This window comes from Pelobates fuscus, chromosome 1, assembly GCF_036172605.1.
Source record: "Pelobates fuscus isolate aPelFus1 chromosome 1, aPelFus1.pri, whole genome shotgun sequence".
Lineage (NCBI taxonomy): Eukaryota > Metazoa > Chordata > Amphibia > Anura > Pelobatidae > Pelobates > Pelobates fuscus.
This window is the reverse complement of record NC_086317.1, coordinates 8,452,051-8,524,139: the sequence shown is the minus strand read 5'-3', so window position 1 is coordinate 8,524,139 and position 72,089 is coordinate 8,452,051. Positions and strand designations below refer to the sequence as shown.

The following is a 72,089-nucleotide window of genomic DNA, read 5'->3' as shown; positions in this document are numbered from 1 at the left end:
GCTTGAACCAGAACGCCATTGCAGCCATGTTCCGGTCAATCACCGCCGGGGAGGCGCCCCCCGCCAGTAATTGAAAGGTAAACCACAAGAAGGCATCCAGAGGCGGCTCCCCTCGTACCCCTCGGCCCAGCCCGCCCCAGGAACGTTCCCATGAACTCCAGACCTTACTGTATGCGGCCCATGTGGCCGGTGCCAGCGAAGCCTTCACGAGTCCGCCAAGCAGGACGCTCCTAGCTGCCACATCTCGATCGGGCACGGCTGACCCCTGTCCTGGGCCTCCGGGGCCATCGTTCGAAACCGGGACCACTGAAAACGAGACAGAGCGTCAGCCACTTCGTTCAAGTACCCGGGCACATGGCGCGCGCGAAAAACCACATTCAGGGACATGCACAACAAAACAAAGCGCCGCAGCAGAGTTACCACCGGCCTCGATGCTGCAGACTGATTATTAACCGCGTGCACCACGGACATGTTGTCCGAGAAGAAAACCACTTTCCTGTCCCTCAACCGGTCCCCCCACAGCGCCAGCGCCACCACCAGTGGGAACAGCTCCAGAAACGCCAGGTTACGCATGAGGGGGCTCTGCCCCCATGCCTCCGGCCATTTTTCAGCACACCAGCTCCCACCGAAGTAGGCCCCAAAACCCACGCTACCCGACGCGTCGGTGTACAGCTCTAGCTCAGCTGTCGACACGCCCCCTTGCCGAAAGAACACCGTCCCGTTAAAGTCCCTGAGGAAGGTATCCCACACCCCCAAGTCCGCCCGCATGGATGAAGATACCCGGATGAAATGGTGAGGGGACCTAATCCCCGCGGTAGCCGCCGATAAGCTGCGGCTAAACACCCTACCCATGGGTATCACCCTACAGGCGAAATTGAGCATTCCAACCAATGACTGCAGTCGGCGCAGGGTCACTTTTCGTGCCCGACGCACCTCTGCCACCACGCCGCGCAAACCTTCCAGCTTTGCCAGCGGCAGCCGACATTCCCCCCGCACTGAATCTATCTCCAGACCCAGGAAACTAAGGCACTCAGTCGGGCCCTCAGTTTTATCTGCCGCCAGCGGCACCCCAAAGCAGCCCGCCACCCATTGGATGGTACCTAACAAGTGCTGGCACGCGGGAGATCCGGCCGGCCCCACACACAGGAAATCATCCAGATAGTGCACCACCGCTTTATCTCCCGCTTCCGTCCGCACCACCCACTCGAGAAATGAACTAAACTTCTCAAAGTAAGAGCACGAAATGGAGCACCCCATGGGAAGGCACAAATCCACAAAGTAGCCCCCTTCAAAGAAGCACCCTAACAGGTGATGACACGCCGGGTGCACCGGAAGCAACCTAAAAGCAGCCTCGATGTCCACCTTGGCCATCAACGCACCACGCCCAGCTCTCTTCACCAGCTCGACCGCCTGGTCAAATGATGCGTAAGAGACCGAGCATAGGTCCCTGTCAATGTCGTCGTTCACCGACTCCCCTTTAGGATAGGAAAGATGGTGAATGAGCCGAAACTTCCCTGTTTCTTTCTTGGGGACCACCCCGAGGGGAGAGACCCGAAGGCCCGCCAGTGGCGGGGCCACAAAAGGCCCCGCCATCCTACCCAACCGCACTTCCTTGTCCAACTTCTCCCGAACCACCTCTGGGAACTCCACCACGGACTTGAGATTATGAGGGCAAGCAGTGCCACCCCTCTCCCGAAACGGAATGACAAACCCTTGCCCAAACCCCGCTCTAAGCAGCTCCGCGTCTGCCCTGTTACCGTAGCGGTTTAGCCAGGGCTCCATCGCGTCTAATTTCACTGGGGTTAGCCCCCGAGGTAGTGGGAGACCCTCCGCCGCCAACCGCGGCAGAGGCTCCTGTCCCCCCGGACTTCCCTTTCTTGAAACAACGTTGGAGCCCATGAGCCCCACCGCAACCCGAGCACTCGTGCTTGAAGCGGCAGGCTGCGCCCCACTTGCACTGGCCCTCATTAAAGAGCCAGCAGAAGCCCTTCTGCGAGGCGGCCGACGAGGAGGACTGACCCTTAGCGCCAGCCGCGTGCTGAAAGGGCTGTGCCTTCTGTGCCATCATGAGCTTCATCCAGAGAGGCAGGTCCATCTGGTCCCACCGCATGCCCGGATTCGCCGCCAGCCGCTGCCGGAACTGCTCATCATACCGCCACCATGCCAATCCGCCATAGGTGCGGTATGCCTCCCATATGCCGTCCAGGTAGCAAAACAGGGACGAGCAGGAGCCCGGAGATTTTTCCCCGATCACGCTGGCTAGGATACAGAATGCCCTTAGCCAGTTACCAAAAGACTTCGGTATCTTGCGATACCTCCGCCGTTTCTCCTCCTCCTCTTTCTTTTCGTCCTTTTTGTCCTCCTCCTTGAGGTCAAGAAAGTCCTCCAAGGGAAGAAGCGAGAAAATCTCGCAAAATTCCCCCTTCCAGATTTTATCTTTCACCTCCTGCTTGAGGTGCACCCCCAGCGGGCCCGCGAAGGACACATACGCATGTTGCCTCGCTGCTTCCGTCACCCCCCCCGTCAACTCCGCCCGTTCGCTTCCCGCCTCACCCACGCTGGAAGCCGACACAGCTTCCCCGCCCGCAACTACCGCCGGGGTCCCTGGACCGGGCCCCACCTCCCCTCCCCCTTGCGTCCACACCTGCCCTACGCTACCTTGTGTGCCACCCCCCGCCCCCAGTGAGTGGAGTAGTGACTGCAGTGTTTGTACTAGTGCACTGGACTGTAGCGATTCAATAGACTCACCGGCCAAGCCCCTGGGGCCGAGGACACCCGGGGCTGCGCAGTCCGTCACTGCACGTCCAGGATGAACGCCATCCGCCGATGTCCCGCCAACCAGGGATCCCACCCGGTGCCTGGAAAATTCAGATGAGGAGCGACTCCGGGACCTGGAAAGAGGAGAAGAAGTCCTGGGCAAGGCGTACTGTTCCCCCACCACCTTCCCGTCCCGAACCGGGGAGCGCCTGCTAACCGCCAAAGCCTCCCGCCGGGTATCCTCCCGCCGTCGCGCCCCAAAGGCCCTGAGAGCCCTGCCACGTGGACTACGACTCCTACCATCGCCTTTGGATGCCAACCCCCGTTGAGACAACCTGGGGGACCCGGACCCTGCCGAACTCCCTGACATTGCGCGCCTGCGCCGGGGCCTCCGTCTGCGTGTCCTGGGGGCCCTCACCGGCGAGGGGCTAGCACTACCCGACTCCGAACTAGGCCCACCCTCCCCGCTTCCCGCCCCGCGCCCCAACCCCGCCGCAGCCCGACCTACCACTACACCTACGGAACCCAGACCAGGGGCACCTCCCCCGGGGCCCTCAACGGACGCGGATGGTGACACCCCGCTCCCCGAGACAGTTATCCCCGACCGACCGGACCTCGGGGCCTTACCTTTCCCCTTACCCTCTACCACCCTCCTAACATCCATCGAACCCGTAGGCAATACCTTCCGCCCCGCAAGAGAACTACCGAGGGACCCCCCATCCCCTCCCACGGAAGCCCGCCCAGTCTGCACTCCGCGGGACCCCTTCGCAGTATCCCGCACCCCCCCCAGGGGCCTTCCGCCCGACCCTTGCTCCCCTTGGGCCGCTCGCCTACCCGCCTCCCCGTCCGCCCGCTCCCTGGAATCGGGCCTCACTCCCCGCCTGCCCACCACGCCAAGGGGACCCCCGGAAGGAGCCCCTGCACTCGCCTGCTGTACGTTGGGCCCGTCGTGGACCGTCCCAGTCCGCGTGCTGCAGTCCACCGCCAAGACCGATGGGGGTGCCCTCCTGGGCCGAGACCCCGCCCCGCCAGGCCCCGCACTAGGCCGTCCGGCCGCCATCTTGGATCCTGCTCCGCGCACGGCCCCCTCCGTGTTAGGGGTTGGTGCATCGATGTCCAGGGCAGCCGCCCGTCTCGACTCACCACGCCGAAGCCCCGGCCGCACACTGGGAGGCAGAGCCTCAACCAGGCAGCTCCTGGGCCTGCTACGACTTCCACTGGCTGTCTCCTGCACTCCCGTGCCACCGACCTCCGGTTCTCCTCCCGGGCTCAAACGCCTCGGGGGCCTCCTGGCCCTCGCCGGGCGTGAGTCTCCGGCCTCCTGTCCTGCTGCCGCAGCAAGGACCGGGCCCAGCTGGGCCTGCACCCAATCCGCTCCTTGTTGCCGCGCCGCTGTCCTGATTCCCTCCAAAAGCTTCTCCACGATATCCATGGCCCTGCAGAGGAGACAAAAGAGAAACCCTACCCAGAAAGTCTAGAGAGCACCGGGATGCACACAAACTGAACCGGGTAGGAAATTAGAAGTGAACCTTACAAAATGGCTCCTCCCTTAAATAGCCAATCCCACATATCCCATAACCCACCTGTCCTGTCTGTTCCTCCTGGGCCCGCCTCCTAACCCCTGTCAAGGCCCTGTTCCGCTTAAGCTGCGCTTTGGCTACATGGGGCTACATTACAAAGATCATCTGATGTGCCTTTAAAGTAGAGAGCCGACTGATATGGCTCTCTAAAGTGTGAGTGCTTCTATCTATTTGCTCTAAGAATATTGGGATTTGATATACTGCCCTATGAAAGTTGTTTATTTTACAGAGTACATCAAATATCCAAAGTGTGCGCAGAACCTCCTTTTCTTTTGTCTAAAAATGTGTGGTAGTGTGTTGGTGGGGTCTGTGAGCGTGAATAGGACATCGTCCGCACATGCGGATACCTTCACTTCTCCTCCATGATGGCGATAGCCCTGTATTTCAGTGTGGGTCCTGATTGCAGTCAGGAAAGGCTCCATGGCCAAGACAAACAAAAGGGATCAAAGGGGGCAGCCTTGGCGGGTGCCATTGCTTATTGGGAATGGTGCGGATAATTAGCCATTTATTCTGACATTGGCCGAGGGTCCCCTATAGAGGGTTTGAATCCAATTCCTTAGTCTAGGGCCCATCCCCAATACCTCTAGGACCATGAATAAATAAGACCAGTCCACCCTGTAAAAGGCCTTTTCAGCGTCAATAGCCATCAGTAGAGTTGGTGTTTTAGTCACCTGTGCTCCATGAACGATATTTAGGATTTTCGTGGTATTATCTCCAGCCTCACGTCCAGGCACAAAGCCCGTCTGATCAGGGTGGACTAGGTTTGGTAAAAGAGGTTTAAGCCTATTGGCAATTGTAACGGACCGTTTCAGCATAAAAGGGAATAAAATCCGTTTAGGCGATAATCCCCTTTTTGAGAGACAGGCACAGCTACTGCAGAACACCAAACTCCCGAACTGGATACAAGATAACACTCCGAACTGGCACAGCTGAACAAGAAAAGCATACAATCCGCTTACACTCCTGGCAGTCAGCTTACAATCCAATTCCCCCCAAGAACGAGACGACACTTCATTTTGAGGGTTAAACAGGAACTCTGGACTGGCTCATCCAGCCCGGCTTTTATTCACAAACAGGTACATACAGGACACTTCCAGGGGGAGGATGAAATTGACCAATCACATGGATGTACCTCCCACACCTTTCCTCCCCTTAGATTAACACTTAATCCAATTATACAGTACACACTTTTCCCCAATTCCTGGATGTACCCCAAATACATATGATACACCCCTAAAACAGGTATCCCCTGATAGCCCTGATCTGGGTGAGCAACATACTCAAAAATCACCCAGATCGGACCAGGGGTTCGGGAGTTATGAGCAGGCAAAGTTTTGACCGACCGCATGGGTAAAGTATCCGAAAACAGTTCCATGCATTTTGGCCCTGCGGTCGGTCACAAACAAGGGAATGAAAACAGGCGAATTGCCTGTGTTATAGAGCCTGGAGAGGGTTTGAATGAATTCCCTTGTTTGAGGGGTTCTTTCTACCGAACGGCGGGCCATTCGGTAGTTTCTATACGAAATCCTGGAAGTCTGGAGGTCTCAGCGGTGTTTGCCTAGTCGAGTGTCCGATTTTAGTTCCAGACGCTCGACGGCAAAACACCGCTGTTCGGCAGTTTAAGATGGCCGCCGCCACGTGGTTGTTTCCCGAATGGCGGCCACCCAGAGGACACATAATACATTACATGGATTGCCAATTACCTGTTTGCAACATTGTTGCAAACGGTAATTGGAGGCACACTTAGTCCTGGGTGGTCTGGTTGTTCGGTAGTTTCCTCCATACAATGAATGGAGTGATTCTACCGAACAATCAGATGAATGCTGTACACATATATAACCCAGGTTAACTGCATACAAAAATACATACATGACATGAAAGTATTAAAGGCAGGATTACTGTACTACGCTCCACAGTCTTAAAGGTACAGTAGTCCCAAAAGTTCCAATATGTCCATCGCTGCTGTTAAAGGGCCAGCAGCAGCAATACAAATTAGTACATGCCCAAACATAGTCTTTAAAGCGCAATATGTCCAGGGGCCATAGTCAGCGGGCAGGAGGCTAGCAGCCAGGCTTCTCCAGCCCACAGTGGCGAAGTTGGTTTCGCCACAGCAATCATTTTCGCCATTAGTTTTAGGTCCAGATTTATTAGTGATATGGGTTTATAGCTACCACATTTTGTGGGGTCTTTGCCTGGCTTAGGGATGATAGTGATGGATGCCCGTAGCATTGGAGGTGGTAGGGGAGTGTCATGGGTAAGGCTATTTAATGTTTGCAAAAAGTGAGGGGCCAGTTCTTGCTTGAGTGTTCGTTAGTATCTAGCGGTCAGTCTATCTGGGCCGGGGGTTTTACCCTTCGGCAGTGCTTTAATTGTGGAAAGCAGTTCCGCGTGTGTGAATGGTTCGTCTAGTGCTTGTGCTTGGTCGTCTGGGATCTTGCATGGTAGGTTTGTAGAAATATAGTCCCTCAGGTTGTGGGTTTGTCCATTCGGGGGGGTTAAGTTATATAGGTTTGCGTAGAAAGCGTTGAACGCCTTGGCTATATCCTCTGTGGTGTTATGTTGTCTACCTGTGTCATCTGTTATTTTATCTATAAATGCTCTCTGCTGTCTGGCTTTCAAGGCTCTGGCCAATAGTTTTCCACTTTTGTTGCCTTGGGCATAGAAAGTGCCTCTTGTCAGTTGAAGTGATCTATTTGCCCTTGCGGTAAGTAGTGATCTTAATTCTAGTCGCAGGGCTGTTAATTTCTGGAAATTATCATCTGTGGAATCTTGTTTGTGTGTGGCCTCGGCTGTGTGGATGTCTGCTGTGAGCGACACTATTTTGTGCGTCCTTTCTTTTTTAATTCTAGAGCCCCATTTAATAAGGGTACCTCTGATAACTCCTTTGTGGGCTTCCCAAACCCAAGGGTCTGAAACCTCGGTGTTACCATTTTCTATAAAATAGGTGTCTACAGTCTGTCGCAAGTCATCTAGCACTCTGGGGTCATCCAGAAGGGTTTCGTTTAGATGCCAGTGTGTAGTGGGTTTGGCCTCGTTCTGGAGAATGACTGTTAAGGATATTGGGGCGTGGTCCGACCACGTGATGTTACCTATGGATGCTCCATGTAATATGGGGAGATGTCTATGGCTAATTAGGAACATATCGATTCTGGAGTAGCTTTTGGCTGTTTGAGAATAATTCGAGTAGTCCCTGTCTTGGGGATGCATTATACGCCAGCAGTCCGCTAGCTGGTGGGTATGTAATGCGTTGGAGAACATCGTCCTTTGGTGTCGTCTAGAGTCAACGGTTTTAGAGGAACTGTCAATTGAATAGTCAAGGACCATATTCCAATCTCCGGCCAATAACACAACACCCTCGGCAAATGTGTCTAATTTGTTCAAACATGTCCGTATGTAAGAGGCTTGGTCTGCATTAGGAACATATATGCTTGCTAATGTTATGAGTACCATTATACACCCCTTTCACAAAGACCCCTAGGGTCAGTTTTAACCCCCTTTTCCGTGAAGGCGGCATTGGAGGCTAAAAGTATCGCAACACCTCTGGATATCTTTTGCGTGTTGTTACTATAGTATGCTATATTGCTTCGTAGTGATGTACCGAACTGTCCGCCGGCGAACAGTTCCCGGCGAACTTAGCGTGTTCGCGTTCGCCGCGGCAGGCGGACACATGCGCAGTTCGATCCGCCCCCTATTCGTCATCATTGGGCAAACTTTGACCCTGTGCCTCTCGGTCAGCAGACACATTCCAGCCAATCAGCAGCACTCCCTCCCTTCCACACCCTCCAACCTCCCTCCCAGCATCCATTTTCGATTCATTCGGAAGATGCATGCTTAGTGAGAGGAGGGAAAGTTTAGCTGCTGCTGATTAGATAGGGAAATTGATAGCTAGGCTAGGGTATTCAGTGTCCACTACAATCCTGAAGGACTCATCTGATCTCTGCTGTAAGGACAGCACCCCAAAAAGCCCTTTTTAGGGCTATAACATCAGGCTGCTTTTTTTTTTTTCCTGTGTAATGTAATTGCAGGTGCCTGCCTGCCAGCTTCTGTGTGAGGTTCACATTGGATACTGTGCCTATTTGCCCAGTGCCACCACTCATATCTGTTATAACAATTGGTTAAGCTTTACATTTAAAATAAATATTTTTTTTTCACTGTAATAGAAGAGCAGTTGCCTGCCTGCCAGCTTCTGTGTGAGGTTGGATGCCTTGCCCATTTGCACAGTCAGTGCCACCACTCATATCTGTTTTAACAATTGGTTAAGCTTTAGATTTAAAATAAATAAAAAATTTTCACTGTAATAGAAGAGCAGTTGCCTGCCTGCCAGCCTCTTGTGTCAGGTTGGATGCCTTGCCCATTTGCACAGTCAGTGCCACCACTCATATCTGTTTTAACAATTGGTTAAGCTTTAGATTTTAAATAAATCATTTTTTTCACTGTAATAGAAGAGCAGTTGCCTGCCTGCCAGCTTCTGTGTGAGGTTCACATTGGATACTGTGCCCACTAGCCCAGTGCCACCACTCATATCTGTTTTAACAATTGGTTAAGCTTTAGATTTAAAATAAATAATTTTTTTTCACTGTAATAGAAGAGCAGTTGCCTGCCTGCCAGCTTCTGTGTCAGGTTGGATGCCTTGCCCATTTGCACAGTCAGTGCCACCACTCATATCTGTTTTAACAATAGCTTAAGCTTTAGATTTTAAAGAAATCATTTTTTTTCACTGTAATAGATCAGTTAGTTGTCTGCAAGCGTCTGTGTTTCAGGCCTACTTCAGCGTGTGCTCTGCAGACCTGTGCCAGCGTGCTTTGACAGTTGCCAATCATATCTGGTGTCTCTTTAGCGTGCTTTTACAAAGAAAAAAGGTTTCCAGTGTAAGCTAATAGCAGACAGTCAGTGTCCTTCAAGCGGCTCTGTCAGGCCTTCCTTCAGCGTGTGCCCTGCACAACCCTGCCAGCGTGCTTTGACAGTTGCCACTCATATCTTGTGTCTCTATAGCGTGCTTTTACAACCAAAATTTTGTTTCCACTGTAATAGAAGAGCAGTTGCCTGCCTGCCAGCTTCTGTGTGAGGTTCACATTGGATACTGTGCCCACTAGCCCAGTGCCACCACTCATATCTGTTTTAACAATTGGTTAAGCTTTAGATTTAAAATAAATATTTTTTTTTCACTGTAATAGAAGAGCAGTTAGTTGTCTGCAAGCGTCTGTGTTTCAGGCCTACTTCAGCGTGTGCTCTGCAGACCTGTGCCAGCGTGCTTTGACAGTTGCCACTCATATCTTGTGTCTCTATAGCGTGCTTTTACAACCAATATTTTGTTTCCACTGTAATAGAAGAGCAGTTGCCTGCCTGCCAGCTTCTGTGTGAGGTTCACATTGGATACTGTGCCCACTAGCCCAGTGCCACCACTCATATCTCTTTTAACAATTGGTTAAGCTTTAGATTTAAAATAAATATTTTTTTTTCACTGTAATAGAAGAGCAGTTAGTTGTCTGCAAGCGTCTGTGTTTCAGGCCTACTTCAGCGTGTGCTCTGCAGACCTGTGCCAGCGTGCTTTGACAGTTGCCACTCATATCTTGTGTCTCTATAGCGTGCTTTTACAACCAAAATTTTGTTTCCACTGTAATAGAAGAGCAGTTGCCTGCCTGCCAGCTTCTGTGTGAGGTTCACATTGGATACTGTGCCCACTAGCCCAGTGCCACCACTCATATCTGTTTTAACAATTGGTTAAGCTTTAGATTTAAAATAAATATTTTTTTTTCACTGTAATAGAAGAGCAGTTAGTTGTCTGCAAGCGTCTGTGTTTCAGGCCTACTTCAGCGTGTGCTCTGCAGACCTGTGCCAGCGTGCTTTGACAGTTGCCACTCATATCTTGTGTCTCTATAGCGTGCTTTTACAACCAAATTTTTGTTTCCACTGTAATAGAAGAGCAGTTGCCTGCCTGCCAGCTTCTGTGTGAGGTTCACATTGGATACTGTGCCCACTAGCCCAGTGCCACCACTCATATCTGTTTTAACAATTGGTTAAGCTTTAGATTTAAAATAAATATTTTTTTTTCACTGTAATAGAAGAGCAGTTAGTTGTCTGCAAGCGTCTGTGTTTCAGGCCTACTTCAGCGTGTGCTCTGCAGACCTGTGCCAGCGTGCTTTGACAGTTGCCACTCATATCTTGTGTCTCTATAGCGTGCTTTTACAACCAATATTTTGTTTCCACTGTAATAGAAGAGCAGTTGCCTGCCTGCCAGCTTCTGTGTGAGGTTCACATTGGATACTGTGCCCACTAGCCCAGTGCCACCACTCATATCTCTTTTAACAATTGGTTAAGCTTTAGATTTAAAATAAATATTTTTTTTTCACTGTAATAGAAGAGCAGTTAGTTGTCTGCAAGCGTCTGTGTTTCAGGCCTACTTCAGCGTGTGCTCTGCAGACCTGTGCCAGCGTGCTTTGACAGTTGCCACTCATATCTTGTGTCTCTATAGCGTGCTTTTACAACCAAAATTTTGTTTCCACTGTAATAGAAGAGCAGTTGCCTGCCTGCCAGCTTCTGTGTGAGGTTCACATTGGATACTGTGCCCACTAGCCCAGTGCCACCACTCATATCTGTTTTAACAATTGGTTAAGCTTTAGATTTAAATTAAATATTTTTTTTTCACTGTAATAGAAGAGCAGTTAGTTGTCTGCAAGCGTCTGTGTTTCAGGCCTACTTCAGCGTGTGCTCTGCAGACCTGTGCCAGCGTGCTTTGACAGTTGCCACTCATATCTTGTGTCTCTATAGCGTGCTTTTACAACCAAAATTTTGTTTCCACTGTAATAGAAGAGCAGTTGCCTGCCTGCCTACTTCAGCGTGTGCTCTGCAGACCTGTGCCAGCGTGCTTTGACAGTTGCCACTCATATCTTGTGTCTCTATAGCGTGCTTTTACAACCAAAATTTTGTTTCCACTGTAATAGAAGAGCAGTTGCCTGCCTGCCAGCTTCTGTGTCAGGTTCACATTGGATACTGTGCCCACTAGCCCAGTGCCACCACTCATATCTCTTTTAACAATTGGTTAAGCTTTAGATTTAAAATAAATATTTTTTTTTCACTGTAATAGAAGAGCAGTTAGTTGTCTGCAAGCGTCTGTGTTTCAGGCCTACTTCAGCGTGTGCTCTGCAGACCTGTGCCAGCGTACTTTGACAGTTGCCACTCATATCTGGTGTCTCTTTAGCGTGCTTTTACAAAGAAAAAAGGTTTCCAGTGTAAGCTAATAGCAGACAGTCAGTGTCCTTCAAGCGGCTCTGTCAGGCCTTCCTTCAGCGTGTGCCCTGCACAACCCTGCCAGCGTGCTTTGACAGTTGCCACTCATATCTTGTGTCTCTATAGCGTGCTTTTACAACCAAAATTTTGTTTCCACTGTAATAGAAGAGCAGTTGCCTGCCTGCCAGCTTCTGTGTGAGGTTCACATTGGATACTGTGCCCACTAGCCCAGTGCCACCACTCTTATCTGTTTTAACAATTGGTTAAGCTTTAGATTTAAAATAAATATTTTTTTTTCACTGTAATAGAAGAGCAGTTAGTTGTCTGCAAGCGTCTGTGTTTCAGGCCTACTTCAGCGTGTGCTCTGCAGACCTGTGCCAGCGTGCTTTGACAGTTGCCACTCATATCTTGTGTCTCTATAGCGTGCTTTTACAACCAAAATTTTGTTTCCACTGTAATAGAAGAGCAGTTGCCTGCCTGCCAGCTTCTGTGTGAGGTTCACATTGGATACTGTGCCCACTAGCCCAGTGCCACCACTCATATCTGTTTTAACAATTGGTTAAGCTTTAGATTTAAAATAAATATATTTTTTTCACTGTAATAGAAGAGCAGTTAGTTGTCTGCAAGCGTCTGTGTTTCAGGCCTACTTCAGCGTGTGCTCTGCAGACCTGTGCCAGCGTGCTTTGACAGTTGCCACTCATATCTTGTGTCTCTATAGCGTGCTTTTACAACCAAAATTTTGTTTCCACTGTAATAGAAGAGCAGTTGCCTGCCTGCCAGCTTCTGTGTGAGGTTCACATTGGATACTGTGCCCACTAGCCCAGTGCCACCACTCATATCTGTTTTAACAATTGGTTAAGCTTTAGATTTAAAATAAATATTTTTTTTTCACTGTAATAGAAGAGCAGTTAGTTGTCTGCAAGCGTCTGTGTTTCAGGCCTACTTCAGCGTGTGCTCTGCAGACCTGTGCCAGCGTGCTTTGACAGTTGCCACTCATATCTTGTGTCTCTATAGCGTGCTTTTACAACCAAAATTTTGTTTCCACTGTAATAGAAGAGCAGTTGCCTGCCTGCCAGTTTCTGTGTGAGGTTCACATTGGATACTGTGCCCACTAGCCCAGTGCCACCACTCATATCTGTTTTAACAATTGGTTAAGCTTTAGATTTAAAATAAATATTTTTTTTTCACTGTAATAGAAGAGCAGTTAGTTGTCTGCAAGCGTCTGTGTTTCAGGCCTACTTCAGCGTGTGCTCTGCAGACCTGTGCCAGCGTGCTTTGACAGTTGCCACTCATATCTGGTGTCTCTTTAGCGTGCTTTTACAAAGAAAAAAGGTTTCCAGTGTAAGCTAATAGCAGACAGTCAGTGTCCTTCAAGCGGCTCTGTCAGGCCTTCCTTCAGCGTGTGCCCTGCACAACCCTGCCAGCGTGCTTTGACAGTTGCCACTCATATCTTGTGTCTCTATAGCGTGCTTTTACAACCAAAATTTTGTTTCCACTGTAATAGAAGAGCAGTTGCCTGCCTGCCAGCTTCTGTGTGAGGTTCACATTGGATACTGTGCCCACTAGCCCAGTGCCACCACTCATATCTGTTTTAACAATTGGTTAAGCTTTAGATTTAAAATAAATATTTTTTTTTCACTGTAATAGAAGAGCAGTTAGTTGTCTGCAAGCGTCTGTGTTTCAGGCCTACTTCAGCGTGTGCTCTGCAGACCTGTGCCAACGTGCTTTGACAGTTGCCACTCATATCTGGTGTCTCTTTAGCGTGCTTTTACAAAGAAAAAAGGTTTCCAGTGTAAGCTAATAGCAGACAGTCAGTGTCCTTCAAGCGGCTCTGTCAGGCCTTCCTTAAGCGTGTGCCCTGCACAACCCTGCCAGCGTGCTTTGACAGTTGCCACTCATATCTTGTGTCTCTATAGCGTGCTTTTACAACCAAAATTTTGTTTCCACTGTAATAGAAGAGCAGTTGCCTGCCTGCCAGCTTCTGTGTGAGGTTCACATTGGATACTGTGCCCACTAGCCCAGTGCCACCACTCATATCTGTTTTAACAATTGGTTAAGCTTTAGATTTAAAATAAATATTTTTTTTTCACTGTAATAGAAGAGCAGTTAGTTGTCTGCAAGCGTCTGTGTTTCAGGCCTACTTCAGCGTGTGCTCTGCAGACCTGTGCCAGCGTGCTTTGACAGTTGCCACTCATATCTGGTGTCTCTTTAGCGTGCTTTTACAAAGAAAAAAGGTTTCCAGTGTAAGCTAATAGCAGACAGTCAGTGTCCTTCAAGCGGCTCTGTCAGGCCTTCCTTCAGCGTGTGCCCTGCACAACCCTGCCAGCGTGCTTTGACAGTTGCCACTCATATCTTGTGTCTCTATAGCGTGCTTTTACAACCAAAATTTAGTTTCCACTGTAATAGAAGAGCAGTTGCCTGCCTGCCAGCTTCTGTGTGAGGTTCACATTGGATACTGTGCCCACTAGCCCAGTGCCACCACTCATATCTGTTTTAACAATTGGTTAAGCTTTAGATTTAAAATAAATTTATTTTTTTCACTGTAATAGAAGAGCAGTTAGTTGTCTGCAAGCGTCTGTGTTTCAGGCCTACTTCAGCGTGTGCTCTGCAGACCTGTGCCAGCGTGCTTTGACAGTTGCCACTCATATCTTGTGTCTCTATAGCGTGCTTTTACAACCAAAATTTTGTTTCCACTGTAATAGAAGAGCAGTTGCCTGCCTGCCAGCTTCTGTGTGAGGTTCACATTGGATACTGTGCCCACTAGCCCAGTGCCACCACTCATATCTGTTTTAACAATTGGTTAAGCTTTAGATTTAAAATAAATATTTTTTTTTCACTGTAATAGAAGAGCAGTTAGTTGTCTGCAAGCGTCTGTGTTTCAGGCCTACTTCAGCGTGTGCTCTGCAGACCTGTGCCAGCGTGCTTTGACAGTTGCCACTCATATCTGGTGTCTCTTTAGCGTGCTTTTACAAAGAAAAAAGGTTTCCAGTGTAAGCTAATAGCAGACAGTCAGTGTCCTTCAAGCGGCTCTGTCAGGCCTTCCTTCAGCGTGTGCCCTGCACAACCCTGCCAGCGTGCTTTGACAGTTGCCACTCATATCTTGTGTCTCTATAGCGTGCTTTTACAACCAAAATTTAGTTTCCACTGTAATAGAAGAGCAGTTGCCTGCCTGCCAGCTTCTGTGTGAGGTTCACATTGGATACTGTGCCCACTAGCCCAGTGCCACCACTCATATCTGTTTTAACAATTGGTTAAGCTTTAGATTTAAAATAAATTTATTTTTTTCACTGTAATAGAAGAGCAGTTAGTTGTCTGCAAGCGTCTGTGTTTCAGGCCTACTTCAGCGTGTGCTCTGCAGACCTGTGCCAGCGTGCTTTGACAGTTGCCACTCATATCTTGTGTCTCTATAGCGTGCTTTTACACAGGGCCGGTGCAAGGATTTTTGCCGCCCTAGGCAAAAAAAGTTTTGCCGCCCCCCCATATGTTCAGCCCACCATGTGACATCACAATGCCCCGCCCATATGCTCTGCCATATGGGCCAACGCCAATCTTCACAAAGTGTCTTATCTGAAAAGACAGTGTGTTTACATTAAAAAGCCTACAGGCACAGGCTATAGACACCAGAACCACTACATTATGCTGTAGTGCTTCTGGTGACTATAGTATCCATTTAATGTGAGGTAAATTAGAGAATAGTGCCACTAATAATATATTGGATTGCCTACTTACCACCAGATGAGGACAAGAGGCTGATGATGGGCTCAGTCTGGCTCCACAGGTCTGGTGTAGAAGAGGCTCTCTGGAGACTGTTTTTAACAGTGCTCACAACAATTAACGAACAGGAAGCAGCTCCATTTTTTAGGGCCCCTTACACAGCTCAAGGTCTGGGCCCCCAGGGGGCGTACGTCTACAATGCCCACCCATAAATCCACCTACATGGCCCATCCATGAGTTGGGGATGTTTTATGCGTGCAATTTGTGTAAGGGATGTAGTGTGTTTATAGGGGATGTAGTGTGTGTTTGCGTGTAAGGAATGCATTGTATGTTTCTGGGTGCGTGTGTGTGTGTGTGTAAGGGGTGCAAGGTTTGTTTCTGTGTATGTAATTGAATGCAGTGTGTGTCTGTAAGGGGTGCATTAATTATGTAAGAGAACGTAAGGGATGAATTGTGTGTTTCGGGTGTGTCTGTGTGGGAGTAGGAATGCATTGTATGTTTCTGTGTGTGTGTGTGGGGGGGATGCATTGTGTATGTGTGTAGTGTAAAAGAGAGGGTTTGTGGGGTAGGATAGGGACTGAGATGGGAACAGCTTTCTTTTTTAAAAAAAAATTCATAGTGCTCTCCCCTCAATTATTGATTTCCCCTTCCCTTCTGTCCCTCCGTGTTCTCCCCTTCTGTCACTTAGTGCTCTCCCTTGGCCCCCTGTCCCTCTGCAGTCCCCCTTGGTGGTCTTCTCACTCCCCCCTCCCCCCTTAGTGGTCCTCCCTCTCCCAAACCCCTTAGTGGTCCTTCCTCTCCCAAACCCCTTAGTAGACCTTCCCCTACTCCCCCCACCCCCTTAGTGGTAATCACCCTCCTCCCCTCTCCTTAGTAGTCCTCCCTCCATACCCCCCTTTGGTGGTCCTTCCCCCCCTTAGTGGTCCTTACCCCCCCACCCCTAGTGGTCCTTATCCCCCCCTCCCTTAGTGGTCCTTAAACCCCCCTCCCTTAGTGGTCCTTATACCCCCCCTCCCTTAGTGGTCCTTATACCCCCCTTAGTGGTCCTTATACCCCCCCTCCCTCCCTTAGTGGTCCTTATACCCCCCCCCTCCCTTAGTGGTCCTTAAACCCCCTCCCTCCCTTAGTGGTCCTTATACCCCCCCTCCCTTAGTGGTCCTTATACCCCCCTTAGTGGTCCTTATACCCCCCCTCCCTTAGTGGTCCTTATACCCCCTCCCTCCCTTAGTGGTCCTTATAGCACCCCACCCCCCCTTTAGTGGTCCTTATACCCCCCCTCCCTTAGTGGTCCTTATACCCCCCCCCTTAGTGGTCCTTATACCCCCCCCCCCTTAGTGGTCCTTATACCCCCCTCCTCCCTTAGTGGTCCTTATAACCCCCCCCCTCCCTTAGTGGTCCTTAACCCCCCTCCCTTAGTGGTCCTTACCCTCCCCTCCTGCCCATGTAGCGTGGCCGGGCGGCGCGGAACGCGGGACAGGAACCTTTGTTTCCTGTACCCGGCCGCCGGCGGAATGACAGGAAATGCTCACTCAGTGAGCCGCCCGGCCACGCTACATGGAGAGACCAGCAGGAGGGAGCGCTCTGCGCTTCCCTCCTGCCGGTCATAAACCCGGCCGCCCTCCATGCAGCAGTGCTGCGCCGCCTGGGGCTTGCTAAAGCGCTCAGGCGGCGCAGCATGAGGAGGCGCAGCGGGGACAGGGATCCGGCGCCCCCTGGTAAGTTGCGCCCTAGGCGGCTGCCTAGGTCGCCTTACAGGTGGCGCCGGCCCTGCTTTTACAACCAAAATTTTGTTTCCACTGTAATAGAAGAGCAGTTGCCTGCCTGCCAACTTCTGTGTGAGGTTCACATTGGATACTGTGCCCACTAGCCCAGTGCCACCACTCATATCTGTTTTAACAATTGGTTAAGCTTTAGATTTAAAATAAATATTTTTTTTTCACTGTAATAGAAGAGCAGTTAGTTGTCTGCAAGCGTCTGTGTTTCAGGCCTACTTCAGCGTGTGCTCTGCAGACCTGTGCCAGCGTGCTTTGACAGTTGCCACTCATATCTTGTGTCTCTATAGCGTGCTTTTACAACCAAAATTTTGTTTCCACTGTAATAGAAGAGCAGTTGCCTGCCTGCCAGCTTCTGTGTGAGGTTCACATTGGATACTGTGCCCACTAGCCCAGTGCCACCACTCATATCTGTTTTAACAATTGGTTAAGCTTTAGATTTAAAATAAATATTTTTTTTTCACTGTAATAGAAGAACAGTTAGTTGTCTGCAAGCGTCTGTGTTTCAGGCCTACTTCAGCGTGTGCTCTGCAGACCTGTGCCAGCGTGCTTTGACAGTTGCCACTCATATCTTGTGTCTCTATAGCGTGCTTTTACAACCAAAATTTTGTTTCCACTGTAATAGAAGAGCAGTTGCCTGCCTGCCAGCTTCTGTGTGAGGTTCACATTGGATACTGTGCCTACTTGCCCAGTGCCACCACTCATATCTGTTTTAACAATTGGTTAAGCTTTACATTTAAAATAAATAATTTTTTTTCACTGTAATAGAAGAGCAGTTAGTTGTCTGCAAGCGTCTGTGTTTCAGGCCTACTTCAGCGTGTGCTCTGTAGACCTGTTCCAGCGTGCTTTGACAGTTGCCAATCATATTTGGTGTCTCTATAGCGTGCTTTTAAAACCAAAATTTGTTTTTCACTGTTATAGATTGAATAGCAGTTACTTGTCTTCAAGCGGGTGTCTCAGGCCTACAGTGTGTGCTCTGCAGAACTGTTCCAGTGCACATTGCCAATCATATCTGGTGTCTCTATAGCGTGCTTTTAAAACCAAAATTAGTTTTTCACTGTTATAGATTGAATAGCAGTTACTTGTCTTCAAGCGGCTCTGTCAGTCCTTCCTTCAGCGTGTGCTCTGCAGAACTGTTCCAGTGCACATTGCCAATCATATCTGGTCTCACAGTAGCTTGCACGCATAGTACCACTAATCCCAAAAAAAATGACAGGCAGAGGCAGGCCACCCCGCAGGGGCCGTCGTGGTCGTGGTGCTGTGATTCCCTTTTGCCCTAGAATAATGCCCAGTTTTCAGAAGCCACGTACCCTGAACTTGAAAAGTTCTGAGGACTTAGTTGACTGGCTAACACAGGACACCCAATCTTGTACAGCCTCTGCTCGGAACCTTGATGCACCATCCTCCTCCAGCTTAGCTTCAGGCACCTCTCAAGATAGCACTCACCCGCCTGCCGCCACCACCAAAACTAGCACCACAGCCGCTTTACTTGGTATGTCAGAGGAGTTATTCACACACCCGTTTGAAGAAATGAGTGATGCGCAACCATTATTGCTAGAGGATGTAGATAACAGGGATATGTCTCAGGCAGGCAGCATTAAACACATGGAGGTACGGTGTGATGATGATGATGATGTTGTACCCGCTGCTGCTTCCTTTTCTGAGTTGTCAGATACAAGCGAAGCGGTTGATGATGACGATGCGTCCATGGATGTCACGTGGGTGCCCGCTCGGCAAGAAGAAGAACAGGGCGAAAGTTCAGATGGGGAGACAGAGAGGAGGAGGAGGAGACGAGTTGGAAGCAGGGGGGGGTCGTCGCAAGGAGCTAGTGGCACAGTCAGACAGCATGCATCGGCACCCGGGGTCAGCCCGACAGCACGCCAATCAACGCATGCTGTGTCCACCACCAGAATGCCGTCATTGCAGAGCTCAGCAGTGTGGCATTTTTTTTGTGTATCTGCCTCTGACAACAGCGATGCCATTTGCAACCTGTGCCAAAGGAAACTGAGTCGTGGGAGGTCCAACACCCACCTAGGTACAACTGCTTTGCGTAGGCACATGATCTCACATCACAAACGCCTATGGGATCAACACATGAGTACAAGCAGCACGCCTACTCTAAGCCGCCATCCTCCTCCTGGTCCAGCATCTTCAGCCACGTCAACCACTGCTGTCCTTCTTGCCCCCTCTCAACCATCCGCCACTCCGTCTCCCGCCTTGAGCAGTTCCCGCTCATCTGCCCACAGTCATGTGTTTCTGTCAAGGACATGTTTGAGCGTAAGAAGCCAATGTCACCAAGTCACCCCCTTGCCCAGCGTCTGACAGCTGGCTTGTCCGAACTATTAGCCCGCCAGCTTTTACCATACAATCTGGTTGAGTCTGAGGCGTTCAAAAAAATTGTAGCTATTGGGACACCGCAGTGGAAGGTACCCGGCCGGAATTTCTTTTCACAAAAGGCAATCCCCAACTTGTACTCGATTGTGCAAAAGGAAGTCATGGCATGTCTGGCACACAGTGTTGGGGCAAGGGTCCATCTGACCACTGAAACCTGGTCTGCAAAGCATGGTCAGGGCAGGTATATCACCTACACTGCGCATTGGGTAAACCTGCTGACGGCTGACAAGCAAGGAATGCGTGGCATTGCAGAGGAGTTGGTGACACCGCCACGAATTGCAGGCAGTCCTGCTGCCACCTCCTCTACTCCTCCTACTCCATCCTCTTCCATAACCTCCTCGGCTGAGTCCTCTTGTGCCACTGCTTCTTGCTCCTCATCAACGGCACCCCCCCAGCTCCCCAGGTACTATTCCACATCCCGGATACGGCAGTGTCACGCCGTCTTGGGTTTGACTTGCTTGAAAGCAGAGAGTCACACCGGACAAGCACTCCTGTCCGCCCTGAACGCACAGGTGGAAAAGTGGCTGACTCCGCAGCAACTGGATATCGGCAAAGTGGTGTGTGACAACGGAAAAAATTTGATAGCGGCATTGAAGTTGGGCAAGTTGACACATGTGCCGTGCATGGCACATGTGTGTAATCTGATCGTACAACGCTTTGTGCATAAGTACACAGGCTTACAGGACGTCCTGAAGCAGGCCAGGAAGGTGTGTGGCCATTTCAGGCGTTCCTACACGGCCATGGCTCACTTTGCCGATATCCAGCGGCAAAACAACATGCCAGTGAGGCGCTTGATTTGCGACAGCCCTACACGTTGGAATTCAACACTCCTAATGTTCGACCGCCTGCTCCAACAAGAAAAAGCTGTTAATGAATATTTGTATGACCGGGGTGCTAGGACAGCCTCTGGGGAGCTGGGAATTTTTTTGCCACGTTACTGGACGCTCATGCGCAATGCCTGTAGGCTCATGCGTCCTTTTGAGGAGGTGACAAACCTAGTCAGTCGCAGTTGTGTGTGTGCGTGTGTATGGCTGTCTGCCTGTGTGTGTGTGACAGGGTGAAGATTTCTTGCACAGGGCGCCCAAAGGCCTAAGGCTGGCCCTGCGCATGGGTCAGTGGCTCTGCACCAGACTTCCCTCCAATTGATCAAAGTTAAAGGATTTCAAGTGGACTGATTACAATTACAGGGCCTCTAAAGAGTCCTGTATTGTTATTTGTCGTCACTACCTTCCCGCGTCGGGAGTGGGTCATTTGCACCCCTGCTGCCTTCCTTGCATGTGGTAGCTGTTTGTCAGGGATTTGTCAATCCATATCTGCCAAGTGACCCTATGACAGGGTGAAGATTTCTTGCACATGGGTGTGACAGGGTGAAGATTTCTTGCACAGGGCGCCCAAAGTCTCTTGGTCTCTTGCCTTTCTTTTAACCAATTCGTTCCTTCCATATGGTTTCAAAAGATCTCTGGCATCATTACTTTCAACGCAAATAACGTCATCATAGTTAGTCTCCTCATTATTCACCGGGAAGAGAGTGTTTGCACTGACTACCCACAGCATGCTCTTGCCATTGCCTACTCCACCTTCAACGACAGGGTGCAAGTCCCAAGGAGAAGGATCATTCACTTTATTATCTGTCTTTATTTCACAAGTAGTGCCTGGAACATCCTCATGGGTCACAAGATGTAAATCTGGACTAATGTCAACCCCAGGGTCTGGAAAATCATCAATTTGAAATTTTTCGAATAATCCCAGTGGGCTGCCACATTCTTCCTCCTCTGATGGTATTAAAGTTTGCAGAGATTCACTATGGGGTGGTGTCAAGCATTTTGGAGAACAATTAAGCATCTCCATCCCAATACGTTTCAGATGTCCTATCAGCTCTTCCACCCTATGCGATACTATGGGCAGGCTACCCGTGACGTCATTACTCACGGCGCTATTTCACGCGGACAATCTGTGTCAGTGTGTATCATGGTGTCTGTGGACAGGGAACAGTCTCTATTCTGCTCTGTGTCAGTGTGTAGCATGGTCTCTGTGGACGGTGAACAGTCTCTATTCTGCTCTGTGTCAGTGTGTATCATGGTCTCTGTGGACAGGGAACACTCTCTATTCTGCTCTGTGTCAGTGTGTATCAGGGGTTTTGAGGACAGGTGTCAATCCATATCTGCCAAGTGACCCTATGTAGGGGGAACAGTCCCTATTCTGCTCTGTGTCAGTGTGTATCATGGTCTCTGTGGACGGTGAACAGTCTCTATTCTGCTCTGTGTCAGTGTGTATCATGGTCTCTGTGGACAGGGAACAGTCTCTATTCTGCTCTGTGTCAGTGTGTATCAGGGATCATTAGGATAGGTGTCAATCCATATCTGCCAAGTGACCCTATGTAGGGGGAACAGTCCCTATTCTGCTCTGTGTCAGTGTGTATCAGGGGTTTTGAGGACAGGTGTCAATCCATATCTGCCAAGTGACCCTATGTAGGGGGGACAGTCCCTATTCTGCTCTGTGTCAGTGTGTATCAGGGGTTTTGAGGACAGGTGTCAATCCATATCTGCCAAGTGACCCTATGTAGGAGGAACAGTCCCTATTCTGCTCTGTGTCAGTGTGTATCAGGGGTTTTGAGGACAGGTGTCAATCCATATCTGCCAAGTGACCCTATGTAGGGGGAACAGTCTCTATTCTGCTCTGTGTCAGTGTGTATCAGGGCTGGGCTTTGAGGACAGGTGTCAATGTTAGGTGATTTCTGCCCTTTATGGATTAAAAGCAGACTCTGCATCAACTGTGCAATTTTCCATGGGAGTTTTGCCATGGATCCCCCTCTGGCATGCCACAGTCCAGGTGTTAGTCCCCTTGAAACAACTTTTCCATCACTATTGTGGCCAGAAAGAGTCCCTGTTGGTTTTAAAATTCGCCTGCCCATTGAAGTCAATGGCGGTTCGCGCGGTTCGCCGGTTCGCGAACATTTGCGGAAGTTCGCGTTCGCCGTTCGCGAACCGAAAATTTCGGGTTCGCGACAACACTATTGCTTCGTTTGTAGCAAATTTTTGGTTTGAACTCCCCTCTAAAGTGTGTCTCCTGTTATTTCGGCACCCTGTCCATCTATTTCTTGTGCTAGCATTGTGCGTTTCATGGGGGAATTTAGTCCCCTCACATTCAGGGACATTAGTTTAGTTTGAGTCATGGTGGCGGGTCCGGTGGCAAAGGCTTATCGAATGAGTCAAGTATATTACCAGTGAACGTTGTTTTCTTTCCGATGGTAATGGCAGGGCCCGTGTGGGGGGGGAGGGGAGGGGGGGTGAACAGGGGACAACCATAAACTATTTACAGTATAATGATATGTGAGAGTCATCTCGGGTGGTGAGATTGGCGCTGCACTTGTGGATGACACTTCGTGTCCACAAGTAGGGTCGAGGCGCCTCTCTGGGGGTGGTGGACGGGGCACCCGACCGGGGGTATCTAGGGGTCCCAACGGGGCAAGTATAGGTGTTTTATATCTACCTCTTACCCAGCTAATCAAAGGGGTTTACGGGGTGTAAGTGTGGTATCAGTTTTTACCCCGTGGCAGAAATACCCTCTCTCCCCTCCCCCCAGGGTGGCAGTAATACCCTCTCCCCCCAGGGTGGCAGTAATATCCCCTCCCCCCAGGGTGGCAGTAATACCCTCTCCCCCCAGGGTGGCAGTAATACCCACTCCCCCCAGGGTGGCAGTAATATCCTCTCCCCCCAGGGTGGCAGTAATATCCTCTCCCCCAGGGTAGTAATACCCCCTCCCCCCAGGGTGGCAGTAATACCCTCTCCCCCCAGGGTGGCAGTAATACCCCCTCCCCCCAGGGTGGCAGTAATACCCTCTCTCCCCTTCCCCAGGGTGGCAGTAATACCCCCTCCCCCCAGGGTGGCAGTAATACCCTCTCCCCCCAGGGTGGCAGTAATACCCTCTCCCCCCAGGGTGGCAGTAATATCCCCTCCCCCCAGGGTGGCAGTAATATCCTCTCCCCCCGGGGTGGCAGTGATATCCCCTCCCCCCAGGGTGGCAGTAATACCCTCTCTCCCCTCCCCCCAGGGTGGCAGTAATACCCTCTCCCCCCAGGGTGGCAGTAATACCCCCTCCCCCTCCCCCCAGGGTGGCAGTAATATCCCCTCCCCCCAGGGTGGCAGTAATACCCTCTCCCCCCTCCCCCCAGGGTGGCAGTAATACCCTCTCTCTCCTCCCCCCAGGGTGGCAGTTATACCCTCTATCCCCTCCCCCCAGGGTGGCAGTAATACAATCTCTCCCCTCCCCCCAGGGTGGCAGTAAAATCCTCTCCCCCCAGGGTGGCAGTAATACCCTCTCTCCCCTCCCTCCAGGGTGGCAGTAATACCCTCTCTCCCCTCCCCCCAGGGTGGCAGTAATACCCTATCTCCCCCCAGGGTGGCAGTAATACCCTCTCCCCCCAGGGTGGCAGTAATACCCTCTCCCCCCAGGGTGGCAGTAATATCCACTCCCCCCAGGGTGGCAGTAATATCCTCTCCCCCCGGGGTGGCAGTGATATCCCCTCCCCCCAGGGTGGCAGTAATACCCTCTCTCCCCTCCCCCCAGAGTGGCAGTAATACCCCCTCCCCCCAGGGTGGCAGTAATACCCTCTCTCCCCTCCCCCCAGGGTGGCAGTAATACCCTCTCCCCCCAGGGTGGCAGTAATACCCCCTCCCCCTCCCCCCAGGGTGGCAGTAATATCCCCTCCCCCCAGGGTGGCAGTAATACCCTCTCCCCCCTCCCCCCAGGGTGGCAGTAATACCCTCTCTCCCCTCCCCCCAGGGTGGCAGTTATACCCTCTATCCCCTCCCCCCAGGGTGGCAGTAATACAATCTCTCCCCTCCCCCCAGGGTGGCAGTAATATCCTCTCCCCCCAGGGTGGCAGTAATACCCTCTCTCCCCTCCCTCCAGGGTGGCAGTAATACCCTCTCTCCCCTCCCCCCAGGGTGGCAGTAATACCCTATCTCCCCCCAGGGTGGCAGTAATACCCTCTCCCCCCAGGGTGGTAGTAATATCCTCTCCCCCTCCCCCCAGGGTGGCAGTAATACCCTCTCTCCCCTCCCCCCAGGGTGGCAGTAATACCCTCTCCCCCCTCCCCCCTCCCCCCTCCCCCAGGATGGCAGTAATACCCTCTCTCCCCTCCCCCCAGGGTGGCAGTTATACCCTCTATCCCCTCCCCCCCAGGGTGGCAGTAATACAATCTCTCCCCTCCCCCCAGGGTGGCAGTAATATCCTCTCCCCCCAGGGTGGCAGTAATACCCTCTCTCCCCTCTCTCCCCCAGGGTGGCAGTAATACCCTATCTCCCCTCCCCCCAGGGTGGCAGTAATACCCTATCTCCCCCCAGGGTGGCAGTAATACCCTCTCCCCCCTCCCCCCAGGGTGGCAGTAATATCCTCTCCCCCTCCCCCCAGGGTGGCAGTAATACCCTCTCTCCCCTCCCCCCAGGGTGGCAGTAATACCCTCTCCCCCCTCCCCCCAGGGTGGCAGTAATATCCCCTCCCCCTCGTGTGGCAGTAATACCCCCTCCCCCCAGGGTGGCAGTAATACCCCCCTCTCTCCCCAGGGTGGCAGTAATACCCCCTCCCCCCAGGGTGGCAGTAATACCCTCTCCCCCCAGGGTGGCAGTAATGCCCTCTCTCCCCTCCCCCTCAGGGTGGAAGTAATACCCCCCTCTCTCCCCCAGGGTGGCAGTAATACAATCTCCCCCCTCCCCCCCAGGGTGGCAGTAATACCCTCTCTCCCCCAGGGTGGCAGTAATACCCTCTCCCCCCAGGGTGGCAGTAATACCCTCTACCCCCAGGGTGGCAGTAATACCCTCTCTCCCCTCCCCCCAGGGTGGCAGTAATATCCCCTCCCCCCAGGGTGGCAGTAATACCCTCTCTCCCTTCCCCCCAGGGTGGCAGTAATATCCCCTCCCCCTCCCCCCAGGGTGGCAGTAATATCCCCTCCCCCCCAGGGTGGCAGTAATACCCTCTCTCCCCCTCCCCCCAGGGAGGCAGTAATACCCTCTCTCCCCTCCCCCCAGGGTGGCAGTAATACCCTCTCCCCCCTCCCCCCAGGGTGGCAGTAATATCCTCTCCCCCCAGGGTGGCAGTAATACCCTCTCTCCCCTCCCTCCAGGGTGGCAGTAATACCCTATCTCCCCCCAGGGTGGCAGTAATACCCTCTCCCCCCTCCCCCCAAGGTGGCAGTAATATCCTCTCCCCCTCCCCCCAGGGTGGCAGTAATACCCTCTCTCCCCTCCCCCCAGGGTGGCAGTAATACCCTCTCCCCCCTCCCCCAAGATGGCAGTAATACCCTCTCTCCCCTCCCCCCAGGGTGGCAGTTATACCCTCTATCCCCTCCCCCCAGGGTGGCAGTAATACAATCTCTCCCCTCCCCCCAGGGTGGCAGTAATATCCTCTCCCCCCAGGGTGGCAGTAATACCCTCTCTCCCCTAGGGTGGCAGTAATACCCTCTCTCCCCTCCCCCCAGGGTGGCAGTAATACCCTATCTCCCCCCAGGGTGGCAGTAATACCCTCTCACCCCTCCCCCCAGGGTGGCAGTAATATCCTCTCCCCCTCCCCCCAGGGTGGCAGTAATACCCTCTCTCCCCTCCCCCCAGGGTGGCAGTAATACCCTCTCCCCCCTCCCCCCAGGGTGGCAGTAATATCCCCTCCCCCCAGGGTGGCAGTAATACCCCCTCCCCCCAGGGTGGCAGTAATACCCTCTCCCCCCAGGGTGGCAGTAATACCCTCTCTCCCCTCCCCCTCAGGGTGGAAGTAATACCCCCTCTCTCCCCCAGGGTGGCAGTAATACCCTCTCCCCCCTCCCCCCAGGGTGGCAGTAATATCCCCTCCCCCCAGGGTGGCAGTAATACCCCCTCCCCCCAGGGTGGCAGTAATACCCTCTCCCCCCAGGGTGGCAGTAATACCCTCTCTCCCCTCCCCCTCAGGGTGGAAGTAATACCCCCCTCTCTCCCCCAGGGTGGCAGTAATACCCTCTCCCCCCTCCCCCCCAGGGTGGCAGTAATATCCCCTCCCCCTCCCCCCAGGGTGGCAGTAATACCCTCTCTCCCCTCCCCCCAGGGTGGCAGTAATATCCCCTCCCCCTGCCCCCAGGGTGGCAGTAATACCCTCTCCCCCCTCCCCCCCAAGGTGGCAGTAATACCCTCTCCCCACTCAGGGTGTAAGTAATACCCTCTCTCCCCCAGGGTGGCAGTAATACCCTCTCCCCCTCCCCCCAGGGTGGCAATAATACCCTCTCTCCCCCTCCCCCCAGGGTGGCAGTAATACCCTCTCTCCCCCTCCCCCCAGGGTGGCAGTAATATCCCCTCCCCCCAGGGTGGCAGTAATACCCCCTCCCCCCAGGGTGGCAGTAATACCCTCTCTCCCCCTCCCCCCAGGGTGGCAGTAATATCCCCTCCCCCCAGGGTGGCAGTAATATCCCCTCCCCCCAGGGTGGCAGTAATACCCCCTCCCCCCAGGGTGGCAGTAATACCCTCTCCCCCCAGGGTGGCAGTAATACCCTCTCTCCCCTCCCCCTCAGGGTGGAAGTAATACCCCCCTCTCTCCCCCAGGGTGGCAGTAATACCCTCTCCCCCTCCCCCCAGGGTGGCAATAATACCCTCTCTCCCCCTCCCCCCAGGGTGGCAGTAATACCCTCTCTCCCCCTCCCCCCAGGGTGGCAGTAATATCCCCTCCCCCCAGGGTGGCAGTAATACCCCCTCCCCCCAGGGTGGCAGTAATACCCTCTCTCCCCCTCCCCCCAGGGTGGCAGTAATATCCCCTCCCCCCAGGGTGGCAGTAATATCCCCTCCCCCCAGGGTGGCAGTAATACCCCCTCCCCCCAGGGTGGCAGTAATACCCTCTCCCCCCAGGGTGGCAGTAATACCCTCTCTCCCCTCCCCCTCAGGGTGGAAGTAATACCCCCCTCTCTCCCCCCAGGGTGGCAGTAATACCCTCTCTCCCCTCCCCCTCAGGGTGGAAGTAATACCCCCCTCTCTCCCCCAGGGTGGCAGTAATACCCTCTCCCCCCTCCCCCCCAGGGTGGCAGTAATATCCCCTCCCCCTTCCCCCAGGGTGGCAGTAATACCCTCTCTCCCCTCCCCCCAGGGTGGCAGTAATATCCCCTCCCCCTGCCCCCAGGGTGGCAGTAATACCCTCTCCCCCCTCCCCCTCAAGGTGGCAGTAATACCCTCTCCCCACTCAGGGTGTAAGTAATACCCTCTCTCCCCCAGGGTGGCAGTAATACCCTCTCCCCCTCCCCCCAGGGTGGCAGTAATACCCTCACCCTCTCCCCCTCCCCCCAGGGTGGCAGTAATACCCTCTCCCCCTCCCCCCAGGGTGGCAGTAATACCCTCTCTCCCCCTCCCCCCCAGGGTGGCAGTTGTAATGCTGAGTAACCCCCCTCACACATTGCAACATTGTATAAGTAGCCTCCCACCCATGACGTCACACCTAGCCCCGCCCTCACTCTCGGAGGCCTGCGCTCTGCATTCTGGGCCAGCCGCCATGTTTTTCCAGGTTCCGGGGCTCGCGCCAGGTCCATGACGGCCGGGGCACGTCATCCATGTTCCGGGGCGGGCGGGGCGTCCGGGGGGTCCGGGGGCGGGGCTTAGCCACAAGATTCATGAGAGACAGCAGCTCGGTGATACCGGGGCCACCGGGACGGTAAATACGGCCACAGCTACCGGGTACACCTACCGGCCACCCCCACCCGGCACCTACCGAGATACCCCAGCAACTAACTGCCCCCAGAGAGAGCGTTACCCCAGCAACTGCCCCCCAGAGAGAGCGTTACCCCAGCAACTGCCCCCCAGAGAGAGCGTTACCCCAACTGCCCCCCAGAGAGAGCGTTACCCCAACTGCCCCCCAGAGAGAGCGTTACCCCAGCAACTGCCCCCCAGAGAGAGCGTTACCCAAGCAACTGCCCCCCAGAGAGAGCGTTACCCCAGCAACTGCCCCCCAGAGAGAGCGTTACCCCAACTAACTGCCCCACAGAGAGAGTTACCCCAGCAACTAACTGCCCCACAGAGGGAGTTACCCCAGCAACTAACTGCCCCACAGAGGGAGTTACCCCAGCAACTAACTGCCCCACAGAGGGAGTTACCCCAGCAACTAACTGCCCCACAGAGGGAGTTACCCCAGCAACTAACTGCCCCACAGAGGGAGTTACCCCAGCAACTAACTGCCCCACAGAGAGAGTTACCCCAGCAACTAACTGCCCCACAGAGAGAGTTACCCCAGCAACTAACTGCCCCACAGAGAGAGTTACCCCAGCAACTAACTGCCCCACAGAGAGAGTTACCCCAGCAACTAACTGCCCCACAGAGAGAGTTACCCCAGCAACTAACTGCCCCACAGAGAGAGTTACCCCAGCAACTAACTGCCCCACAGAGAGAGTTACCCCAGCAACTAACTGCCCCACAGAGAGAGTTACCCCAGCAACTAACTGCCCCACAGAGAGAGTTACCCCAGCAACTAACTGCCCCACAGAGAGAGTTACCCCAGCAACTAACTGCCCCACAGAGAGAGTTACCCCAGCAACTAACTGCCCCACAGAGAGAGTTACCCCAGCAACTAACTGCCCCACAGAGAGAGTTACCCCAGCAACTAACTGCCCCACAGAGGGAGTTACCCCAGCAACTAACTGCCCCACAGAGGGAGTTACCCCAGCAACTAACTGCCCCACAGAGGGAGTTACCCCAGCAACTAACTGCCCCACAAAGGGAGTTACCCCAGCAACTAACTGCCCCACAGAGGGAGTTACCCCAGCAACTAACTGCCCCACAAAGGGAGTTACCCCAGCAACTAAATGCTCCATAAAGGGAGTTACCCCAGCAACTAAATGCTCCATAAAGGGAGTTACCCCAGCAACTAAATGCTCCATAAAGGGAGTTACCCCAGCAACTAAATGCTCCATAAAGGGAGTTACCCCAGCAACTAAATGCTCCATAAAGGGAGTTACCCCAGCAGTTAACTGCCCCACAGAGAGCGAGTTACCCCAGCAGCTAACTTCTACACAGAGAGCACCGCCAGCAACCAACTGCTCCCATTGTTAGGTAGGCTGGGGCTGCTGGCTGAGCTCTTGGGGTTCCTGACTGGATTTGGGGTGTCACTGCTCCAGCCATGGATGGCCCTGAGGCAGCTGAAGGGGACAATGTCCTGAACCTGTGCCGCCTAGGGCTGGAGAACTTAAGTCAGGAGCTGGAGAACCTGAGCCTGGAGCAGGTGGCAGAGGACAGGAGAAAGGAGGTCCACCAGCTGCTCCTCTCACACAACCGGATGATAGTCCTACCCCCACAGGTGGCCACCTTCTCCAACCTCCTGCTCCTGGACATCAGCAACAACAACCTGGCTTACCTGGGGGAGCACATATTGGGCCTCACCAAACTCCGAACCCTGCTGGCCAAAAACAACCGGCTGGATGAGTTCTCTCTCCCCAAGGAGATGGGCAGCATGAAACTGGAGGTGCTCAACCTGAGTGGGAACCATTTTGAGGAGATACCCAGCCAGATCATGCAGCTCCAGACCCTCAAAACCCTCTCTTTAGGGGGGAATCGGCTGAAGGGCATCCCAGAGGAGATAGACAACCTGATCAGGTAGAGTCCTGGCTTACCTTTTACACCTGCTATCCACCATGCTGGGACAGGGTACCCTTTCTATAAGTTAGTCAGAGTTAGGCTGTAGTTCTAGCTTATTACATGTGAATCTGGGTTGTCTCGTGGCTGCAGTTCTTGGTTGTCTCGTGGAACTGTGGCTGCAGCTCTTGCTGTGGATTTTTAAAGTCCGAAAAGGTTCATGAATGGTGACTGGGACTAAAATAGTTCTTTACCGTCTGTCACTACAGTGATGGCTAATCTTGGCATGTTTCCTATGACCTTCAGCCAGCCATCACTGCTTTAGGTAGTACGCACTTTGTTCCTGTTTGTCAGACTTGTCCGTTTTCTTACCAGCAACCTTTACCAAAGTACACGTTTTCCAACCGTTTCCGAACTCTTTATCTACTAAGTGCCACAAATAAGTTTCTGAAGTCTGGACCTCTAGCGGGGCTCCATAAACTGGCGTACTTTTGTTCACTAATTAAACTGTTGAAATGGCTAACTTTACTGCAAAATAAATGAACAGTGAAATCTGCTGAGTTGGAGAATTTTTTCCAATTTGGCTATATAATGGTATAAAATGTTTTGGTTTTTTTTTGGTTTAGTTTTTTTATTCTGAATAATTGTATATCTATTTCTGCTCTTTCCCTGAAAATAAGACCGGGTCTTACATTACATTTTCCCCTGAAAAACATACTAGTGCTTATTTTCAGGGGATGTGTTATTTCGTGGAAAAAGACGAGCAAGCATGTGCTAGAAAGCAGGTCTACATTCTGGTGAATTCCCCCAAATATAGACCAACTTACTCGTGAATGGAATCTCGCAAATCTATGTTCATGGAAACTTCCCTGAACATAGATTAATTCACTTGCAAATGGAATCCAGCGAATGTATGTTCGCATATTCTCCCAGCAAAGTAGACAGATACCCAAACATCAGCCTGAACTAGATGAAGGCAGAGCTGGTGCGAAGAATTTAGCGTACATAGGCGAAGATGCATTTTTACGCCCCACCCCCAAAAAATCTTCACCTGTGTGCCTCTTAACCTCCCTTTTGTGTTTCTTATCCCGTCTTTAAATATCTGACTCCCTTTAGTGTATTTTATCTCCTATTTTTGCCTTTGTTTGTCTCCTATCTCTCCTCTTTGTATGACTCTTACATCCTCCCACATTGTGTGTGTCTTACTCCTCCCAGCCCCTTTGTGTCTTTTACTCTTCCCAGCACCTTTGTGTGTGTCTCTTTCCTTCTCAAGCCCCGCTGTGTTTCTTTCACATCCAGCCCCTCTCCCCGTCCCTTAATGGTCCTCTCCCCTCTCTCCTCCTTTCCCTGTCCCTTAGTGTTCCTCTCCCCTCCCCCCTCTGTTCCCTGTCGCTTAGTGTTCCTCTCCCCCTCCCTCCTTTTCCTGTACCTCAGGGTATCTCTCCCCTCCTCTCCCTGTCCCTTGGTGCGCCACCCACCCCCATAGTGGTCCTCTCCCCTTCCTGGTATGCCTCCTACCTTTCTTGTAGCGTGGCTGAGCGGAGTGAATCCCGGTACAGTGAGCTTTTCCTGTCAGTCCTGCCAGGTACAGGAAACAGAAGTTCCTGTACCACGGTACACTCCGCTTGGCCACGCTACAGTCAGGGGTGTATAAACACTGACAGTCACACACACTCAATGACAAACACACAGACGTCTCTGACAGCCAGACTCACTTATCTGACACACTCATTCATTGTCACACGCACACTGACACACACAAATACTGACAGACTCATTGACAAACACACACTGACACACACACACACAAACTCACAGACACATACTCACATGCACACACTCACATACACTGACATACACACTCACACACACAAACTCACAGACACACATACACTGACAGACACACATACTCACATGCGCACACACACACACACACACTGACATACACACTCACATGCGCACACACATACACACACACTCACAGTAATTAATAATCTAAATTTAATTTAAATTTCCCACCCAGCCTCCCTACCTGGAGAGCTGGCGTGGGTCTCTCATTGGTGGTCCAGTGGGGCTGCTGGGAGGTGTGCGGCTGAATTGGATTCCGAGGCGGCGAGGGAGCTCTGATCTGCTCCCTCGCAGGCTGTTTTCTGATGCCGTGGGAGCCGGAATATGATGTCATATTCCGGCTCCCGCGGCATCAGAAAACAGTCTGCGAGGGAGCAGATCAGAGAGATCAGAGCTCCCTCGCCGCCTCGGAATCCAATTCAGCCGCACGCCACGCCGGGGATCCAGGAGGAGACCTGGCAGGAGGGAGCACGTCCCTCTTGCCGGTCACTGGAATTTTGCGCCCCCAGAGCCGGTGCGCCCTAAGGCGGCCGCCTGTGCCGCCTTATGGACGCGCCGGCCCTGGATGAAGGGTATAACAGAAATGCTTTATTCAGTCTAACCGCCTGGTTTATATGCAGTTGACAATGTACAGGGTTTACGTTGACCTATTCCAGGGGCATTCCCCACTGGACCTGAGAATGGACAGTCACAAAATACATTCTGCAAGTACATTGGCTCTCAGATCCAGGACACTGCTTCAGACAATAATATAATCCTTCCCCTGTACTGGGGAGATAATTGAGTCGAGCACTATACTAGACTATTATCTCCCAACACAAAAACATACATTTCCATAAAACTCAGAAAGTACCCCAAACTCCAATGGAACCACACAAGTCATATCCCCTGATAGCCCCAATCTGGGGGACCAACATATTAAAAAATCAACCAGATCGGATCAGGGGTTCACGAGTTACGTGGGGGTCTTAATTTGACCGACCGCACACGATGCTCCTGCCCAGAAATAATTCCATGAAATTGGGCTGTGTGGTCGGTCTGTTTCGCAAAGTACAAAAAAAAACCCGAATAAATGCACGAACGGTTCCCCTAGTTCGTAGGAATAAATCTACCAAATAGCGCTCTCCTGGCTGTTTGGTGAAAGGAAGGAGGCGTTCGGGAAGTCGAGTGTTCTGATTTTGGTTCCAGACACTCAACGACCAAGTACCGCTGCCTCCTTTCGTGCGAACAAGATGGCCGCCATTTTCTATACTATACCAACAGCGGCCACACAGAGCACACTTAATTGGCGGTTTTCTTTGAAGTGAATGATCCAGGGGGTGGCCGGTGTTCGGCAGTTGTATCTACCGAACAGGGAAAAACAAAAGTACCGGAATAACTGGGGTAGCTTCTTCACAATAAAGTTTATAAAACATAAATGACATTTATTAATTAGGGATTAGGCAAATCCGTGTTATCTCCAAATGTTGATATCTTACTACACTAAATAAGCCAGGGCAAGTCTTTGTGTGGTTTGCATAAAATGGGTATTTACAAAGTGTAGGCCAGGATAACAAGTTTGACAGAGGATGATTATTATTATTTGTTAGTTTAGCAAAATGCAACATAATTTGATGTTAATGGGGGTATTCAATAAATTGTGGAGGGTAAAGTGCAGGCTAAAATATCTGTTTTAAAATGTTTTCCAGTGTTGCAGTTTTTGATCTAAACTTTTCAATTCATTTTTTTAACTTACAATATTCCACAAATCTCTGAATACCTGTTTAGTGCCTGAATCCTATCACTGGGTTTTAAACGTGTGATGTTTGTCAATAGGTAAGAGAATGAGAGACTTATAGTAGAAAACTCACAGGTTCAACAGGGCAGGCATATCAAAGAAGATTGTGGATTAACCTGTGGTCTTTCTACTATCGCTACTATTTTGCTACCATGCTGTGTGTTGACCCGGTGGTGCAATGGAGAGTAGCTTTAAAGGACCACTATAGGCACCCAGACCATAATGAAGTGGTCTGGGTGCCAGGTCCATCTAGGATTTAACCCTTTTTGCTGTGAAGAAATGACTATTTGTTCGGTAATTTTTTGCATATGTCTTGCTTTTCTGTGTATTTTCATTCGGCAGATGGGACTGCCGAACAAAGACCACCCCTGGCTCACTTAACTTCAAAGCCGGCATCACTTTCACCCTCTATGTGTGCGGTCCGCGTTCGTACTACCGAACGCCACGTGGCAGAGAAAACCGCGGCCATCTTTTTTTCGTCAAACAAAGGCAGCGGGACTTGGTCGTCGAGTGTCTGGAACTAAAATCAGACACTCGACTTCCCGAACACCGGTCTCAATCATACGAACGCTGGAACTATTGATACCGATTAGCTAGAAGAGCGCTATTCGGTACAAATATGCACACGAATGAGGGGAACAATCGCTGCTAGGAGCCAGGGGAATTCATTCGGTACTTTTATTCCTTTTTTCCCTTTTTCTAAAGTGACCGGCAAAACCCCACGAACCTCTGGAACTATTTTGGGCAGCCCACCCACAGTGAACCGGTCACAAAGGACTTCCATGGTTTTTGCGAACCCCTGAACCGATCTGGGTGAAATTTGGATATGTTGGTCACCCAGATCGGGGCTATCAGGGGACATAGGATTTGTGGGGATACCCCAGGTATAAATGGGTGTTCCAGAAATTGGGGAAAACAGTGAATTTTCAGCCTGGAGATAATTAGGTTGTTACTATATCAGACCTGATTATCTCCAGGACTAGGGGAGGGAACTGCCTGTTTGTATTGGGTGTGTTTTATATTTTTACTGTTCAGGATTGGATAAATGTTACTCCTCCCTGGGGGATGTCCCCTTGCATGGGGACCTGCATAAAAAGCCATGTATGTGAATAAACGTTAGTTCTACTTGTATCCTGATCCTGGACTCTGACTGTTATTTGGAATTCGTATGCTTTACCAAGGGAATTATCTTGTGAAGCTGTTATATTTCGTATGGACTTCGTTTCCTGTAACTGCCGAACAGAACTCTCACTTTCTTAGACTCTGACATTTCGGGAGGAAACTACCGAAAATGGTTTGGCTAGACTTGGTTTCCTTACATTTACCTATGGGTTAATCCAGCCTCTAGTGGCTGTCTCATTGACAGCCGCTAGAGGCGCTTACGCGCTTCTCACTGCGATTTTCACAGTGAGAAGACGCCACCGTCTATAGGAAAGCATTGAGAAGGCTTTCCTATGAGACTGGCTGAATGTTCGTGCGGCTCTTGCCGTGCATGCGCATTCAGCCGATGACGGAAGAAGAGGGAGGAGAGTCCCAGCGCAGAGGGAGCCCGGTGCTGGAAAATAGGTAAGGGATTAACCCCTTTCACCCCCTTCAGCGCCACAGGAGTGGGACTCTGAGGGTGGGGGCTCCCTCAGGGCACTATAGTGCCAGGAAAACGAGTTTATTTTCCTGGCACTATAGTGGTCCTTTAACGTAAGTGAACCTGTCCCTTGTGGGCGCTGCCATCTTCCTCTGCGAGGTCATATTACGTTCCTGGAGCTTTTGTCTTGCGGGAGCGGATGTCAGTGCTGTGCGTGAGAGTCCAACACTGATGTCATTGGGGGGGATCCTGTGGCCTCCATAAAAAGAGCATTTTAACTAGTGATGGCTAAAGGCTTGATAAAAGGTAACTCTGCTTCTTGTAAAGTGTAGGAAAAATACATAAGACTAAGTAGTTCTTGTTTTGTCTTGTATCTTTTGAATGAGTTGTAATTTCAATGAAATCTAAGGAATATTAAAATATGGCTTTTACAGTTCCTTAAATGTTTCAATTGTTAAAATATCTGCTGACGTATAGCTTTTTGTTTTTAGTGGCGAATATCTCTCCTGTGTCTGCAGCTGTAATGACCGTGTTCTAGAGGTGCGGCGTGATGTGTAGTGCAGTATTAGGGCTGGAGAGGGGCCCACACTTTGCTGTGATCTATAGAATGCTGTAAGAAAAGGATGGGCTGCAGTAATTGTATTAAAGAGGGGGGCAGTGTTCGGAGCCTCTCTGTGGCTGCTCTCCCAGCTCCTCTGGTTTCCTGCTGTGTTGGATACAGATCTTAACAGGATCATTAAGGCTCTCACACTAGGAATGGAAACACGTTCCTGCTGCCCCTAAAATAACTAGATTAAGCCAATTCAAAAATTTCTGCTGTGCTCAATTTACTTTATATAGGAGCAGAGCTAGGTGTAATGTGTGTATGGAATCGCCCAATTACTGTGATAGAAACAAACCAATCTATTATGGGAGAACCTGTGACCATTTTAATGGGGAGACAACATAGACGTGAAAGAATCTGTAGAAGATATTTATTGGTAAAGGAAAGGGTAATAATGTGATGGGCAGCTGTAGTTGGAATCACAGACTCTCAGATTTGTGGAATGAGTATTGAGGGAGCTGGTCAGAGATCATGTACTACGGACTCCCCAAGGATGGTGGAGATTCATTGGATGTCAGAGAAACGCGCTGCCCTTCCTGTTGTGTTTTTATACCCCATCACGTCTAGATTGTAAGCTCTTCCGAGCAGGGTCCTCATCAAACTATTGTTCCTGTGAGATTTTGTAATTGTCTCACTTATTGTTAAATTTCCCCTTTGATAATCTGGTAAAGCAATGCGTATATGTTGGCACTATATAAATGGTAATAAACAAAGCTGTGGGAGTGATCAGGTTAAAAGAACACTATATAGCATTAGGAATACAAACCTGTATTGATAACACTAGTGTTCTACCCCCCTCACTCCAGACTTACTCCATGCGTCTGCTCACAGGCAGCCCTCAACCTCTTCAACCAAACCTGTGCTTCTCATACAGAATTATTGGGGTCAAGAAGCACATCCAATCATTCTTTTCAAAGGAAACCATTGAATCCAATGCTTCCGTATGATAAGCATTAGAGGAAGTTCAAAGTGTTCATGCAATGTGTGAGGATGTCATATGTCACATAAGTCTCACTCTAATAGCCATCGAAGTACCCGTGGCTGTCAGGTAGACCTCCACCAGGGTGTGTTTAGCCCTGCAATAGAAACATTACTGTATCTACAAAACGGCAGTGTTTTACATGGCCGAACTAAAAGTACAGCGCCTCGTTCAGATCTAGTTCTAGTGGTACTGTAATGTTGTTCTGTGTGTCCATCCATCTTACAGCGAGGACCAGCAGAAGAGGAGTGATTGAGGAAGATGATAGGTGAAGATGATGAGTTTGTTGTTTGTTTAGACTTTAGTCATTTGGCCAAATACATCACAATCATCCAGACAGGAGATGTGATTGAGTCAGGGCCGGCCCTGGCTCCAGGCGGCCATTTTACATGGGCGGCATTTTGCCGCCCCCGACCCTGCCCGCTCTTAGATATGGACTCCCTGGTGGTCGGGTGGGCTGCTGGTGGTCCAGTGTGTTGTTAGAGCAGATGCACTCCCTCGCGGTTCTGGCCTGCACTCTGACGTCATCGCAGCTCACTGGACCACAGGGAGTCCACCAGCAGAATGCTAGGGAGTCCACCAGCAGCCCACCGGGCCACCAGGGACCCACTGAACCGCAGGAGGGGGGGGGCAAATAAATATAGAGGGGTGGAGAGAATGACAGTATGTGGGGAGACTGTGTTTGTCTCCCCACACTGACTAAAAATGCACCCTAACCCCCTCTAACCCTTTACAATAACTAACCTAAACCTGTCACCCTAACCCTGTCATACAAACCACCCTAACCCTGTCACTCTAAGTATCACTCCAACCCTGTCACACTAACCCCCCCTTGCCGTGTCACACTAAGCCCCCCCAACCCTGTTACCATAACCCCCTCTAACCCTTTACAATAACCCACCTAAACCTGTCACTCTAAGCATCACTCTAACCCTGTCACACTAACCCCCCCAACCCTGTTACCATAACCCCCTCTAATGCTGTCACACTAACCCTAACCCTCTTATCCTGTCACCCTAACCCTGTCACACTAACCACCCTAACCCTGTCACTCTAAGCATCACAATAACCCCCTCTAACCCTGTCACACTAACCCCCCTCTAACCCTGTCACACTAACCCCCCTCTAACCCTGTCACACTAAACCCCCCCAACCCTGTCACACTTACCTGCCCTCTAATCCTGTCAAACTAACCCCCCTAACGCTGTCACACTAACCCCCCTGTCAACACCCTCCCACATTTACTTACCACCTCTCATGCTGTCACACTTACCCATTATAAAACAAAGGTAAAAAAGTATACAAATGCTACAATCACCTAGTGTAGGTCACCCAAACCACACAATAATAGTGAATAAAAATGTATATAAAAACTGGTGAGATCACACTAAAAGTGTATATATAAAATACAAGACAATATTACCAATATCAATAAGTCGATACCTAAAAAGATTTAAAAAAAAATGGTAGACCATAGTGAACTCTGTATGTACAATAAAAGTTGGTGTAAGTGCAAATCGGTCTCACTCACATTTTGCTGAGCCAAATAGAGTGGGCTCAGACTAAAAGCGCCTTTGGAATAAATATAGTTGAGATCGGGAATTGGCACCAAAGCTGGATGCTCCACAGGTTGCTGGATATAGATTCTCCGTTTGGGTTCCCACAGAGTTGAAACCACGATGATAGGAAGTGACCATGAACAAATTTATTATAAAATATAAAGAGATCTCAAATATACAAACACATTACAACTGCACTGACGTGTTTCGACTAATAGTCTTTATCAAAGTGCTCTGTGAGCACATAGATCATAATAATTATGTTTCATATATGAGTATTTGATGTGAAATGAAAGCCCTGTTTCTCTTGAACAAAATGATATATAATAAGTGTGGGTGAACTTAATATGAAAGAGGTGAATTACGGTTGGACAGACATGTAGCGCAAATTCCAGATTTTGTATACGGTTTTTTTTTTTTTTTATAAATCTTTTTTTTTTGCGGTGCATAAAAATAGTACAAGCAGGCTTAAGGTGCCCCAATAGCAATCCTCAGGCATTTCTTCCCGCTTAACATGCAGGGCATACAAGAAACATGCACATTTTTTAATCTAATAACAGGCTAGGTCAGTTATATCAAAGAGAGCGTTATTGAAACAAGTTAGTTAAACAGTGTGCTTGCCCTTAGGTAATAGGCTAACTAGGTAATACAGGCTGGAACCAGCTTTGATATAAGATTGGTTTGCGTTGGGTAGTTTAAGCTTTCACACAAATATGTACTAGGCAGCAAGCTATGGTCTAAAGCTTAGGGGGGATAGTCCCCTGCAAATGATTATGGACTGGGGGCACACATGTGGCGTTATGATCCCGTCAACTGCTGGTATTAGATCATCATAGGGTTAGCTAATATGCAGATACAACTCTAAGCTAAAGGAGTTGGGTATATCTGAGGTGTGGAGATGGGTCACAGTGTAGTAAATGGTGTTTGAAGTGGTACAGCTTTGAGTCAAATGATACTGTCATTGAGAGTCACTGATCGCTCGGGTAGTAAGCAGTACTCCTCTCCAGTAGTGTAGTTTCTCTCAGTTTTAGTCCATGCCAGGGATCGGTCGTGTGTGCGAAGCCTGTGTTCAGGTCACCGCATCAGCCAATGCCTTCATCGGGTCGTGTGGCTGTCGGAGCGTGGTTGCAGCGGATGGTGATGAGTAGTTTTGAGGAAGGGGGGGGCTTCTCCCCAGCCCCAGGCCTCATGTCGGGTCTGCTTCTGTTTGCCACAGACTCGGTCGTCTACGTGGGCCGGGTCTTGCGCCGTGTGGGTGCCGTGAGTGGCCCCGGTGTTTCGCCGCCGCCAGCGGCGGGCGGGCTTCCGGCGTGGTGGCTGAAGCTTCGGAGGACGTCTCCGTGGGACCTCCGGCCCGGGTGGGTATACATTGGTAGTAGCGGGAGGGGGAGAGCAGGCTTTACCCGGGATCTGACCCCTCCGTTTCCTCCTCATATTCTCCTCTGTCCCCGCTCCGTGAGCCGGGGAGGACCCGGTTAAGTGTTGCTCCAGACTGGCCCAGAATTTCTGGAAAATTAAATCCAGACTGGTAGGCTGAATATAGTATCCGCCATGTTGCTGGGTTCAGGATATTCAGAGGCCCAGTCCGGGTGGTCAGGCGCAGTCCGTGTAACTTTGCATGCCAGCTTGGTGGGGACCGGGATAACCCCCGCCGGTCCATAGGGAGGGGGGGGGGGGGACAGTGGTCTGAGCAGCACTTTTCAGTGCTGCGGGACAACGGGAGAGCGTCCGTCTCCCCCATGTCCGCCTCGTGTGTAGGCCTCAGTGGCTGAGTGATCGGGACCTTGGCGTATAACCTCGGTAAGGGTGTCATCCTGTAGGTCTCGGTGTACTGAGTCACTTAGGAGCCAGAATGAGTCAGGTTACAGGTTCAGCTTAGTGGGATTCAGCGTAGTTTGTATGGGCCTGCAGGAGCTTCAGCAACACACGTCTGCTCTGTTCTGCAGTCAGGCCCCGCCCCCCTACGTTTTGTTTTGATCACAACGTGTACTATTGGCTCTGTCCTTTTTATCATTTGTCTTATTTTGTGAAATGTAATAGGAGCAAGAAACCGTGCTGGAAACACATAATATGTTGGCACATTTGTTTCTATTTCTTCTCACCTGCAATGTTTGCCATGGCGTTGCCTTGTGTTATTGGATATATACTGGTTTATGGTTAAACAATTAACAAATGATTTATATATCAGAAATTGTTAGTGGGCTTTTCTTCCATTCGATTCCACACAGTTTGTGCGATTCTGTTTTTACGGTCATTATGACAATGCACTCTTACACAACATCTGCTGTGCTGCCCCGTGACCTCCTCCCCCTGCTCTCTCTCCCCATGTCGCCCCCAACCATGGATAACCCAGCTAATTGTCCGCTTTCCATCCATATTCTGTGGATTCTGTGCAGTGATTGAGAGGTTAAGTGATGTTGTCTGCGCCTCCCATATCCTGCCTTGGTGATCAGCAGATTTGTAAAGTGTGTATAAAGTTCATGGCAGCAGTAGAGCTGATAGCAGCGTGGACGGGACTGTGTGTGATCCCCGGCACCTGTCACTGACTGTCTGATTCCTAGAAACTTCTCTCCCAGGAAGTGTGCAGAGTGTCCGCAGACTCCGTGCTTGGTGACGGTTATTATCTGTGCTATATACAGGTTACTGTATATTATATCCCAATCATTATACAGCACTGTGTGTATTCTGTCACTAGTTTGGGGTTCAGCAAATAATCCTTTACCCGCCTAAGCAACTAAGCCACGTTGTCTGTTAAGGAGAATTGGGGAGGGAGGTGACCGATGAGTTCACTGTTTAGATCTGTAAATTGGCAAAATTCATGGAGGAACATTTCCTGTACGGGATGCGGGGATGGGAATACAGGGAACTGCGTTGCCTGTTTGGGGTACAGCAGTGGTTTATAGGAAGCAGTGTTGCCTTATGGGGTACAGGAGTGGTATACCGAAAAGGGCGTTACCTTATTACCTTATGGGGTACAGGAGTGGTATGCAGAAAAGGGCGTTACCTTATTACCTTATGGGGTACAGAAGTGGTATGCAGAAAAGGGCGTTACCTTATTACCTGTAGGGGGTACAGAAGTGGTATCCAGAAAAGGGCGTTACCTTATGGGGTACAGAAGTGGTATAACGAAAAGGGCGTTACCTTATTACCTCATGGGGTACAGGAGTGGTATGCAGAAAAGGGCGTTACCTTATGGGGTACAGAAGTGGTATGCAGAAAAGGGCGTTACCTTATGGGGTACAGAAGTGGTATACAGAAAAGGGCGTTACCGTATTACCTTATGGGGTACAGGAGTGGGCAGAAAAGGTCGTCACCTTATTACCTTATGGGGTACAGGATTGGTATGCAGAAAAGGGCGTTACCTTATTACCTGTAGGGGGTACAGAAGTGGTATACCGAAAAGGGCGTTACCTTATTACCTTATGGGGTACAGAAGTGGTATGCAGAAAAGGGCGTTACCTTATTACCTTATGGGGTACAGGATTGGTATGCAGAAGAGGGCGTTACCTTATGGGGTACAGAAGTAGTATACAAAAAAGGGCATTACTTGTATGGGGTACAGAAGTGGTATGCAGAAAAGGGCATTACCTGTATTGGGTACAGAAGTGGTATGCAGAAAAGGGCGTTACCTTATGGGGTACAGAAGTGGTATGCAGAAAAGGGCGTTACGTGAGCTCAAGGGATGGAGGCCCGAGGTCGCAGGGAGGGGGGGGGCAAGATCGTCTGCTTAAGACTTTTATGGCAGATACGGGTTTAGTTGATGTCTGGAGGGCACAACATCCAGTAGACCGAGATTACATGTTTTACTCAGCTCCTCATGGAACCTATTCCAGGATAGACTTATTCTTGGTGAACGCCACAAGCTTATCCAGGCTCATGAGTTCAGAGGTTGGAAATATCTCATGGTCTGACCATGCAGATGTCTCTATCGTTCTCGGTAATCTATGTACGGCGAGCCCTTGGTCCTGGAGACTGAATACGTCGTTGCTGAGGGATGAGTCAATACTGGAAAACATTCGGAAGGCTATAACAGATTACTTTGTAGACAACACCACCCCGGACGTGAGCATTAGCACGGTTTGGGCGGCACATAAGGCTTTCATAAGGGGGGACCTGATCAAATTGGCCACGAGGAAGAAAAGGCTGAAGCACCTTCAACTGGAAACCCTACTTAACCCCTTAAGGACACATGACATGTGTGACATGTCATGATTCCCTTTTATTCCAGAAGTTTGGTCCTTAAGGGGTTAAACGACTACGAAACCTTGAGCAAAAACACCAATCTACCCCGGACAATGAGCTACTCGGTCGACTGGAAGCAGTCAGACGGAACATACGCTCCCTCCTGCTCGATGACACAGCTAGGGCCATGGCGTGGTCCAAACGGACATATTTGATAAGGCCAACAAAATGGATACGCTTCTGGCTTGGACGTTACGGCCCAAGCAACACCTAACCCACATTACGGCCATCAGACACCCTGATGGCACGACGAAAACGAAACCGACGGATATTGCAAAAGTCTTCGAAGATTTCTACAAACACCTGTACAATCACACACCGGACGGGCAATTACAGGAGGGACGAGAGGAACACGGCATCTTGCAATACCTGGACGGGTTGGGCTTGACCAAATTATCAGGGGACGCAGCGGCAAACCTAGCTGCGGAAATCAGTGTGGAAGAAGTGGACAAGGCAATATAGAGTCTGAAGGGGAACAAGGCACCGGGCCCAGACGGATTTGATGGGTCGTACTACAAGGCCTTTAGGGAAGAGCTCGCGCCCCAACTGCTGTGACACTGTTCAACTACTTAAGGCAATGGGGGCGGTTGGGTCCTGACATGGCATTGGCTACGATCATTCTGTTGCCCAAACCAGAGAAAGATGTGCTCCTACCTGAAAATTACAGGCCTATATCGCTGATCAACCAAGACTTAAAGATCTTGGCTAAGATACTGGCGGACAGACTGAACCCGCTTCTTACTTCACTTATTCACGCTGATCAAGTAGGGTTCATACAAGGTCGGCACTTATTCGAAAATACCAGACGGACTGTCGATTTGATCTGGAAACAAGTAGCTACTGGAACACCTTCTCTGGTAATCTCTATTGATGCAGAGAAGGCCTTCGATAGGGTAAGGTGGAATTTCTTATTTGCGGTGCTGACTCACCTTGGATTTCCGGACGAATTCATGCAAGTCACGAGCAATGTATCACAATGTGAGAGCCCAGGTACAGATAGCAGGGGCTCCACTGACTCCTTATAGCCTACGCAACGGAACCAGGCAGGGATGTCCTCTTTCTCCCCTCCTTTTTGTGCTGGCTCTAGAACCCCTACTTCAAGCGATTCGCAGGCACCCAAATATTAGCGGGGTAACGGTGGGGGGGAAGAATTTACTGTCTCTGCTTATGCGGACGACGTCCTCCTCATGGTAACGAGCCCGCTTGAGTCAATGTCGGCATTACAGAGAGTAATACAAGAATACGGGGGCCTGTCCGGATACAAGGCGAATATCCAGAAATCCAGTGCAATGCCTATAGGTCTGACCGCGGCCGACGTAGCTCTGATAAAGGAAACGCACCACCTAAGGATGGAACCGACTTCCCTAAAATACCTAGGAGTTCATTTGACGGCAGATCCGGACCGACTGTATTCTAACAACTATGATCCCATGCTATGGACTCTGATGGGGGATTTGGAAAAATGGTCTGACAAGCCTATATCTTGGCTGGGACGTATTCACTCTGTGAAGATGAATATCCTCCCGCGCATATTGTTTCTCTTTCAAGCTCTCCCTGCTCGCGTCACGAAATCTCAACTACAGCCGCTACAAAGGGCGATTTGTGACTTTGTGTGGCACAATAAGAGACATAGAATAGCCAGACAAATCCTGTATAGGCGTAAAGATAGAGAGGGATTGGGGCTCCCAAACTTGTATTATTACTACTTGGCGGCCCAACTGTCTCAGGTGGTCATGTGGCATTCCCCTGTGGGGGAAAGAAGATGGGTGGAAATAGAATCTTTGATGGTAGGTCTCGACGTCCCCCAATTTACGATATGGGTCCCTAAAGAACACAGGCCCATGATAAGGGTGACATGTCCGGCCATCCTTAACTCTCCTCGAGTATGGGATGTGAACTGCATCAAGTTTGGACTTGCTTCATCCCCCTCCCCTATGACTCCGATACTCAGAAATAGAGAGTTTCTACCTGGTTTGGCCCCTAGGAATTTTCGCAATATAGAAAAGACTGGGTTACAACGGCTTTACCAACTCTATAGGGAAGGGGATATCGTACCTTTTCAAGATCTCCAACGAAATACCCACCTGACTCCAGCTGATTATTTTCGATATGTCCAGATAAGGGACTTCGCTAGGAAACCCCGTATTAAGGCTGCAGCCCAGGGACAGTTTACTTTTTACGAGAGACTATGTAGAGAGGGATCTGCCCCCAAAGGAATGATTACACTTCTGTATGCCCACCTTAGTACGGAGACTAGAGAATGGGGTAGATTGACGTACACATAAATGCCGTGTGGCCAAAATAAAATCAATTTACTGTCAGGGTACCTGAAGTCTCTACCTCTGAGAGAGGTAGAGACTTAGAAGTTTATCCGTCCAGAAGGTCTGTTTCCTCCGTCCCTCGCGGTCCTTCCGGTCATTTACACGCCGGCCGCGAGGGATCCACTTCCTTTTGTAACACGACGCCCAGCAGTCGACGTCATGACGCCAACCCGGACCGATCTGTCACTCAATTGTCTGGAAACTAATCAGGACTCGTCGGAGGCGTGTCTACTCTCCTGAGCCAGGGTATTTAACAGTGCTTCTTCCATTTGCTCATTGCCCTGTCGTGGTTCTAGCCTGTCTAGTCACTCAGTGCTCTTGTATTCCAGTTATCCTTTTGGTTCCGACCCGGCTTGTTTGTATTACTCTGCTTATCTCTGTTACCCTTTTGACTCGGCTTGTTCCTCGCTTACCTGTCTTCTCGTTCCCTTGACCTCGGCTTGCCTTTGACCATTCTCTCTATCTCCGTACGTTAGTCCGGCCATTCTAAGGTCCGGTATAGGTACCTTTCTACTGTCTGTACTCTGCGTGTTGGATCCCTGCCCCGATCCTGACATTTACTCCCAGAACTGTGTGTGGTCCAGTTACTGGGGAAAAGGTGTCTTGGAATATTTTACTGCTTTTTTCAACTACGAGGACTACCAAGCGAAGATACCTGTGCTAGGTATTGGGGCTCTGCTGCAGTTTTCATATAGGAAAATTTTGGTTACTTATTCACAAATCCCCATTGAAATGCATTTAGTTGATGGTGCCACTTTGATGCCAGTTTTTATTATCGAAATTGTAGTTTGGCTCAGGCTAAATATTATTGTATGACGAAGAGGGGTGTGATATCAGTGTATAGAAATCAATGCCAATATGGCGAAGATGGATTTAGTTTAAATGGCATTGATTTGAAGGTGGCATCTTGATGCCCCATTTAAGTGGCCAATGTGTTATTTATTTATTTTTTGAAGCGGAAGATAAAATTTACTACATTACAGAAACAGGAGCCAATTGCAATGAGCCAAATTAATTTATGTAACTAATAACCTCTATTTTTATTGTTTTCATTATTTATTATATCAGAAATGTGTAGAAATATGGCATGCATATGAATACTGTATTAATCATCAATATTAGTATTAATCAAGTAATATTTATATTGCACACTTCATAATAATATTTCCATACATTTTGAATGAATAAAAAAGGTAGTTGAGATAATGGGGCCGATGTCCTGTAATCCACAAAAATGCACGAATCTAATGAAACATACCAACTGCCTGAGATATTTGTTATACTGCTATTTAATGTAAAACCACTGTTGGAGCAGCGGAAACCTGAGCGTTCACCCACGATGCTTCTTTTTGTACCTTATTATGTGCACTTTACTTCCTTAAAGTTAGATGATAAGCTATCTTCTATCACTGAATAGGAAGCGAACTTCAGCCTGCGAATATGAAGCAAACTTAAACATCATGTGCAAATGGCTCTTTGGCGGTGACTCTGGATGGGATGTCGCATTTTCTACCCTCGATGGGAGAGGCCTTGGCTTTCTTGAGAACTCTGGGTCTGTCTATCCTGACAACTTCACCCACAGGACCGCCAATGGGGTCTTTGGACCCCTCTACGATCACTCGTTTTGTCCCGAGGGCTAAGAATTCATAACCTGCATTCTTATGTATTTGTGTCAGTAACTTTTCTGTTTTTGACTCCTGCTGAATATGTGATTTCTATGCACCTTGAAAACAAAGATTTATAAAAAAAAAAAAAAAAAAAGTGGTAAATTTGGTTAGGGAAAGGCAAGTGAGGCTGTGACTTGTAATCTCGCCTTAAGGAATGAGCGTATAGGATTATCAATGCTATCTGCATGTAATGTAGAAACTGAGGAACCCATCGTGGTGGGTTATATACCCTATGGTTACAGACAGTTCAACATGTGTGGGAATCAGAATGGTAAAATATTAGCTCCTTTACATCTGATTACAGGACCATGAAGAAAAGTGCTATTGGATAAATGTAACAAGTAAACATGTAATAAAATATTGGAGGCCGATCTCAAATAAAACAAGTATACTCTTAAACTATTCAAAATTGTAATGCTGTCTTAGACAAAAAAAGGGAGGGAATTCCTCTCTCAAAAAATAAATAAATACCGTAACTTTCAAAATAACTGCTGACCACAGATCGTCTAATACACTGTGAATCCATGAGTCATGTTATAGTGATATTGGAATTGGCCTAGAATTCAGTATATGCTATGTGTTGGCACCCGTGAAATAAGCTATAATTACATTTATTTAGTTAAACAAAAAACTGAGCCTTAAACATTAAAGGACTACTATAGTGCCAGGAAAACATACTCGTTTTCCTGGCACTATAGTGCCCTGAGGGTGCCCCCACCCTCAGGGTCCCACTCCCACCGGGCTGAAGGGGGAGGAAGGGGTTGATCCCTTACCTTTTTTTCCCTCGGCGCTGGGACTCTCTTCCCTCTTCTTCCATCATCGGTTGAATGCGCATGCACGGCAAGAGCCGCGCGCGCATTCAGCCAGTCTCATAGGAAAGCCTTCTCAATGCTTTCCTATGGACGCTGGCGTCTTCTCACTGTGAAAATCACAGTGAGAAGCGCCTCTAGCGGCTGTCAATGAGACCGCCACTAGAGGCTGGATTAACCCTAAAGTAAACATAGCAGTTTCTCTAGATGGACCTGGCACCCATACCACTTCATTGAGCTATAGTGGTCCTTTAACTGTAAAGAAAAAAACAATCCTTTCTAATATGGACAATGCGGCTGTCATTAACAGTCAAATCGAGAACACCTGGAGACCACCGCAGTAAATACAGTCAATCAATATATGGATACTGGATCAACTAATATTGCAGTTGTCCTCTGCTGTTGTAACCAATTGTAGTTTTGGGGTGTTTTTTGTTTTTTATTGTGTTTTTTTTGTGTGCATATTTATTGTATTTTGATAGTATTGTGTGCGTTTTCTATTGTGTGTGTTTTTCATACTCCTGTGATGCTGAAAGATGTTTAAAAGCCTAGAATACAGGCCATTTCACCTGTGAATCTATGAGCTGTGTCCGCTTTCACTCCTGGTTTGAAAGCTGTGTGTTACCACAGTGTGATTGGCTCATTTTGGGAATGGATTTATTGTGTGTGTATGATATAGAACAGTGATGGCGAACCTATGGCAGGCGCCTACTCTGCTTCCTTGTCGGCAGGGGGGAGGCATCTAGGAAACGGCTCTCCTGTCCTCCTGCGAGCTGTGTGGAGCATTGCCGCGCGTTACCATGGCAACGCTCCACACAGCATCGCGCGGGAGCTGCAGGCTCCTGTCCAACATACTTACCACCAGGGATGGCTGTGTTTCCCCCCCCCCCCCCCCCCCCCCTTCACCAAACGGAGGGGGGGTGGAGAATACTGATTCAGTATGCTTTTTTTTTTTTTTTTTGAAAAACAAAAACGTTTTTAATATCTTTATCCCCCAACAGGACACCCCTATCCCCCAACAGGACACCCCTATCCCCCAACAGGACACCCCTATCCCCCAACAGGACACCCCTATCCCCCAACAGGACACCCCTATCCCCCAACAGGACACCCCTATCCCCCAACAGGACACCCCTATCCCCCAACAGGACACCCCTATCCCCCAACAGGACACCCCTATCCCCCAACAGGACACCCCTATCCCCCAACAGGACACCCCTATCCCCCAACAGAGCACCCCTCCCAACAGAACACCCCTACCCCCAACACATCACCCCTACGCCCCCCCCACACACAGCACCCCTACACCCCACACACTCACACACAGCACCCCTACGCCCCACACACTCACACACAGTACCCCTACGCCCCACACACACACACACAGTACCCCTACGCCCCACACACACAGCACCCCTACGCCCCCCACACACACACACAGCACCCCTACGCCCCACACGCACACAGCACCCCTACGCCCCACACGCACACAGCACCCCTACGCCCCACACGCACACAGCACCCCTACGCCCCACACGCACACAGCACCCCTACGCCCCACACGCACACAGCACCCCTACGCCCCACACGCACACAGCACCCCTACGCCCCACACGCACACAGCACCCACATGCCCCACACGCATACAGCACCCCTACCCCCACACACCGCACCCCTACCCCCACACACAGCACCCCTACCCCCACACACAGCACCCCTACCCCCACACACAGCACCCCTACCCCCACACACACCGCACCCCTACCCCCACACACACAGCACCCCTACCACCCCCACACACAGCACCCCTACCACCCCCACACACAGCACCCCTACCACCCCCACACACAGCACCCCTAGCACCCCTCCCCCCCCACCCCACACAGCACCGCTACCCCCCCCACCCCACACAGCACACCTCACACACAAACACATACACTGCACCCCTCAATGCAGTGTGTGTGTGTGTGTATTCAGCTGACTGTGTTTATGTATTCAGCAGTGTGTGTGTATTCAGCGGACCGTGTGTGTGTTTGTATTTAACGGACTGTGTGTGTATTTAGCAGTCTGTGTGTGGATGTATTAAGCAGTTGGTGTGTAAATGTGTTCAGCTGTGTGTATGCATTGCATTTGTTGGAGATACTAATAAATATATGCTTAATTTTATCTATTAATATAATTATTTAAAATTTGTATAATTGAACTCTCTGTTGTGTCTTCTAAAACAAAAGATGTTAACTAGTTCGGACAACTGTACGAGTTGTTTTTTCAGAACTTAAATCTCCGTATTCAGGTTTAATTGCTGTGTTGGCACTTTGAGGGAAAAAAAGTTGACATGTATTGTGGTTTGGGCACTCTGGCTCAAAAAGGTTCGCCATCACTGATATAGATATATGTTTGTTTATGGTGAGGGCATTAAACCTGATTCTTTTCTCTCAGGTCAATTTATTTATTTACCTTTTTCCCAATTTTTTTCCAGCCTGGAGTTCCTATACCTGGGCGGTAATTTCATCACATCTATCCCACCAGAACTGGCCAACTTACCATATCTCAGTTACCTGGTCCTATGTGATAACCGGATCCAGAGTGTCCCACCGCAGCTCGCACAGTGAGTCCACAAAGCTCATTCCACCATTTGGCTTTTGCACAGTCTGGGATATAAACTGTATAATTTATTGGCCTGACTATAACTATATGTAAATAATACAATATACATATTGGGCCTCTAGTTTACAGGGATACTATTAACACCCAGGCCACGTCATCTCAGTCCCTGTCCCCTTAAGCCTGCAATCTTTTAGAGAAACTGCTATGTTTACATTGAAGGGATAAGACTGCCTCTAGTGGCTAGAGCTTACTTCAGTGAAACAACATTGGGCATCCTTGCGCTCTGCGTCATGATGGTGCGCAACCTTTTGAAAAATGTTATAGGAAAGCCTTGAAGGGACACTCCAGGCACCCAGACCACTTCTGCCCACTACCCTTAACCCTGCAGCTGTAAATATTGCAGTTTTTATAAACTGCAATAATTACCTTGCAGGGTTAACTACTCCTCTAGTGGTTGTCTACTAGACAGCCACTAGAGGGCACTTCCTGGTTTCTAGCCTGGTGCTAGAGCGTCGATGGACGTCCTCACGCTGTGTGAGGAGCTCCAGCGTAGCTCAATTCCCCATTTTCAATGCTTTCCTATAGAGAGGTCTAATGCGCGCGCAGCATTGCTGCGCATGCGCATTAGGTATCCCCCGCCGGCGGCCGCACATGCGCAATTGGTCTCCCCTCGCCGGATGGCGGCGGGGAAGGAGCGTGGGCGGACCCGAAACCACCGACGAGGAACATCGGCGGGGGTCTTAGGTAAGTCACTGAAGGGGTTTTCACCCCTTCAGCAACATGGGATGGGTGGTGGGAGGGAGAGGGTACCTGCAGTGCCAGGAAAACGGTTTGTTTTCCTGGCACTGGAGTGTCCCTTTAAGTCAATGCATTCCTCTGGGGAAGGCCTAATGCACTTGGTGCTTGCCACACATGCCCATTCGGTTCCCTTTGTAATGACGCTTGATGAGGCAGAGCCAGCACCAAGGGACTTCAGCGATGGAAACAGGTGTTTTTAAAGGGTCAGTAACCCCTTGCGTGCCATGAGGGGGAGGAGCAGAGGGACACTATAGTATGAGAAATACAGCTTTGTATTCCTAACACTACTGTGTTCTTTAAACATGCCTCACACAGGATGATTATATTACAATGGGTAATGTGTCCTGTCAGCACACATCCATGTGGGATCGCTTTGCTTGTAAGCATTCCAGTTTTTCTAATGCCGAGTTGTCAATTTTTATCTAAACAGCCTCAGGGCAATAATGTATTTCAGATTTCCTTATCTGTGTTGCAGGGACAATATATTCTGATAAACTTTCCATTACCTGACACAGTTTAATGTCTATGAACTTCATCCACTTATCGGAAACAGACCCTTGAGCTCAACTAATCTGAGGATAACCTCCAGACAGGACCATATTCTTTCTGTAGGAACACTGGGGTGTGATAGCACCTTCTAGAGGCACAAAGTCATATTCCTGGACAGGATTTCTATTTATTCTTTATTTATTTAGTCGTTCCTAGACTTTGATTTCATTTCACAATTCCTATAGGTGGGTAACAGTGTATCCCATTAAAGGGTGACTTCCCAAAGTAATAGAATTAAGAAAAAAGAAACTACCTTTGATCCAGCACCAGCTGAGGGAAATACTTGGTCTTTTGATCGTCTAATGTAATAATCCAAAACCGACGCCAAATATGCACAGATTAAACACTCGTCAGCCCAAAACACTGCTACTGACTCTGCCAAAGGTGGTGTGCTTGAACTATTTAGATGTGGTATCTCAAACTGCATTGGTCATGGGGCTTGGAGTAACCGTTTAACACCCGGTGAGTGTAGGCGATTGATGCAGAAATTACTGAAGTAAAATGCTCGGTGGGCTGAGGAGTGATGGGAGTTGTGAGATTGTGTATCTCCATTATTCCTTCCCCCAGGCTATTTTTTTTTTTTTTTTTTTTTTTTAATTCTTTATTTTTGCTGTGCACGCAAATTGTACAGAGTGGCGAGAGGTGCCCCAAAAGCAGTCCTTTGGCCTTTCCCACGCTTGACATGTGGGGCACAAGAATGACAGGCACAATTTTTTTTTTTAACAGACTTAAACACTTAGCTTTAGACACATATAAGTAGTTATAAGTAAGTTAACATACACTTAGCTCTAGACATATATAAGTAGTTATAAGTAAGTTAGCATACACTTAGCTTTAGACATATATGAGTAGTTATAAGTAAGTTAGCATACACTTAGCTTTAGTCATATGTAAGTAGTTATAAGTAAGTTAGCATACACTTAGCTTTAGACATATATAAGTAGCTATAAGTAAGTTAGCTAATGCTGGTACAGTATAAACATCTTGCAGAACAGTCAACGCTTTGTAAGTAAATTAAATTATAATTATGAGTAAGTGAGTCGCTTCATTGCTTATATCACCCCCGCCGACCGGGACCACCATTGTTGCCTCTGCTGGTGGCAGTCTTCCTGGCGGTCCAGAGACCCCACACTCAGCGAGAGTCCCATGAGCTTGAAAAATCCGCTCTGCCTTGTGATCATGCCGAGAAGTGAGTGTCCATCATGGCAGGTATCAGGACGCAGTCCCCCCATGCTGCATTATGGAGTGTTCGTTGGTTCCCATAGGGCTGTAGCTGTGCGGGAGTGTGCTCGTCTCTCCGATAATCAAATTGTCGGCGTCTGCCGTGAAGGGGAGCCCGGTTTTCGGTCCCTAGGTGAGTCTGTTACAGGCTTGGAGTGGGGCGGATGGTCGGCTTGTCTCCGTGTCAGAGGCACTTTCCGTCTGTTTGCGAGTTACCTCCTATGCCGCCATTGCATTTGTTGAGTGAAGTGACTGCGGGGGTAAGTGAACTCGCTTCTCGGCTCAGCCCCATCTGAGAGCTGGGGCCACCTTGTCAGTCTCGGGCGCCAGTGTTAGGTGTTAGTCTGTACTTCGTCGCTTGCGCACATGGCGCCCGCCATCTTGGGCCTAGCGGTTAGACCTCTCAGCTTCAGCCGTGGTTTCCCGATCAAGGCCTTGGGGTGAGGACCCGGATCACCCCCCCGGTCCATAGGGGGGGGAACGAGGCCGAGTCCGCCCAGCGTTGTGCTCCAGGTTGGGTGCTGTGTGGCAGGCTAGTGGGGCAGCGGCCGTCCGCCCCACTCACCACCGGAGTAGGCCTCAGGCAAGTCCGTGAGGATTTCCCCTCCAGGGGACTGTAGCTCGGAGAGCCAGCCTCTCCCTGGATCCAGCGGTCCCCCTGCCTCAGGCTTCGTAGCCGTCGGTCGGCTTTTCGGTATATAGGCATGTTTTTAAATCGATTAATTAAGTGGTGTAGCAGGAGCTCTGCTGGCCTGCGACCGACCAGCTCGGCGGCCCGGCCCCGCCCCCTCCCCCAGGCTATTTGATTCCTTTGCTTTTGGTGCAGTATTCATTGTATTTTAGTGTCGAACGTCTGCGGATATCTCTTGTGACTGGGTAGGCAGCCCTCACAGGATTCCCATTAAACTGGGTTGGTAGAGGATGGGGCAGTGTCTTCTATTTAAAGTGGACACTAGGAAAGTGAAGATTTTAAAAGCTACACTCCACCCTCTTATTGACCTGAATTGTCACACAGACTGCATGTAAAACTTGTCTCAATTTCATTTCTACTTCCACAAGAAAAGTGTGCTCTTTGATAGCTTTTTGTTTTACTCTGATTCTCTTTTGTTGCAGGGTGTATTCTCTACGCTCGCTCAGCCTCCATAATAACCTCCTGACATATTTGCCCCGTGAAATCCTTAGTTTGGTGCACTTGCAGGAGCTCAGTTTGAGAGGAAACCCACTTGTAGTAAGATTTGTTCGCGATCTGACATACACTCCACCATCGCTACTGGAACTGGCTGGCCGAACGATCAAAAGTCGTGGCGTTCCATATGGCCCGTGGGAGCTCCCTGAAAACTTACGGATGTATCTAGACCTGGCCAGCAAATGCCCCAACCCCAAGTGTAGTGGTAAGCATGTACATTTTTTAAGAATATAATTCTAAATATTGGGATAGTGGACTCTCCACCTGTTGTGTAAAAATGGCCTGCATTCATTATAATATCCTTTTGTTATTAATGGCGGAGAACCAAATTCACTTTAAAATGTCTAACAGTAGACTTAATATGTTACCATAATCCTGGTTCTAGAATGTTACCGCAGTGCCTTCATTTTTTTTTATACAGCGCAAGCTTCTCTTCATTGATACATTTGCTGGTAGTTTCTCTGGCGACAATAATATAATGTATTGTATGTGTGGAAGGAGGCATTCAGATGTTTGTTTATACATAACCGATCCACTTTAACCCCTTAAGGACACATGACATGTGTGACATGTCATGACTCCCTTTTATTCCAGAAGTTTGGTCCTTAAGGGGTTAAATGTATGAAATTTGTGGTTTGATTGATTTCTGTTAGTTTTGCATTGTCTTTCTTTTAGCAGGTGCAGAGTTAAAGTGTAAACTCTAAATTTGGCTTTTTTTGTTTTTTTCCCCAGGTGTTTACTTTGATTCTTGTGTGCGCCAGATCAAATTTGTGGATTTTTGTGGAAAGTATCGCCTGCCTCTCATGCACTATCTATGCTCCCCAGAGTGCTCCTCACCCTGCTGTTCAACGTCTCATAGTAGTGAGTCTGACTCTGAAGATGAGGCCAGTGCAGCTGCGCGCAGAATGCAGAAAGTACTTCTGGGATGATGTGAAGGGTTGAGGCTTCCCCTGGTACCAACTGAATGGAAGAATCTGTCTGTGCAAGCGACAGAGTAAGACCATCGTCTACTTCTTGTTACTCAGCGTCGGTTAATCCTTTATTGTGGGGCCATGTGCCAAATCGCATATCTGGGTCAGAACAGGGTGATCCAGCACCAGATCCCAGTTTGCCATTTGGACTCTGACACTGCGGGCCACTCTGTAGCTGCACCATGTACTCTGCCGGTCTAAGGGACAATGAAATGTGTAGCCTCTTCTGGAGTATTCGATTAATCTCCTCCATTAACTTTACAATAACCACCATGTTTAAATCATTGCTGGTGGAGGCTAATCTCTATTAACGTAGGGCTCTGGTTCTATCGTTGTTCTGTCATTGTTGTCTATCGTATAACATAAACTGACCTTGTGTGACCTTTCCTCCTCTCTGGACACTATGTGGTACTTCTTGCCCAAGTTCAAGTTTAGGCCTGTTTGGAATAATGCTGTCTCTTAAAAAACTGAGTGACACTTGGCATATTACACCGAAAAAGAGACACCAACAACAATAGTGTTCTATTGATACATGTACGATGTACATGCTGTGGGTTCTAGAACCCAGTAAAGACTCTGATGCACACAATGGGTACCTGGAACATAGCAAACCTGCTTCAGAATCCATCTGTATTGCATCCTGTAAGCGGTGTACAGCCAGCACTGACATAGCTAGTGATCGGGGTCCTATCCCTAGACATGTGTCATGGGAACCGCTGCAGGAGAGCCAGAGCTCGACACTTGTCAGTCTTGTAAATAGACCGTTTACTTCCCCAGACCTGTCTGTGGGTTATTCTGTTTCTTTTTGTAAATGATGTAACTATAAGAAATAACCTGTTACTACTTCAGTAGTGATTATATATAGGGCCGAGCCACCACTGCCCCACACTTATCTTTATAAGGTGAAGAAATCCGGGCTGTCAACATTTTTTGTTTTTGTTTGCAGCTTCGTGTCTGGTTTCTGAGAACGAACCCAGGAATTGCAGCAATAATTTTAAGAACATAAAGCATTTAATAATCAGACTTGTGTGGCGTTTCATTTTGTTTTTCATTGTGGTTGGTTATTTGTTTTAATTGACCTTGTCTCCTATAAATGGCTTTAATGTGCAATACACTCTTCTAACAGTCTTAAAAATACTTTTATGTCTTGGATAAAATGCAGCAGGTCCAGGATGGGTTATATATTGTGTGCCAGTGATATAAAGCAATGCTGGGCACGCTCGTTATGGATTGACGTGGCTGATCAGAGACATTCCAACCATTTCATTATTACAGTATGTAACAGACTCCATAAAATTAATGTATTGGTAAGGATTGGAACCACCTGATTTCCACAAATAATACAGACTAATGGTTATTAGTATGTGATGATATCCTGATCAGACCAATGCTTCTTGTAAACACTGAGAGTTAGTAAAAATGAATGTATCTAATGCTCCCAGCTTCTCTGTGGCCCCAATTACAAAAGCAACTCACTCATGTATGCTTTTGATTAGTGCAGGACCTCCACAAGCATGTGGCCTCTGACAGAGGCTCTGCTTACCCCTCCTTAAAGTTAGGCATGAAACCGTGTATTAAAAAACAAATTAGAAAACTTGGGCTGAAATATCCAAGTTATGAGCAGGTTGGAGATATCCCGAAGCAACTGATTTAGTCTGGCTATTGCCATTAGCTTTTGTAATCCACTGCTAAGTGAATATGCTTTAAAGTGTTCTATAGTATACAGTGTACAGTTTACCCTCTTAAACCCATACACTTTGCAACTGAAAAAAAGCACGCTACCCAATTGCATCACTCTCTGCACTATGCAAAGCTGTGTACCGATAAACTTGGCAATTCTGGTGAACCAACTGCCTGCTAAATTTGCTGATTTATAAAGAGAAAGATTGACTATCCTAACCTGGATTTTGAAATGTAGTTTTTTTCACCGAATAGCATTTCAAATTTTATGAGCACAGGAAACAAATCTAGTACCAAAATGTCACATAATGCTGCACGGAACAAAGAGAAAATTCTTGTAACATGTAAGACCACACAGACCAAGCGTACAAACCGCCATTCATTCATCGTGTTTTTTGGATAATGGGAGGGGAGCTGTCCATTCACTAGAAGAGATCCTCAACGTATTACTGTTATTCTGGTTTCATAACTTGCAGGTCCCTAATCTATTACAACCGGCACACTCACCCTACTAGTGCAAGTGCAAAAAATAAGGGAATTATTTTCAAAAATCTATAGTAGATACAACAAGGATACCTCAGGTCCTCAAAACATCAAATAAACTAACAGTATATCAACAAAAATAAATGAAACACAATTGGGCAGTACAATCGGTCCACCATAAATAAATAATATTCAAGGGTAAATTCTCAATCTTTGGTGAATTAAAAAGCCCATCGCATGAGACATAAACTCCAGATATGGAACGTCTTCTTCGGTACTCAGAGGTACATGTAAAAGAACTAATAAGAATACATAGTGCAACACCTTTCAAGACAGTCTGGCTGCTTTATTGTGATACACTTACAAGATTAAAATGTAAATCAAACACAAATCTGAAGAACTCACTCGAAATGCTAACATGCAAGTACTCCGATCATAAAACTTTGCTTCTTCAAGTATATGTTAAGGCAAAATATATCTGTATAAAATAAATACAAAATTAGTTGTGACCTTAAAACAAAGCTCAACGCGTATTGTCTTAGTACAAAGACTTCCTCAGGAGAAACAAAGGGCGTGATGTTCATTTTATACCCTATTAATTCCACCCCTGGATCACCACTTAGCCAATCCGTTTAATATCTTCACTGTTTGTTTATCTGGACTTTGTTCACGACAATTTCTTATGTTCCGAGACATTGTATTGAGTGGAACGCATTATGCGCTCTACTCTCGTCATTTCCTGTTCCGATCTTATCCGGAAATCATCTCAGTAGAACGCGACTGTGTTCCAAATTTGGCGTATCTCTGATCACATAATGCTTCACGGTCCGCCTTTAGAACTTTGTAACGCATATGTGTTCCAACCGCAACCCTGCAGTTCTTGTCCACATAAGATGTTTTAACATTAGATTAAACATTCCAATATAGTATCTCATATGGGTGACTCACCAATTATAAAGACAAAATAAAAGTTTTTTAATATATAAAAATACAGAGTGTATAAAATCAATTTTATTTATAAACCTATATTTATTACCATGTGAAATAATGAATAAAATATATATTCTTATCTAATTTGGATGCAAAAAAGTGTAATACAAGTAAATACATGAAAATAATTGTTTAATATTATGTAGAAACTAAATTGAATAACAAAATAAGTAAATTAAAAAATATATATATTCCTATATATATAAAAAAAAAAGTCAAATTCAACATTCAAACCTTTGGGTTGTAGCGTTTGAAGTCTATGTATCCAATATCCTTCTCACCTTCATCATACGATGTCCCCCTCTCTCATCCGACTGAACTTGTTCGAAAATTATGAAGAGACACTATGGGGGTAAAAATTATATTTTATTTTCCTAATGTTTAAGTGTTCTTCTCACATACTGTGCACCACACCCACAAGTGAGCAGATATACCTCATTTGTGGAGGAACCGAGGAAATTCTTAACCGCTTTTTTTCCTTACCTTAAAACTACATTGGGTTTACTAGGTAATTCAGGACCTAAAAATTCATCTTCTAGCAAAATGGGACAATACTTTTAAATTGTCTGATGGGACAACGTGAGCCGTATTGGCTGGCTGTATGTATGGGACAATGTGAGCAGAATTGGCTGTATGTATGGGACAACGTGAGCAGAATTGGTTGGCTGTATGTATGGGACAACGTGAGCAGAATTGGTTGGCTGTATGTATGGGACAACGTGAGCAGAATTGACTGGCTGTATATATGGGACAAGGTGAGCAGTATTGGTTGGCTGTATGTATGGGACAATGTTAGCAAAATTGGCTGTATCTACGGGACAATGTGAGCAGAATTTGGCTGGCTGTATGGGACAACGTTAGCAGAATTGACTGTATTTACGGGACAACATGAGTAGAAGTGACTGTATTTACGGGACAACGTTAGCAGAATTGGCTGTATTTATGGGACAACGTGAGCAGAACTGGCTGGCTGTATGGGACAATGTGAGCAGTATAGGCTGGCTGTATGGGACAACGTGAGCCGTATTGGCTGGCTGTATGTATGGGACAATGTGAGCACTATTGGCTGGCTGTATGTATGGGACAATGTGAGCACTATTGGCTGGCTGTATGTATGGGACAATGTGAGCACTATTGGCTGGCTGTATGTATGGGACAATGTGAGCACTATTGGCTGGCTGTATGTACAAGATAACTTTACCAGAATTAGCTTGCTGTATAGGACAACGTGAGTAGTACTGGCTGGCTGTATGGAACAATGTGAGCACTATTGGCTGGCTGTATGTATGGGACAATGTGAGCACTATTGGCTGGCTGTATGTACAAGATAACTTTACCAGAATTAGCTTGCTGTATGGGACAATGTGAGCACTATTGGCTGGCTGTATGTATGGGACAATGTGAGCACTATTGGCTGGCTGTATGTATGGGACAATGTGAGCACTATTGGCTGGCTGTATGTATGGGACAATGTGAGCACTATTGGCTGGCTGTATGTACAAGATAACTTTACCAGAATTGGCTGGCTGTATGGGACAATGTGAGCAGTATTGGCTGGCTGTATGGGATAAGATGAGCAGAATTGGCTGGCTGTATGGGACAACATTAGCAGTATTGGCTGGCTGTATGGGATAAAATGAGCAGAATTGGCTGGCTGTATGGATAATGTGAGCAAACTCACAAACACAAACTCACATTATCTCACACAGCCAGCCAATCCTGATCATGTTATCTCATATATACCATATGTCTAACACAAATGCAGCAACCTGCCAGTATTCACCGTGGAGGTACAACTAAAGAATACATTAAACTGCAATGTGCACAAAATACTTGTTTTTCAGTTGGCCTACTCAGCCACCAATAATCTCAGAAAACATGAATGTCACTGTCCCTCCACCTGCAGCCGAAATGTCCCCTGCTGTCCTAGTGTGAAGAAACGTCCAATCCATGGTCTCCTCTTGATCTCTTTAAATACCCTCACCACATCTTGTTTCCTTCTGCCTACAGGTTTTATTCTGCTCATCCATCGCACAGTGTGTGGAGTATACGGACAGTTTATTAATAACAGTTTATTGATTATAATTTATGTCTGTTAGTACAATAACTGCATAGACTGAATGCTACAAATCATACTTACTATACTCTGAATTGTAGAAAAGGGAAATCTCAATGGAAACATACAAGTGATACTGGAAAAATTAGAATATCGTGAAAAAGTTCATTTATTTCAGTAATGCAACGTAAAAGGGGAGCTAATATATGAGATAGACGCATTGCATGCAAAGCAAGATAGTTCAAGCCGTGATTTGTCATAAGTGCGATTATGGCTTACAGCTCATGAAAAACCCAAATCCACAATCTCAGTAAATTAGAATATTGTGTAAAGGTGATATATTCTAGGCTCAGTGTCCCACTCTAATCAGCTAAGTAAGCCATAACACCTGCAAAGGGTTTCTGAGCCTTTAAATGGTCTCTCAGTCTGGTTCAGTAGGAATCACAATCATGGGTAAGACTGCTGACCTGACAGTTGTGCAGAAAACCATCATTGACACCCTCCATAAGGAGAGAAAGCCTCAAAAGGTAATTGCGAAGGAAGTTGGATGTTCCAAAAGTGCTGTATCAAAGCACATTAATAGAAAGTTATGTGGAAGGGAAAAGTGTGGAAGAAAAAGGTGCACAAGCAGCAGGGATGACCGCGGCCTGGAGAGGATTGTCAGGAAAAGGCCATTCAAAAGAGTTGGGGACTTTCACAAGGAGTGGACTGAGGCTGGAGTAAATGCATCAAGAGCCGCCACACACAGACGGATCCTGGACATGGGCTTAGATGTCGAATTCCTCTTGTCAAGCCGCTCCTGAACAACAAACAACGTCAGAAGCGTCTTACCTGGATTAAAGAAAAACAGTCCAAAGTCCTCTTTTCTGATGAGAGCAACTTTTGCATCTCATTTGGAAACCAAGGACCCAGAGTCTGGAGGAATAATGGAGAGGCACACACTGCAAGATGCTTGAAGTCCAGTGTGAAGTTTCCACAGTCTGTGTTGATTTGGGGAGCCATGTCATCTGCTGGTGTTGGTCCACTGTGCTTCATTAAGTCCAGGGTCAACTCAGTCGTCTACCAGGAGATTTTGGAGCACTTCATGCTTCCTTCCGCAGACAAGCTTAATGGGGATGCTGACTTCATTTTCCAGCAGGACTTGGCACCTGCCCACAATGCCAAAAGCACCAAAGCCTGGTTCAATGACCGTGGGATTACTGTGTTTGATTGGCCAGCAAACTCGCCTGACCTGAACCCCATAGAGAATCTATGGGGCATTGCCAAGAAAAAGAAGAGACATGAGACCGAACAATGCAGAAGGGCTGAAGGCCGCTATTGAAGCATCCTGGTCTTCCATAACACCTCAACAGTGCCACAGGCTGTTAGCTTCCATGCCATGCTGCATTGAGGCAGTAATTGCTGCAAAAGGGGCCCAAACCAAGTACTGAGTCCATATGCATGCTTATACTTTTCAGAGGTCTGATATTGTTCTATGTACACTCCTTGTTTTATTGATCGCATGTAATATTCTACTTTACTGAGAATGTGGATTTGGGGATTTCATGAGCTGTAAGCCATAATCATCGCACTTATGACAAATCACGGCTTGAACTATCTTGCTTTGCATGTAATGCGTCTATCTCATATATTAGTTTACCCTTTACGTTGCATTACTGAAATAAATGAACTTTTGCACTATATTCTAATTTTTCGAGTATCACCTTTATAGGCTGAGATAGTCAGTCTGACTATAGTGGAGTTTTGTGTGTAAATTTAGTCATTTAGTCTTTAATTTGCTATTTGGAGTTTAGTAACAAAAACTCTGAAAACTTCAACAGTGCAGCATTTACTGGCCAAGTGGATCTATCGAGCAATAATTATCCATGGACGCATTGGATGCTATTTTATGCTGCAGATAATGGTTTTTGATTTTTTGCTTTACTTTCTTCTTTAATTTTCGCGACATTCATTTATTTTTTAAAGGCAAAGAAAATGCTATTAACGACCTTCTAAGCCAGGGGTCCTCAAACTTTTTAAACAGGGGGCGAGTTCACTGTCCCTCAGACATGGTTGGGGGCCAGACTATAGTTTGAAAAAAATATGAACGAATTCCTAACATACTGAAATAGACACATACTAACATACAGACAGACACACACGCATAAGGATATACACACACATACATACATACATACTGACAGACAGACATACACACACACTGACATATATACAGATACATAGACACAGACATACATACTGAAATACACACAGACATACATATACATACATACAGACAGATACTGACATACTGACTGACAGACATACATCAATCAATCATTGTTGCAGGAATCTACCGCCCAGCAAGCTCCCCAGTGCATTCCCTTTCTGACATAGCCCATCTCCTTAGTGAAACCATAGCTCAAAACCCAAAAAGTGAACTGTTGGTCTTTGGAGATTTTAATATTGATTGGCTGAATCCTAAAAATAATAGTTCTTGCACACTGTTTAAGACTTTGCAGCTAACGCAATTAATCTCCTCCCCAACTCGCATAAACATTAAAAGCCTTAACCATACCCTGCTAGATTGGATTCTCTCCACTTCTCCCGATAGAATCCAGGAGGCCGGTGTTCTCCCTAACAGTTTCAAAGGACATCAAGAACCTCCCATGGCACAGATTAAACATTATCCCGGATCTAGACTGTGCTGTTGAATTCTTTCAGTCTGAACTCCTACAAATTTGGAATCTGCATGCCCCGCTGCGTAAGGTGAGAGTAAAAGGAGCACATATGAACTGGATCACTGCTGACCTCATCCAAATGTACCAGTTTCGGGATTCTTTGTGGTCAAAGTTCACTGTGCGTATAGACAATAGCGAAATATATGCACAAAACAAACAAAATTATCCAAGGCCCAATATTTCTGTGAAAATCTGAACAATAACATCTCAAACCCTAGAAACTTTTGGAAAGTCATAAATAAACTACAAACTCCCCCAATCCACTCCCAACCCTCCACTGTCAAAGTGGATAACCAAACCCTGCAACTTCCCTTAGATGTAGCAAATGCCTTTAACAATTATTTTGTCGGATGCTCCAATACCCTGATTGCCAAGCTAATAAATGGCACGCATCCTGAAACTACAAATGTGGATCAGGTCTCACTAAAGTTGCGAAGGCCCAATAAAGACAAGTTCATTTTTAGACCTGTACCTGTTAGTGTCATTGAAAAACATCTTAATAATCTAAAAATGAAAAACCAGTCCGGACCTGACCAAATCCCAGCAATGCTGTTGAAGCTCAGTGCGCCGGCAATTGCTAAACCCGTCGCAACCCTAATTAACGAATCCTTGGTGTCTGGATACTTACCCAAACTTTGGAAGACTGCGAGAGTAGTGCCTATCCATAAAAGTGGTGACACTACTTTGGTTTCTAACTATCGCCCAATATCATTGCTCCCGGTATTGTCAAAAATCTTAGAAAAATGTGTCCATACGCAACTATGTGAGTATTACCAACAATCAAACTATCTGACCCCTGATCAATCGGGCTTTCGTCTGAATCACTCCACTACAACTGCCCTCTTAAAAGTTTGCAATGACATCCAAACTGCCATGGAACAAGGAGACCTAACTGGAGCTATTTTCCTTGATTTTGCTAAGGCCTTTGACACAGTAGACCACGACATTCTACTGCACAAACTCAAAAACTCAGGTATTAATGATTGTTCGCTAACCTGGTTTTGATCGTATGTATCGGATCGCTCGCAATATGTGTCCATATCTGACAGCAATCCCATATCTCTCCCTCTCCCAGTGGTGTTCCCCAAGGTTCCATTCTCGGCCCCCTGCTATTTACATTATTTATAAATGATATGCCTAATATCCTCAAATGTACACATGTACGCAGACGACACAGTGATCTATGTGAGCAAATCCGAGCTACCGCAGCTTGAGGCTGTGCTCCAAGACCAGTTTACAGAGGTAGAAAAGTGGATCGCAAAAAAACAAAAACACTGACAAAACTGTCACAATGATCTTTGAAACAGTACCTAAATTACACAAATTACACAATTCCCACCTATCCATCAAAACAAATTCAAATGGCATGCTGACCACAGTCCACTCTTTCAAATACTTGGGTATGAGGTTAGACCCCAATCTATCTTTTGGCCTCCAGATAGAAAAACTTGCATCTAAACTTTATCCAAAACTAGGTGCCCTGTACAGAAACAAATCCTGCCTCCGCACTACAGTAAAGGAAAAAATTGTACAGCAAATGCTGATGCCAATCATTGATTATGGGGATGTTGTATATACATCTGCACCGCAACCCCGCATTAATAAACTGAATACATTGTATAACTCGTTCTGCCGATTTGTGCTACAATGTAATACACCATTGTGACATGCTAAAAGAGCTAAACTGGCTGTCGTTGGAATCCAGACGCACCCTTCATCTTTCCAGCCTTGTGTTTAAGAGTTTTTCTGGGAGGCTCCCGCACTACCTGAGCAAAATGCCCTCCTCGGCTTTTCCCACCTCCTATAACCTCCGATCCAGTACCAGCACTTTATTTAGTCTACCTCAATACAAAAAAGAAAGCGTCCCGATCCTCCTTCTCCTACAGAGCGCCGCAATTGTGGAACGACCTCCCGCACAAATTAAAATCTTCCCTCAGCCTCGAGTCCTTTAAGAGATCCCTCTCTACATACCTCAAAACAGAATGCACCTGTCATGGGTGATTATATATTTCCTACCTGTTCTATGTTAAATTTTGTATATATATTGTATATTAATATTGTATTTGTATTTTATTGTACACTAACTGTATCAATGCAATGATTTGTGGACCCAGGACATACTTGAAAACGAGAGAAATCTCAATGTATCTTTCCTGGTAAAATATTTTATAAATAAATAAATCCTGACAGACGTTACTGTTAAAATCAACATGTAATCCTTGTTTTATTCCCTGTATGGGATATTGTGAGAGAAAATGATCCTGCAAAAAGGTTTCCTGCAGTGTGATAGCCAGTAAGGCCGCCGTAACCAGAAGGTTCGTAAAAGCCACCATAAATCATGTATAGAAGTCTAAAAGTTCTGACACTCCAAGGCCAGTTCTCAGGTCGCTTTGGGGCAGAGCCAGAGAATTAAGGATTGCTGCTGTTTTTGTAGTGAAAACTCCCACTGACAGAGGACAAAGGAAATCAGATTTCGTCCCATCGGGGGCGAGAGTCATGTTAAAACATCACATAGCTGAATCACTGCCAGGGTATCGGCTTCTGTGGCAGGAGAGATGGAAATGATGAACTTCATAAAACAGAGCACTTAAAGGTATAAACATAATTCTGTATTATTGAAAACTGAGACAAATGAAGACATCACATCTACAGGTGTCTAAATGCTCCCAAGAGATAATTAAACAGACATTCCTAGCACCACAACCACTACAGGTTAATGGGTGCAGACCCTACATTTTCTGTCAAACCATTTTCAAGCAGTTTGCACTAAATAATGAGGCTTTCCTAGATTTAATAGAGTCAATATCATTAGTAGATACTCGGGCACTCTTTTCTAGAGTTGTTCTCATGGGTAGTATACCATCAGTTGGTACCTGGTCACTGTTTTATAGAGTTGTTCTCATGGGTAGGATAACTTTACTCGGTATCCGGGCACTCCCATCCTAGAGTTATTCTCACAACTAGGATATCTTCACTAGGTACCTAGGCCCACTGTCCTAGAGTTGTTCTCATGGGATACTGTGACAGACCTCTCTGTCTTTGGATTACTGTTATTTCACCTTGATTCGTCTGTTTGTTTGGTATTTGCCAGTTGTTCGTATGGTTCTGCTTTTATTCGCCTAAATACGAATAAACTACCGAATGGCAGGCCACCCAGCAAAGAAGTGTGCTGCTTGTTAACCTTTCTGCCCTCATTAACGTTGTGGTTAACCGCAGACACTTCCAACTCCCGAACGGCCGGCTGGGTGGTCGTCGTTCGTATGAACGAACACGTGGCGGTGGCCATCTTGGACAGTCGAACGCCCTGCGGTGTTCGTCAGCAAACTCATGGAATTAATATCGGACACTATTTTCCGCGAACACCGCTGAAGTCGCCGACCCTTCCTCGTTCTGTTCCAGGTTCATCCGAACGCCATGCCGTTTGGTACATTGACTATACACGAACAGATAGCCATCCCATGGAGCCCATTCATTTTGTCAAAAGCACCCTGTACAAGACTTTAGCTCCATGGCGATTGAACTGTATGTATGGGATCTGAGCCCTGTTCAGTTATATTGAGCGTTCAGATCTAAGCTATCTTTGGATACGTTCAATGTATGAGTTCCGTATATTTAAAAATATATATTTTTATGTGTTTTTGCTGTTCATAAAATTGAGGATATTCTCTATTCCTGGAGGTAATTGATTTACCTCTAGCATTTAACCCAATTATCTCCAGGATAGAGAGGAGGAGTTGAAATGTTCATGTGGGAGTTTTTATTACTTTATATGTATATGATTGGTTGCTGTACAAAACTGTCTCAGTCTTCCACAAGGTCCCTATGAGAGTGTCCCTTGCTGGAAGACCTGCATAAAAGATGGGCATTTAGCACACATTAAAAAGATCCTGCTTGACCCTCAATACAGAGCCTCGTCTTGTGCTTGGGGGGATTATTCGTGTGTTTCCTGTTCGGCACTTAGGAGTGTTCGGTAGCTGACTTCTCATTCGGGAAAGGGAACATCTTTGGCCCCTTCTATACCCGTGGTGCCTTTACAGATACCATCAGTAGGTACCTGTGCACTCCATCCTATCATTGTTCTCATGGGTAGTATACCATCAGTAGGTCCCTGAGCTCTGTCCCATGGTCTCGTCATCGTCCAGTGATAGTAAGTTGAAGGAGGCCACACTCACCAGGCTACAATGGTGCACCAGATCAGGGGCAGGTCAGACCCCCCCCCCCCATTGAATATATTAAATAAAATGATGGTTCAGGAACTCAAGTAGATAGCATAACAGTAGCTTTACTGGGGAAAACACACAGCAATATTTAGACCCGACCAGGTCTTTGTCAAGCTTGAAAGACCCGGTCAGGTCAAAATGTTGCTGTATGTTTACCCCAATAAAGCTACTGTCATGCTATCTAGTTGAGTGCCTGGGCCTTAACTTTATTTCACATCGTCATTATCCAGGACATCTTGAGAAGTATCTGATTTTTTTCCTCTCACTGGCTAGAATATCTCCAGTAACCACCTATGCACTTCCTGCTGGAGTCTTTAAAGACACGGTTTTGAAGACCAATGGAATGCATCTTAATACGCCTGCCATAGGGAAGAACACGTTTTCCTGTATCGGCCTGAACATATACTTGCTCAGACTCCTCACACAGTCACGCGTGTTCCATCAGTCTTGCCTTAACATTCTTCAATAAATATTTGTACGTTTCACAGAGTCTGAACAGCAACATTCTCTATAACACCAGCCACTAATTTTGGAACAAGGTGAGTGTTCAACATTTACCTATAGCATAAAACCATATATCAGAGGAAGACTTTGTTACACCTCCTGAATACGATGACTGATTGTCTTTTTATGAGTTTGTCCCTTTAACAGGTGACACGATCACTTTTCCGGGGGATTTAAAGTCGCTGTGAAGGTGGACATGTTCTGTGTAATGTTTGTTTGCAAACAAATCCTGAGGTGTTGAAATCTTTTTGTGTCATACATGAATCTATGTGTTTCTCTGGCTTAACAGGATTTTTTAATAGGATGTTTTTTATTGTCACGTACCAAATTAATGGACAGACAAGGGTAATAAATAGATTTAATGTATAAAGCATTGTACTGCTTTCATTTTCATGTTTTTAAATAAAAAATCATTTGCTGGTATGAAAGGTTTATGCTGTTTATTGAAGAGATTCCTATCAGATTGGGAAAATTTGAGGCAATAATGGTATTGAAACACACTATAATATTATATTAGTTTATTTTATTGCAGTAAATAAGAATTCTTTGAAAGCTGTATCATACTCCATTACATTAAAACTTTACTCTGATCTGTATTGTGTATAGAGCATCAGCCCTGGGGGGAAGAGAAAAAGGAACTCTGTTCGAGATAATAAGGAGTTACATTCTCATTCATTAATTTAAAAGCCCTGCGATACTGACGTGTCACTGAACAGAACAGGCTATTGCCGGATACATTCTGGAGATTCTAAGCAATAGCCCCCAAGGCTGCTCCAACATCCCTGACCAAGAGCCCCCAGATGCCCAGAGAGAGATGATACACACTGATACTGAAATGATGGGGCTGTGGCTCGGTGCCTCGGTTGAAGAAGTCCAGTATTAACCCAGTGGAAGCCTGGTTATCATTACTAAAGTTAGAACTTGGTTTAAAGGATCCCTCAGGAACCATAACAACTTTATTTCAATGAAGTTGTTATGGTGATAGGAGGTCCTGGGTGCTGTTGTATCTTAAAGTGAATCTATAGTGTTAGGAATACATAGTTGTGTTCCTAACACTATAGTGCTCTCAATTCCCCCCTCCCTTGCACCACCCAAACCCCCACATGTAAAGGTTTTAACATATTTGCTGTAATATTCCTCGCTGGGTCTGAGCTCATCCAACGGGGGTGGACCTAGTGCACATGCACATCGACCAGCACCAGCGCATTAGTCCCTCTGGGTGCCTATAGTGGCCCTTTAAATGTTTACAAACTATTTAACTCTCCAGCGTATCCTGTTCTCTGGGTATCTTTCAATGGGAAATCAGTGATAGGCTGAGAGCATCACCGAGGAGGCTTTCAGCTGGGGCCAGAGGAAGAGACACGGGAACCTGCGGGAAGGGTGCCATCTGGACCACTTCATGGTTAAATCACTCTCAAATGGTTTAACACCTTAGAAAGATGGCACGCAGGACTTCCAGGCACTTTATTTTATTCTGAAGAAATAAACAGAGTTTCTCAAAGTTGGGAAACTTGCATTGACCATCACGCAATGTGGCAAACAGAACCTCGCCACGGGCTTTTGGAGGGGCCTGCTTGCCAGCTTCCTGCCAAAAGACTATGGTTCCCACTTTCCATAGAACCGAACGCTAGCTCACTGGCGGCCGTTCGCATGGACTAAAACCGCGAATAGACTTCAGGGGGACTTAGCCGCGAATGCCCTGGAACTATTTTCGGCATGAAAACTTTGCGGTTCCGGTCGGTCCCCCAGCGGCACTTAGCCGCAATTCTATGGAACTGTTTTCGGCAGTTAGACTTTGCGGTTCCCGGTCAGTCCCCAGCAGCACTTAGCCATGATTCTATGGAACTGTTTTGGGCATGGGACCATGCGTGCGGTTGACCAAAGCTATGACTTCCAGGAAATTCCTGAACCACTGAACCGATCTGGGTGATTTTTGGATATGTTGTTCACCCAGATTTTGTGGGGATTTTGTATGTTTTAAAGGTATTTTGGGGGTTTTATAAAAATGTGTGTTTTTGTGTCTGGAGATAATTGATTTAATACAGTACTTGACTCAATTATCTCCCAGGTACAGAGGAGGGATTGACCTACATCCTGTTCCAAATTATTATGCAAATTATATTTTTCTCATTTACCTAAATAATTGATGTAAATAACAGTCAGCATAATTCTAATGTTGTCAACTTTTAAGAGTACAATTCAAATTTTATTGAACAAACCTCCAAAGTATTTTTTTTAAACATAAAAATCTTACAATGCACTGTTCCAAATTATTACGCACAGTAAGTTTCAAAACACTGTATAGGTTGTAAAGAACTGAAAATTGTCATTTGTTGTGTTTGCAGCATTTTTACTGAAATCAAAAGCTATTTCAATCAAACTTATAAAAACACTTTGACTTTTTAAACATATTAACAGGTCATGTTACATTTTAACATAGGACCCCTGATTTGATAGCAGCTTCACAAGTCTTGCATCCATTGAACTTGTGAGTTTTTGGACAGTTTCTGCTTGAATTTGTTTGCAAGATGTCAGAATAGCCTCCCAGAGCTGCTGTTTGGATGTAAACTGCCTCCCACCCTCATAGATCTTTTGCTTGAGGATGCTCCAAAGGTTCTCAATAGAATTGAGGTCAGGGGAGGATAGAGGCCACACCATGACTTTCTCTCCTTTTATCCCCATAGCAGCCATTGATGCAGAGGTATTCTTTTTCAGAATGAGATGGTGCATTGTCATGCATGAAGATGATTTTATTACGGAAAGCATAGTTCTTCCTTTTGTACCAGGGAAGAAAGTGGTCAGTCAGAAACTCCACATACTTTGCAGAGGTCATCTTTACACCTTTGGGGTCCCTAAAGGGGCCGACCAGCTTTCTTCCCATGATTCCGGCCCAAAACATGACTCCACCACCGCCTTGCTGACGTTGCAGCCTTGTTGGAACAGGGTGGCCGTCCACCAACCATCCACTACTCCATCCATCTGGACCATCCAGGGTTGCACGGCACTCATCAGTGAACAGGACTGTTTGAAAATTAGTCTTCGTGTATTTTTCTGCCCAATGCAGCCGTTTCTGCTTGTGAGCATTGGTTAGTGGTGGCCGAATAGAAGGTTTATGCACAGCTGCAAGACTCTGGAGGACTCTACACCTTGATGTCCATGGGACTCCAGAGGCACCAGCAGCTTCAAATATCTGTTTGCTGCTATGTAATGGTATTTTAGCAGCTGCTCTCTTGATCCGAGGCATGGATCTGGCAGAAATCTTCCTCAATGTGCCTTTATTTGCACGAACCAGTCTGTGCTCTGAATCAGCCACAAATCTCTTAATAGTGCGATGATCACGCTTAAGTTTTAGTGAAATATCTAATGTTTTCATACCTCGTCCAAGGCATTGAACTATTTCACTCTTTTAGGCAGCAGAGAGATCCTTTTTCCGCCCCATATTGCATGAAAATGGTGCTCTGCTTAATAATGTGGAACACCCTCCTTTAGTAGTTTTTCCTTAAATTGGGCTCACCTGGCAATCTAATTATCACAGGTGTCCGGGATTGTTTTCAGTGATCAAAAGAGCCCTGAGACACAATGCCACCAATGAGTTAAACTGAAAAACAAAATATTTAATCTTTGTGACACTTAAATAGAATTTGCATAATAATTTGGAACAGGGTGTAGTTTGTATGGGAGTGTCCTGGACCTGGGAGCCAATGTAATTGTGTATTTGTTTCTACTGTGGTTTACTTTCAGGACTAGGGGGGAGTGCCCCTTGCATGAGGACTGTCGTAAAAGGCCAAGTGTGACCCCATTAAAGTCAGTACACTTCACCCTCAACACGCAGCCTCGTCTCGTGATTGTAGGAAACGGCGATACCAGCTACACCTGCTTCGGATTGCTATACTGGCTATAATCACTAGCTATACCTGCTAGGCTCTCCGGAGGAGGAGAGGTCCACCCACTGGAAGCTGGATCCTGGGCTTGGGTCCAGGGACAGCGAGACCACAGCCAAACTGCGGAGGCTAAGGGGCTATGGTGCTTATGGTGTCCGGTGCGGTACTTATAGCACTCCAGGCTACTAGGAAGCAGCTATTGGCGGAGGCACCCAGTCAGGCTGCCAGGTAGTCCGTCACACGCAGTACCTAAGGTTTATGGGTAAACATCATAAAAACTTAAGACTCAAAATAAGTCAATGTCAGGTTCCTATCCTGACAAGCAAGACTTTTCCGTTTAATAGTGTCCCTTTAAATACAGTACCTGTTTCTCGCCTCTAGTGGTCTCCCTAGCCACTGGTCACCTCAGACTCACCTGAAAAAAAGTTCTGTTATAAATGGCCATGCCCAACAAAGCAAGTGGCCTTTACATTGAAGTAAATGCTCATACTAAAGACTTCAGATCCTGGCTCCTGAAACAACCTTTAACTTACCTGATTTGTTACCACTCCTGCTCCTTACCAACCTGGATAACCTACATCTCTGCTTTAACCTGCCTACCTGATTTATACAACCCTGCACCATACCAACCTGGATAACCTACATCTCTGCTTTAACCTGCCTACCTGATTTATACAACCCTGCTTCATACCAACCTGGATAACCTACATCTCTGCTTTAACCTGCCTACCTGATTTATACAACCCTGCTTCATACCAACCTGGATAACCTACATCTCTGCTTTAACCTGCCTACCTGATTTATACAGCCCTGCTTCATACCAACCTGG

General features: G+C 47.8%; 1 protein-coding gene across 1 annotated transcript; it reads left to right on the top strand.

The window, feature by feature from the left end:
- The first annotated feature begins 29,122 nt into the window (after positions 1-29,122).
- Positions 29,123-55,749, top strand: LRRC58 (leucine rich repeat containing 58). The gene is made up of 4 exons (XM_063446114.1): positions 29,123-30,027; positions 49,874-50,002; positions 53,683-53,960; positions 54,488-55,749. Exons 1-4 carry the CDS (start codon positions 29,555-29,557, stop codon positions 54,682-54,684), a joined length of 1,077 nt encoding a protein of 358 aa, XP_063302184.1. The 5' UTR covers positions 29,123-29,554; the 3' UTR covers positions 54,685-55,749.
- The last annotated feature ends 16,340 nt before the right edge of the window (positions 55,750-72,089 follow it).

Bases quoted from the DNA above. Each gene is read 5' to 3' on its own strand.
- LRRC58 (XM_063446114.1), top strand. From the start codon at position 29,555: ATGGATGGCCCTGAGGCAGCTGAAGGGGACAATGTCCTGAACCTGTGC. The intron at 30,028-49,873 runs GTAGAGTCCTGG...ATTTTTTTCCAG, and splicing joins GAGATAGACAACCTGATCAG to CCTGGAGTTCCTATACCTGG. The intron at 50,003-53,682 runs GTGAGTCCACAA...CTTTTGTTGCAG, and splicing joins GTCCCACCGCAGCTCGCACA to GGTGTATTCTCTACGCTCGC.